Genomic DNA, 72,089 nt, shown 5'->3' on the forward strand with positions numbered 1-72,089 from the left:
GTAAAAGCGAGAAAAGCGTTCAGTTTGAAATTAGTTCTAGTAATTATCGTAGATAAAAATTAAAATGAAATTTGGAAACTTTTCAACTGTAAAGTATGTCATCAATATTATAGAGAAAAAATATAGCTCTCTTCATGATGGTGAGACGCACGAGTAATTTTGAACAGTTTCAACTGATTTTAAGCCATGTGAAAAGGCAGCCCCCTTCATGGGCAGTCGGTGAAGTTCTGAATCATGCTACTAGAAAAAAAAGTAAACAGAAAAGTTAATTACAACATACTTTAGCATGAATGATTACTATCTACTCTAGACTCGACACGTAGGTATCTCATTTCGTACGGAAACGACACCAAGGTGTTTACCATGTTTGAATTAGATACCACTGAACAACAGCTACAGTATGGATCTACTATCCAGGCAGAAGAGTAAAATCAACAGGATAGGACTACCATCGCAAGAAAAGAAATCCTGTCGGCCGTAGGAAATTTACCTCCGATTTGTTGCGGCTCGCCAATGTTCACATAGAACAGTACGTCCTTTTCGTAGCTTCCCTCCTCGATGATGACCAGCGGGATGGTTTGTCTGTGGGAAGGAAAAAAACGGAAGAAAGTTGTGATTAATCTTTGGTGTGTCACTTTTTAATGCTGAATGAAGAACACTTGTGGGCATAGATACCATTTTCACACATTTTTTCATACGCATAAATTTTAGACCCTATCATTTCCTCCGCAATATTTAATTTTTCTAGAGTATTTTTTTTCTGTAATATACATAGTTTATGAAGTACTTGAATTATCAGACACATTGGTAGAATCAGAACTCACAGGAACTGAGATAATTGCTGGGTCCCAAATTTATGCGTGTGAAAATATCTGTGATTCTGGCATCTATGCTTGTGGGAGACAGCCGCATGCTCTATCTGTGATGTATTGATTTGCTTGGCCTCGCCACTTTTAACCGAAAGGACTGGTTGGAAATTTCAAAGTAATATTTTAACTTTAAATAAGTTTTTTTTTTGTATAATCTTCTATACCTATAAAGAAGGATTTCTGTCTGTCTGTCTGTCTGTCTGTCTGTCTGTCTGTCTGTCTGTCTGTCTGTCTGTCTGTCTGTCTGTCTGTCTGTCTGTCCTGTGTTCCTTATAGAATCAAAAACTACTGAACCAATCGGCGTGAAAATTTGCATCTAGAGGTTTTTGGGGCCAGGAAAGGTTTTAGTGATGGTTAGAGACCCCTCCCCCCACTAAGAGGGGGGGCTCCCATACAAATGAAACACAAATTTCTGCATAACTCGAGAACTAATCAATCAAATAGAACCAAATTTGGCATGTGGGTGTTTTCGGTGACAAGAATTTATTCTAGGGTAATTTGAGACCCCTCCCCTCTTTATAAGGGGAATTATAACTCCTCTCCCCTTTAAGAGGAGGGGTTTCCATACAAATTTCCTCATAACTCGAGAAATAATCAAGCAAATGGAACCAAATTTGGCATGTGAAGGTTTTCGAGGGCAAGAAAGTTTTCTATGTTGAATTAGGACCCCTCCTCACTTTAAGAGGGGGGGCTCCTGTACAAATGAAATACCAATTTTCTCATAACTCGAGAACTAATCAAGCAAATGGAACCAAATTTGGCATGTGTGTGTTTTTGAAGACAAAATTTTTTTCTAAGATGAATTGGGACCCCTCCCCACTTTAGGAGGGGGGGCTCCTATACAAACGAAATACAAATTTCCTTATAACTCGAGAGCTAATCCAGCAAATGGAACCAAATTTGGCATGTAGGTGTTTTTGGAGGCAAGAATGTTTTCTATGATGAATAAGAACCTCTCCCCACTTTAGGAGGGGGGGCTCCTATACAAATGAAATACAAATTTCCTCATAACTCGAGAACTAATCAAGCAAATAGAACCAAATTTGGCATGTGGGTGTTTTTTTGGTGACAAGAATTTATTCTATGGTGAATTGAGACCCCTCCCCTCTTTATAAGAGGAATTATAACTCCTCTTCCCTTTAAGAGGGGGGACTTCCATACAAATTTCCTCATAACTCGAGAACTAATCAAGCAAATGGAACCAAATTTGGCATGTGGGTGTTTTCGGTGACAAGAATTTATTCTAGGGTAATTTGAGACCCCTCCCCTCTTTATAAGGGGAATTATAACTCCTCTCCCCTTTAAGAGGGGGGGTTTCCATACAAATTTCCTCATAACTCGAGAACTAATCAAGCAAATGGAACCAAATTTGGCATGTGAAGGTTTTCAAGGGCAAGAAAATTTTCTATGTTGAATTAGGACCCCTCCTCACTTTAAGAGGGGGGGGGCTCCTGTACAACTGAAATACCAATTTCCTCATAACTCTAGAACTAATCAAGCAAATGGAACCAAATTTGGCATGTGTGTGTTTTTGAAGACAAAATTTTTTTCTAAGATGAATTGGGACCCCTCCCCACTTTAAGAGGAGGGGGCTCCTATACAAACGAAATATAAATTTCCTTATAACTCGAGAGCTAATCCAGCAAATGGAACCAAATTTGGCATGTAGGTGTTTTTGGAGGCAAGAATGTTTTCTATGATGAATAAGAACCTCTCCCCACTTTAGGAGGGGGGCTCCTATACAAATGAAATACAAATTTCCTCATAACTCGAGAACTAATCAAGCAAATAGAACCAAATTTGGCATGTGGGTGTTTTTTTGGTGACAAGAATTTATTCTATGGTGAATTGAGACCCCTCCCCTCTTTATAAGAGGAATTATAACTCCTCTCCCCTTTAAGAGGGGGGACTTCCATACAAATTTCTGCATAACTCGAGAACTAATCAATCAAATAGAACCAAATTTGGCATGTGGGTGTTTTCGGTGACAAGAATTTATTCTAGGGTAATTTGAGACCCCTCCCCTCTTTATAAGGGAAATTATAACTCCTCTCCCCTTTAAGAGGGGGGGTTTCCATACAAATTTCCTCATAACTCGAGAACTAATCAAGCAAATGGAACCAAATTTGGCATGTGAAGGTTTTCGAGAGCAAGAAAATTTTCTATGTTGAATCAGGACCCCTCCTCACTTTAAGAGGGGGGGCTCCTGTATAAACGAAATACCAATTTCCTCCTAACTCGAGAACTAATCAAGCAAATGGAACCAAATTTGGCATGTGTGTGTTTTTGAAGACAAAATTTTTTACTAAGATGAATTGGGACCCCTCCCCACTTTAAGAGGGGGGGGGGGCTCCTATACAAACGAAATACAAATTTCCTTATAACTCGAGAGCCAATCCAGCAAATGGAACCAAATTGGGCATGTAGGTGTTTTTGGAGGCAAGAATGTTTTCTATGATGAATAAGAACCTCTCCCCACTTTAGGAGGGGGGGCTCCTATACAAATGAAATACAAATTTCCTCATAACTCGAGAACTAATCAAGCAAATAGAACCAAATTTGGCATGTGGGTGTTTTCGGTGACAAGAATTTATTCTATGGTAAATTGAGACCCCTCCCTCTTTATGAGGGGAATTGTAACTCCGCTCCTTTTTAAGAGGGGGGGCTTCCATACAAATTTCCTCATAACTCGAGAACTAATCAAGCAAATGCAACCAACTTTGGCATGTGAAGGTTTTCGAGGGCAAGAAAATTTTCTACGGTGAATTAGGACCCCTCCCCACTCTAAGAGGGGGGGCTCCTGTACAAATGAAATACAAATTTCCTCATAACTCGAGAACTAATCAAGCAAATAGAACAACATTTGGCATGTGGGTGTTTTTTTGGTGACAAGAATTTATTCTATGGTGAATTGAGACCCCTTCCCTCTTTAAAAGAGGAATTATAACTCCTCTCCCCTTTAAGAGGGGGGACTTCCATACAAATTTCCTCATAACTCGAGAACTAATCAAGCAAATGCAACCAAATTTGGCATGTGAAGGTTTTCGAGAGCAAGAAAATTTTCTATGGTGAATTAGGACCCCTCCCCACTTTAAGAGGAGGGGCTCCTGTACAAATGAAATACAAATTTCCTCATAATTCGAGAACTAATCAAGCAAATGCAACCAAATTTGGCATGTGAAGGTTTTCGAGAGCAAGAAAATTTTCTATGTTGAATTAGGACCCCTCCTCACTTTAAGAGGGGGGGCTCCTGTACAAATGAAATACCAATTTCCTCATAACTCGAGAACTAATCAAGCAAATGGAACCAAATTTGGCATGTGTGTGTTTTTGAAGACAAAATTTTTTTCTAAGATGAATTGGGACCCCTCCCCACTTTAAGAGGGGGGGGCTCCTATACAAACGAAATACAAATTTCCTTATAACTTGAGAGCTAATCCAGCAAATGGAACCAAATTTGGCATGTAGGTGTTTTTGGAGGCAAGAATGTTTTCTATGATGAATAAGAACCTCTCCCCACTTTAGGAGGGGGGGCTCCTATACAAATGAAATACAAATTTCCCCATAACTCGAGAACTAATCAAGCAAATAGAACCAAATTTGGCATGTGGGTGTTTTTTTGGTGACAAGAATTTATTCTATGGTGAATTGAGACCCCTCCCCTCTTTATAAGAGGAATTATAACTCCTCTCCCCTTTAAGAGGGAGGACTTCCATACAAATTTCTGCATAACTCGAGAACTAATCAATCAAATAGAACCAAATTTGGCATGTGGGTGTTTTCGGTGACAAGAATTTATTCTAGGGTAATTTGAGACCCCTCCCCTCTTTATAAGGGGAATTATAACTCCTCTCCCCTTTAAGAGGGGGGGTTTCCATACAAATTTCCTCATAACTCGAGAACTAATCAAGCAAATGGAACCAAATTTGGCATGTGAAGGATTTCGAGGGCAAGAAAATTTTCTATGTTGAATAAGGACCCCTCCTCACTTTAAGAGGGGGGGCTCCTGTACAAATGAAATACCAATTTCCTCATAACTCGAGAACTAATCAAGCAAATGGAACCAAATTTGGCATGTGTGTGTTTTTGAAGACAAAATTTTTTTCTAAGATGAATTGGGACCCCTCCCCACTTTAAGAGGGGGGGGGCTCCTATACAAACGAAATACAAATTTCCTTATAACTCGAGAGCTAATCAAGCAAATGGAACCAAATTTGGCATGTAGGTGTTTTTGGAGGCAAGAATGTTTTCTATGATGAATAAGAACCTCTCCCCACTTTAGGAGGGGGGGCTCCTATACAAATGAAATACAAATTTCCTCATAACTCGAGAACTAATCAAGCAAATAGAACAACATTTGGCATGTGGGTGTTTTTTTGGTGACAAGAATTTATTCTATGGTGAATTGAGACCCCTCCTCTCTTTATAAGAGGAATTATAACTCCTCTCCCCTTTAAGAGGGGGGACTTCCATACAAATTTCCTCATAACTCGAGAACTAATCAAGCAAATGCAACCAAATTTGGCATGTGAAGGTTTTCGAGAGCAAGAAAATTTTCTATGGTGAATTAGGACCCCTCCCCACTTTAAGAGGAGGGGCTCCTGTACAAATGAAATACAAATTTCCTCATAATTCGAGAACTAATCAAGCAAATGGAACCATATTTGGCATGTGGGTGTTTTTGGAGGCAACCATTTTACCCATGATGAATTAGGACTTCTTTCCTTTTTAGGAGGGAGGGGGGCTCCCATTCAAACGAAATACAAATTTGCTCATAACTTTAGAACTAATCAAGCAAATGGAACCAAATTTGACATGTGAGAGTTTTAGATGGCAGAATTTTTTTTCTGTAGTGTATTACGACCCCTTTCCCTTTTAAGAGGGTGGGCTCCCATACAAATGAAATACAAATTTCCTTATAATTTGAGTACTAATCAAGCAAATGGAACCAAATTTAGCATGTAGGAGATTTTTGAGTCTTGAATTTATTTTATGATAGTTAGAGACCTCTCACCCCTGTGGTAGGGGGATATGGACTCTCATACAAATAAAACAGAAATTTTTTCGAAACTCAAAAACTAATCCAACTCGAGAAATTCGAGACTCTTCCATAAAACATTAATCAATAACAAGACAACAAAAACTATCTATAGTAACACTAGATCATTCAGGACGAGCCGGTCGCGAGTGTTGCCGGTGACCCGCCGTCGGAAGCGCCGCCCACTGGGGGGCTTGCAAAACTCGAGAAGTGACAAAGATCATCCGAGATTCATGATTTATGTACAACACAGGTTAATTTGTGGCAATACGAAGTTTGTCGGGTCAGCTAGTCTATACCTATAAAGAAGGATTTCTGTCTGTCTGTCTGTCTGTCTGTCTGTCTGTCTGTCTGTCTGTCTGTCTGTCTGTCTGTCTGTCTGTCTGTATTTTGTTCCTTATAGAATCGAAAACTACTGAACCAATCGGCGTGAAAATTTGCATGTAGAGGTTTTTGGGGCCAGGGAAGGTTTTAGTGATGGTTAGAGACCCCTCCCCCCACTAAGAGGGGGGGCTCCCATACAAATGAAACACAAATTTCTGCATAACTCGAGAACTAATCAAGCAAATAGAACCAAATTTGGCATGTGGGTGTTTTCGGTGACAAGAATTTATTCTAGGGTAATTTGAGACCCCTCCCCTCTTTATAAGGGGAATTATAACTCCTCTCCCCTTTAAGAGGGGGGGCTTCCATACAAATTTCCTCATAACTCGAGAACTAATCAAGCAAATGGAACCAAATTTGGCATGTGTGTGTTTTTGGAGACCAAAATTTTTTCTATGATGAATTGGGACCCCTCCCCACTTTAGGAGGGGGGGCTCCTATACAAGCGAAATACAAATTTCCTCATAACTCGAGAACTAATCAAGCAAATGGAACCAAATTTGGCATGTGAAGGTTTTCGAAGGCAAGAATATTTTCTATGATGAATTGGGACCCCTCCCTACTTTAGGAGGGGGGGCTCATATACAAGCGAAATACAAATTTCCTCATAACTCGAGAACTAATCAAGCAAATGGAACCAAATTTGGCATGTGAAGGTTTTCGAAGGCAAGAATATTTTCTATGATGAATTAGGCCCCTCCCCACTTTAAGAGGGGGGGCTCCTGTACAAATGAAATACAAATTTCCTCATAACTCGAGAACTAATCAAGCAAATGGAACCAAATTTGGCATGTGTGTGTTTTTGGAGACCAAAATTTTTTCTATGACGAATTGGGACCCCTCCCCACTTTAGGAGGGGGGGCTCCTATACAAACGAAATACAAATTTCCTCATAACTCGAGAACTAATCAAGCAAAGAGAACCAAATTTGGCATGTGTTTGTTTTTGGAGACCAAAATTTTTTCTATGACGAATTGGGACCCCTCCCTACTTTAGGAGGGGGGGCTCCTATACAAGCGAAATACAAATTTCCTCATAACTCGAGAACTAATCAAGCAAATGGAACCAAATTTGGCATGTGAAGGTTTTCGAAGACAAGAATATTTTTTATGATGAATTGGGACACCTCCCCACTTTAGGAGGGGGAAGCTCTTATATAAGCTAAATATAAATTTCCTCATAACTCGAGAACTAATCAAGCAAATGGAACAAACTTTGGCATGTAGGTGTTTTTGGAGGCAAGATTTTTTTCTATGATGAATTAGGACCTCTCCTCACTTTAGTAGGGGGGGCTCCTATACAAATGAAATACAAATTTCCTCATAACTCGAGAACTAATCAAGCAAATAGAACCAAATTTGGCATGTGGAGGTTTTTGGAGGCAAAAACATTTTCTATGGTGAATTAGGACCCTTCCACACTTTAACAGAGGGGGCTTCTACACCAATGAAATACAAATCTATACCTATAAAGAAGGATTTCTGTCTGTCTGTCTGACTGTCTGTCTGTCTGTCTGTCTGTCTGTCCTGTGTTCCTTATAGAATCAAAAACTACTGAACCAATCGGCGTGAAAATTTGCATGTAGAGGTTTTTGGGGCCAGGAAAGGTTTTAGTGATGGTTAGAGACCCCTCCCCCCACTAAGAGGGGGGGCTCCCATACAAATGAAACACAAATTTCTGCATAACTCGAGAACTATTGCTTGATTAGAACCAAATTTGGCATGTGGGTGTTTTCGGTGACAAGAATTTATTCTAGGGTAATTTGAGACCCCTCCCCTCTTTATAAGGGGAATTATAACTCCTCTCCCCTTTAAGAGGGGGGGTTTCCATACAAATTTCCTCATAACTCGAGAACTAATCAAGCAAATGGAACCAAATTTGGCATGTGAAAGTTTTCGAGGGCAAGAAAATTTTCTATGTTGAATTAGGACCCCTCCTCACTTTAAGAGTGGGGGCTCCTGTACAAATGAAATACCAATTTCCTCATAACTCGAGAACTAATCAAGCAAATGGAACCAAATTTGGCATGTGTGTGTTTTTGGAGACAAAATTTTTTTCTATGATGAATTGGGACCCCTCCCCACTTTAAGTGGGGGGGGGGCTCCTATACAAACGAAATACAGATTTCCTTATAACTCGAGAGCTAATCCAGCAAATGGAACCAAATTTGGCATGTAGGTGTTTTTGGAGGCAAGAATTTTTTCTATGATGAATAAGAACCTCTCCCCACTTTAGGAGGGGGGGCTCCTATACAAATGAAATACAAATTTCCTCATAACTCGAGAACTAATCAAGCAAATAGAACCAAATTTGGCATGTGGGTGTTTTCGGTGACAAGAATTTATTCTATGGTAAATTGAGACCCCTCCCTCTTTATAAGGGGAATTGTAACTCCTCTCCCCTTTAAGAGGGGGGGGCTTCCATACAAATTTCCTCATAATTCGAGAACTAATCAAGCAAATGGAACCATATTTGGCATGTGGGTGTTTTTGGAGGCAACCATTTTTCCCATTATGAATTAGGACTTCTTACCTTTTTAGGAGGGGGGGGGGCTCCCATTCAAACGAAATACAAATTTGCTCATAACTTTAGAACTAATCAAGCAAATGGAACCAAATTTGGCATGTGAGAGTTTTAGATGGCAGAATTTTTTTTCTGTGGTGTATTACGACCCCTTTCCCTTTTAAGAGGGGGGCTCCCATACAAATGAAATACAAATTTCCTTATAATTTGAGTACTAATCAAGCAAATGGAACCAAATTTAGCATGTAGGAGATTTTTCAGTCTTGAATTTATTTTATGATAGTTAGAGACCGACCTCTCACCCCTGTGGTAGGGAGATATGGACTCTCATACAAATAAAACAGAAATTTTTGCGAAACTCAAAAACTAATCCAACTTGAGAAATTCGAGACTCTTCCATAAAACATTAATCAATAACAAGACCACAAAAACTATCTATAGTAACACTAGATCATTCAGGACGAGCCGGTCGCGAGTGTTGCCGGTGACCCGCCGTCGGAAGCGCCGCCCATTGGGGGGCTTGCAAAACTCGAGATAGTGACAAAGATCATCCGAGATTCATGATTTATGTACAACACAGGTTAATTTGTGGCAATACGAAGTTTGTCGGGTCAGCTAGTCTACTATATAAAAATGGATTTCTGTCTGTCTGTTTGTCTGTCTGTCGGGATGTTCTTTATAGAATCAAAAACTACTGAACCAATCGGCGTGAAAATTTGCGTGTAGAGGTTTTTGGGGCCAGGAAAGGTTTTAGTGATGGTTAGAGACCCCTCCCCCCACTAAGAGGAGGGGCTCCCATACAAATGAAACACAAATTTCTGCATAACTCGAGAACAAATCAAGCAAATAGAACAAAATTTGGCATGTGGGTGTGTTTGGTGACAATAAATTATTCTATGGTAAATTGGGACTCCTCCCCTCTTTAGAAGGGGAATTAGGACTCCTCTCCCCTTTAAGAGGGGGGGCTTCCATACAAATGAAATACAAATTTCCTCATAACTCGAGAACTAATCAAGCAAATGGAACCAAATTTGGCATGTGGGTGTTTCTGGAGACAAAATTTTTTTCTATGATGAATTGGGACCCCTCCCCAATTTAGGAGGGGGGGCTCCTATACGAACGAAATACAAATTTTCTTAATACTCGAGATCTAATCAAGCAAATGGAACAAAATTTGGCATGTGGGTGTTTTCGAGGGCAAGAATATTTTTTATGGTGAATTAGGACCCCTCCCCATTTTTAAGAGGGGGGGCTCCTGTACCAATAAAATACAAATTTCCTCATAACTCGAGAACTAATTAAGCAAATGGAACCAAATTTGGCATGTGGGTGTTTTTGGAGACAAAAATTTTTTCTATGATGAATTGGGACCCCTCCTCACTTTAGGAGGGGGGGGTCCTATACAAATGAAACACAAATTTCCTCATAACTCGAGAATTAATCAAGCCAATGGAACAAAATTTGGCATGTGGGTGTTTTCGAGGGCAAGAATATTTTCTATGGTGACTTAGGACCCCTCTCCACTTTAAGAGGGGGGGCTCCTATACAAATGAAATACAACTTTCCTCACAACTCGAGAACTAATCCAGCAAATGGAACCAAATTTGGCATGTGGGTGTTTTTTGAGGCAAGAATTTTTTCTATGATGAATTAGGACCCCTCCCCACTTTAGGAGGGGGGCTCCTGTACAAATGAAATACAAATTTCTTCATAACTCGAAAACTAATCAAGCAAATAGAACCAAATTTGGCAAGCGGAGGTTTTTGGAGGCAAAAATATTTTCTATGATGAATTAGGACCCCTCCCCACTTTAGGAGGGGGGGCTCCTATGCAAATGAAAAACAAATTTCCTCATAACTCAAGAACTAATCAAGCAAATGAAACCAAATTTGACATGTAAGCGGTTTTGGAGGCAAGATTTTTTTCTATGGTGAATTACGACCCCTTCCCCTTTTAAGAGGGGGCTCCTATACAAATGATATTCAAATTTCCTTATAATTTGAGTACTAATCAAGCAAATGGAACCAAATTTGGCATGTGGGGCTTTTAGGGGGCAGAAATTTTTTCTATGATGAATTAAGACCCCTCCCCTGTTTAGGAGGGGGGCGGAGGGGTCCCATACAAATGAAATTCAAATTTCCTTATAACTTGAGAACTAATCAAGCAAATGGAACCAAATTTGGCATGTGGGAGATTTTGGAGTCTTGAATTTATTTTACGATAGTTAGAGACCTCTCACCCCTGTGGTAGGGGGATATGGACTCTCATACAAATAAAACAGAAATTTTTGCGAAACTCAAAAACTAATCGAACTCGAGAAATTCGAGACTCTTCCATAAAACATTAGTCAATACAAGACTACAAAAACTATCTATAGTAACACTAGATCATTCAGGACGAGACAGCCGCGAGTGTTGCCGGTGACCCGTCGTCGGAAGCGCCGCCCACTGGGGGGAGGCAACTCCCCGCAGAAATCACTACTGTCTAGGTTTATTTGTTTTCCTAGGTCTACCTGGGTTCCCTGGAACGAGCGACAGCGAGTAAGGAGAGGATCGCGAAATGGGACTTTCCACAAAAAAGTTTTCCGTGAAATGGTACATTCCACTTTACGTTTTTCGCAAAATGATATTCGGCGAAATGTTGTACAATCATGGCGAATATTACTATCCGCTTTCTGGCTATGCAATGAGGGGACAGGGGAGTTGTTTTCTACTTTATTCTATAATTTGTATATTAAACTACCCATTCCTGGTAACTAATAAGCATTAATATAAGCAGCAAATCAGCGTATCTGGCATTTTATACTGCACGTTGTTGTTTATTATGTTTTTGACTGCATAGGTGTTGTAAATTGGCATCTAAAATTGTATTCAAATTCTTCGTGTCGGTAATTAGCTGTAAATTAGCATTGTCAGCACTATAAGAAGGTTATCAGTAAAGTAGCTGTATATTTTGCCAAAATGGCATTTAATTAGCATTTAAGGCGACTTTAATGCTTATTAGCCTACATTTAAATAGCATTGGTGATGCTTATTAATTACCTGGGATGCTTTCATAGTTACGTAACTGAATCATCTAAGGTTGAACTCCTCAGAAACTTGCAAAACTCGAGATTGTGACAAAGATCATCCAAGATTCATGATTTATGTACAACACAGGTTAATTTGTGGCAATACGAAGTTTGTCGGGTCAGCTAGTAGAGTATAAAGAGAAATGGCTCCAAATTTATTCCTTGTTTGAATGTGCCGTTGTAATTTTTAGTAATCAACTATAAATCTTGACATATCTAAGTGGGGTAAAGCGACCTAGAAGAACTCATAATGAATGTTTAAACAGTCCAAATTGGAAGCCGAGCAAAATTAAGTGCTAAACAGTTGAGAGAATCAATTTTAACCCGTCGCTGAAGCACATTGGCAAACAGTGGGAGCGATTTTCCATTTCGAAATCAACAAAACGGACGAAGAAATTAATCAGCCTTGCATCGTTTCACACTCAGAGTACCGTGAAGTGCAATAAATCACGGCACCCAAATCGGAACGAGTTTTGCCTTGCCAGCCACTGACGTGCAGTATATTGATCGTCTCCGAAGCGGCAAAAACCTGCTTCAATCGATTATTTTCCTACTTTTTGGAGTAGAACAGACGAATTTACCTACGTTCTGCTTTGTAACTGCCCTGTGCTCTTTAAATTTGTTTTTCTCGCAGTCAAATAGCAGTATTTTAAGCATACCGAAACGAAAGGTTACTCCAAGTTGGCAAGTACTTAGCGTAGATTGCTTTCCGGACGATTCCTCATTGTAAAACAAATTTGGAAATCCATTTCCTTCAACGTTGATATGTGTACAGTACCCGCATGTAGCTTCCGGTAAGCCAGCACTGCGTCTTCCGCCACCGGTGACGGGGGAAGAACTGAGCATGAAAATCCCTCCGGATGAAGATACTTTGTGCCGTCTTAGCAAGTTCAATTCGTGAAATAGGATTTTCGCATTTTCACACACGCTAATTTTATTCCGGTTGTATCAAAGTACGCAAAATAAAATACTTTCGATCAAAATTTTTCCATTCTGGTTCCATTCCGTGGTGAAAATATTTCACCCAAAAAGCATTTTCTCGTTCAACTGGAATTAGCGTGTACGCTTGATGCCGGGTGAGAATTTCCAGTCCGCTTGCGGGAACTTTGAGGAAAAGTTTTAATCTGATGTTAATTCATTCCCGTTCACGTGTTGACTTTCGACGGAAGAAGAGTGTAACTTTGTGACGGCAGATTGCAGCGTGTGAAATTTTCCGATTTATTTATGAACCGTTGACAGAGGACTAATGTTTACGGAAAAATAACAACATGACTAACGAGTGCAGTACGACTGCTTTTATTATTCTGCGAATCAGTTTTCTAATTCGGTACACGAATGGGGTGAATAGGTTTATTTGTGGAATATGTGGAGATTTATAAAGGCGTCTAAGACCAAATTGATGCAAGGTAGAGGCTCAAAGAGACAAACGAATGTCTCCCACGGAAGGTAACCGGGATCGTGGCATACAAAGATCGACAACCAGCAGATGGCAGCGGAGCTGATAGTTCATTTATAAAAAGAGAAAAGAGCAGTGGTCCAAGGTTGTTCCCCTGTGGTACGCAAGAGATGTAGCAAAACGAATCAGAAAACTCGGACCCGATCTTCACACTCAGCCTACGGTGCGTTAGGTACGATTGTAACCACTTGCAGAACGATGCGGAAACTCCCAGCTTCTTCAGCCTTGCAAGTAGGATACCGTGATCCACCCGATCGGATGCTGCTTTCAAATCTGTGTACGTTGCAACAATTTGCATTCTTTGCAATTCTTTCATCAATTTACAGAATGTCTTCGGATTGACGGAGTTGCGCGTTTTCCCATGGAAGCATACAAGCGAGTCGGCGTATGGGAACATAATCGGTGAACAAGCCGTTCAAGGGGCGAATGAATTCAACAACAGCGGTGTTCTGTGCGGGACTAACTGCGGGACCGTGAGAGCGTCAGTAGTCGATGCTAGGGCAACGATTTACAGGAACATTCCAAACTAAGCCGGACTGGTTGTAATCACCGAACGCTAGGTCATACGATGCTAGCTGAGAATACACACTTTCAGCTGAATCGATATGTTCGCTGATACTCCTAGCGTCGTTCTTACGGCTGGGGAGTAAATAGATTATACCGATGCTCAGAGAATGACCGGAATGACATTTTTACACATAGTTTCTCAAGCGTTTTGTAAATTGGGGATGGGTCGATGGAGCAACTCAGCTTATTAGAGATCGCGATCAACACACCACTGTCACTTGATTTTCTTCTGTTGTGCTGGTTACGATCGCAGCTAAAGACGGACAATGCACTGCCCAATAGCTGTTGCGAGTGAACCTTCTCGTCAAACTAAGTTTCCGTTGAAACGATTATATCGAAGTTTGACTCAGCTACAGAAATAAAAAAGTCATCGATTTTGGTTCGAAGTCCGCGCACGTTCTGATAGTAAATCCGCATTGGAGGGTTGGAGGAGACGGAGTTGTCTACAGTCCCAAGTAACAATTTGGGTTTTATCACACTCTTATGATGGCATTTAAGACCAAAATTGGTGATGAAAACCGCCGTAAGAGTACAATAAAACTCACATTGTTGCTTGGGGTGTTATGCTACGTCAAACGGATCTGGATTGATGGAGCAGTAGACATGTGAGGTAACGCTCGGGTCTGGTAACGAAGTGTATATCAGCTGTAGTGATGAAATAAGCACGCTGATACTTGCCCTGGTTAACGGCTTGGAGGCTCCGTTCCGTACAACTGCACACAGTGCCGTGACGACTGATGTACACTGGCAGGAAAGGCTCAACTGTGGTAGGCAGAACAGAAGCGTCCATGATACTAGAAACTGTTGTGTCATAGCATCCGAATAGCCAACAGTGGTGCCTGGAGAGTCAGAAATAACTACGTGCCCGAGGATCTTGAAGCTACAACTGGATACGAAGTCTTCGCAGGAGTTAGTGTAATCCTTGGAGTGATTGGAGTGGCGATGAGAGGGGGTTTGATGATGCCCAGTAGTTTTTTGAGATGGCACCCCTCAAACTCTCTAAAGAGAAGATGTCCATATGCAGCGCGGAGTCTCGTACTTTTATATCCATCCCGATTTTAAACTAAATGAAGGTCGTTGCAGACAAATCTCCATCCTTTTTGGGCAAGAGAATGACCTAAAACGGACTATCGCACTGCAAACATTCCTTATCCAAATCTGATACTACTCCCGCTTTGACACTAGGGTGACGTCTGGACAGGTAGAGGAATCGAAGGAATTATTCTGCTTCGAAGGGGGAACAGTTATTACGGCTTCAGAAGTCGATGGCTTCGTAGCTCCAAGGAGCGGCTTGGCAACCGTGCAGCGCTCATTATGACGACGTTTCGTCGGAGATTCACCAACAGCAATTCTAGGGGCGGTAGTGGTGTAGAGACAGTCTCTTGTACTTTCTTAGAAAGTTGTTCCATCTGCCTGCCGGTTGGCCTGCTTCAAATCACTAATGACCTCACTACGGTTGGCAGACATTGAGGAGACAGCCTTGCCGACGGAGGATAAAACCTGTTGAAAGCGTGTCATTTTCATCAATTCAACGCACATCCAAAAGAGCTTCTTTCGCTCATGTAATACTTTCATAACGGACGAGTTCAATCTAACGCATTTCGCATGAGTGACCTGCTCAGAAAAGCCCATGCAGCCCATGATTGTCTCATCAGTCGGTTTAACCGGTTTAGTGCAATGATTGCAGCCACATTCCATAGTGAGCAACCCCTTGCCGAGAGGAACCACCTCAAATCAAGTTACTTTGAACACCGCAGTGAGCCGCCGCAAATCAAGTTATTTTGAACACAGCTATGCGATGTCAAACTACCTTAACACAATCTACTTTGGTTGATGTGGTGGAATTGGCAAATGTTAACAATAAGCGCTATTCGTGATGACGGCGTTGCTGATATTATTCAGAGGTTAGGGGAGTAATTTTGCTTTTGTAATCACGCACACGTTGACAGTTCGACATGAGATTTTCTGTTAGTGCAAGCAGCCTACGAAATCTCTTTTACTACTGTCAATTCCACTGATCCGGCTCAATGCTCAATATCACTGCAAAAAGCCGGTGTATTGTGGAGCTGTGAACAAGCTCAACGTAAACCAACTGAACAGTGTTGATCGTTACCCAGCAGACCTCCAGGGAGCTTTATGTCGGACTGCCGATCCTCGGAGAACAGCAAAGTACCACTTGGTCACACGGTTCTGCATCTTACTCTACGCTTTGAAGGCAATATCTTTTCTGTGATATCATCGTAAAAGTCTGACTAAAAGTAAGCCTGGACGCCTCTCGTGCGTCACCGGTGGCACGTCTTTTGTAGTAGAAAATGGAACCATTTGATAATACAGCTTTGTTTACACGTTTATGAAAAAATTTGGGAAATTATCCAACAACGACTTTGATGAAGCGAGGGGACAGTCAACAGTGCTCAAGAAATGCGTTCAAACTGGAAGAAACATGCTGATTCGGTTGCATCTTGAACTGTGCAGGGTATGATGAGTTCTGCGTACTTTCCGGTAAACTTCTTGCAACGCTAGAATCCTGCTACCACCAGGGATCTTTATCGTGCTACAGTTCTTAGCACCGGGTTTCCAACTCTCATCTTTAGCTCGTCGCTTAAGTATGTTTTTTTGTTATTTTGTTTTTTATTTATCTTTTTTCATCCAGTCTAGTGGCTTGAATGAACTTAATTAAACAGAATTTAAATTTAAAACAGAACATCCTTAAGTTTTATTGCTAAAATTGCTTACTGGCTTATCGAACTGGAACAATTCTTCGGCCATGATAAAATTTCGGGACATGGATGTGATCGACTCATTTAGCCCATAAACCTTTGCACGGTGCCTAACCTCAACTCTGGTTTGACGTTTTTGTGTGTTTTGTTTTGATTCCCTTTGTAACCTAATTTTATTGCTAGTGGGTTTATTACTTGTAATTCGTACTATTTGTATGCGGAAATCGGAAATGCCCGACTTTTCCGAGGCAGAAAAATGATACCAGTTCTGCACAACATATATTTTTGTCATTTTTGCAGTTTTTTGCTTCTGGGTCTTGCGAATAAGTAATCAAAATAAACCCCACAACACTGTCAAACCTGGGACGAAAAAAAACGCACTGACGTCTGCGTGCAATGCTTTATAGCAGGTGCGATGAAAGTTGTGCTATAGTAACGCCGCACTATGGGGCAGAATCCGAAAAAGCTCGGACAAAACCTCAAAATTTTTATTTGAGATATTCTGTCAAACTTAATATTCTACGTATAGTAGACATATAATCTATAAGATATATACATAAATTGTTTTAATAAGTGTTTTTTCAATAGGCATTAAAGAAGGTGAAACACAGTGTTAAAAAAAAATTTGAAAAATGAAAAAATAAAAATCATTCAATCTTTTAGTATCTAACTACCACGCTACTTAAAATTCTATACTTTTAAAGAACAATTCACATTAAAGGGATTAAGGTACCCCGGGGCAAGTAGGAATACGGGGTAAGTGAGAACGGAGCTCATAACTCTCTTCAACCTCATTTTCTTCAACCGAACCTTTCTAAAAATGAAAGATACAACTCAAACGCATGTATTAAAATTATAGATTATTTATAACAGGCAGTCCAAACATCAAAAGTGGGCGTTATTTTCAATTTGCGTTGTACGTTTGACGTACCTTTCTATAAATGATATTTTGGCCACAGGCTTTACGTAAAAGTACATGTTTTTCTGACAATAGGTAAACATAATAAGTGTATTAACAAATTACACCTGAAAACTAGTTGTTTAATTTGACAAACGGCATTAAAAATTGGGTCGAAATAAGGTTGGCACTTCAAAGCACCCGGGGCAAGTGGAACCTGTTAAATATAAAGTGTTTCAGCACAAAACTTCCTGTCTTAACACATTTTTTAGATGAACTACCGAACATTTTCAGTTTAGTTACATAATATTTACACCAGTAAAGTTTTAAAATAAAACCGAAAAGGACTAAACCAAGGGGCCCCAAAAAAGAAGCCCATGTTCACAGCTTGTGAGGGAACAAACAGTTTGGTCACATTTTGGTTACACCTAAACGATGTTAACTGAATTTGGAAAGGCAAATTTGATATAATTAAGCAAATCTGCAACTGGAATTGAAACAATAAAGTGTTGTGGTTATTATAGCGTAACTATCACTTATGAGTAGCTCTACCGAATTGGGCATGGTAGAACAAACAGATCATAATCGTATTTTCGAGCTATTAAACAATGGTTAATCCTAAATGACGTCTCGCAAGAATTGGATACAACGACATATTCAACTACATTTCATTACAATAATGCTTTACAGCGTAATTGCTCACGATCTGTGTTTTATATAAATTATAAAGTCACCCGTTGTGATATGATTTTTTACGCTATTTTTGAATAAACCCTTCGTACAAATATAGTTTTTGATTGCTTCTTGCAGTGCTTTAACATTGCTGTATGTTAACTTACACAATTTACTATTATTTTATGCTTTTTAATCAAACTTGAATATAGGTCCCACTTGCCCCGGCAAGTGGACCTATCACCATATTTTTGAAAATTCTCCTCAAGATTCATTTCATGTAAATTGATAGGCCTTTTTCGTAATTAATCCTTCAAAGTGATACCACTGAAGAGTTTCTGTGCCGAAAGAATTTTGAAATAATCATAAGTATAGAAAACACAGTGTAATAAACCTAAACTATGCATTTTTTAGGTCCCACTTGCCCCGGTGTACCTTATAAACTAATAATTTAGGTGATATCAAAACAGATTTTTTACTAGTAGGCTTTGTTCTGACGAAATGTTTTAGAACAAAAAATTTGTTATTTTTGTCAATTTTCAATAGTGTGTAGAAAAAGATTTCCACAGCTTTTCGTTCTGACACTAGCATAAAATCAACATTCAAGGTGTTAACTAGTAATAAGCAAAAAATTAGCTGCTACTAGTTGCGATGTTCGGAGATATTAAAGTTTTCCAAATGCATGTTTTCTGGCATTTTAGGCTACAAATTAGTAAATGCGTGCGCCAGTACGAAGTTCATTCCTGCTGTACGTTGAATAGTCATGCTTGGGTATGTAAGAAACAACTTCATTATTGTTATGAGATACACTGGAGTCGATTAGGGGAACTTGGGTCATTGAAAAGGCGACCACTTAACAGTTTTTTCCAAATTCAATTAGCTCTGTTTCAAGTCAAATTGGCAGTAGAATATGTTCGGTTGGACTTTCAGCTCGATTGAACTAGCCTCCATTTTGTTTATTTAGAGTCGAACATGTTGATACGTTTGCAAGATAAACAGAATGCTACCCCATCAGCTACCCGTTATTTTTTGTGCCTTCTGTCAGGCTTTGGCTGAGGCCGATGACGGCCCATCTCACCACTCGTATCCTTTTGCTGCTTATGGCCAAACTAATGAAACAAAAAATTTCAAATATAACGGAGATCGTACTATGGAAACTTAGTATTATAAATGACTAGCTGACCCGACAAACTTCGTATTGCCACAAATTAACCTGTGTTGTACATAAATCATGAATCTCGGGTGATCTTTGTCACAATCTCGAGTTTTGCAAGCCCCCCAGTAGGCGGCGCTTCCGACGGCGGGTCACCGGCAACACTCGCGACCGTCTCGTCCTGAATGATCTAGTGTTACTATAGATAGTTTTTGTAGTCTTGTATTGACTAATGTTTTATGGAAGAGTCTCGAATTTCTCGAGTTCGATTAGTTTTTGAGTTTCGCAAAACTTTCTGTTTTATTTGTATGAGAGTCCATATCCCCCTACCACAGGGGTGAGAGGTCTCTAACTATCGTAAAATAAATTCAAGACTCCAAAATCTCCCACATGCCAAATTTGGTTCCATTTGCTTGATTAGTTCTCGAGTTATAAGGAAATTTGAATTTCATTTGTATGGGAGCTCCCCTCTTAAAAGGGGAAGGGGTCGTAATTCACCATAGAAAAAATTTCTGCCATCTAAAACTCCCACATGCCAAATTTGGTTCCATTTGCTTGATTAGTTCTCGAGTTATGAGGAAATTTGTATTTCGTTTGTATAGGAGCCTCCCCTCTTAAAGTTGGGAGGGGTCCTAATTCACCATAGAAAATATTTTTGCCTCCAGAAACCTCCACATGCCAAATTTGGTTCTATTTGCTTGATTAGCTCTCGAGTTATGAGGAAATTTGTATTTCATTTGTATAGGAGCCCCCTCTCCTAAAATGGGTAGGGGTCCCAGTTCATCATAGAAAAAATTTTTGTCTCCAAAAACTCCCACATGCCAAATTTGGTTCCATTTGCTTGATTAGTTCACGAGTTATGAGGAAATTTGTATTTCGTTTGTATAGGAGCCCCCCCTCTTAAAGTGGGGAGGGGTTCTAATTCACTATAGAAAATATTCATGCCCTAGAAAACTTTCACATGCCAAATTTGGCTCCATTTGCTTGATTAATTCTCGAGTTATGAGGAAATTTGCATTTCATTTGTATAGGAGCCTCCCTTCCTAAAGTGGGGAGGGGTCCCAATTCATCATAGAAAAAAATTTTGTCTCCAAAAACACCCACGTGCCAAATGTTGTTCCATTTGCTTGATTAGTTCTCGAGTTATGAGGAAATTAGTATTTCGTTTGTATAGGAGCCCCCCCTCTTAAAGTGGGGAGGGGTCCTTATTTACCATAGAAAATATTCTTGCCCTCGAAAACTTTCACATGCCAAATTTTGTTCCATTTGCTTGATTAGTTCTTCAGTTATGAGGAAATTTGTATTTCATGTGTATAGGATCCCCCCCTCCTAAAACGGGGGAGGGGGGGTCCCAATTCATTATAGAAAAAAATTTTGTCTCCAAAAACACCCACATGCCAAATTTGGTTCCATTTGCTTAATTATTTCTCGAGTTATAAGGAAAATTGTGTTTCTTTGGTATAGGAGCCTCCCCTCTTAAAGTGGGGAGGGGTCCCAATTTACTATAGAAAATATTCTTGCCCTCGAAAACCTTCACATGCCAAATTTGGTTCCATTTGCTTGATTAGTCCTCGAGTTATGAGGAAATTTGTATGGAAGCCCCCCCCCCCTTTTAAAGAGAAGAGGAGTTATAATTCCCCTTATAAAGAGGGAAGGGGTCTCAATTTACCATAGAATAAATTCTTGTCACCGAAAACACCCACATGCTAAATTTTGTTCTATTTGCTTGATTAGTTGTCGAGTTATGCAGAAATTTGTGTTTCATTTGTATGGGAGCCCCCCCTCTTAGTGGGGGGAGGGGTTTCTAACCATCACTAAAACCTTTCCTGGCCCCAAAAAACCTCTACATGCATATTTTCATGCCGATTGGTTCAGTAGTTTTCGATTCTATAAGGAACATACGGACAGACAGACAGACAGAAATCCTTCTTTATAGGTATAGATTGAGAGGCATACCATGTAAAAATGTCCGTAATTTATCCTTTAAAAGTGAAAACAAATGCTAACAGAGCAAAAAAAAAAATGAAACGTTTTCATCTTTGCAATGAGAAATGACTTCTAAAATCGGCTAAAATTGTTAATTCATCAAAAATACATGAATGCACCAAAGCAGATAATAGGGTAAGTTAACCGATATAGTAAAACCTCTACCTGTAATGTACCCTCGGATAAAATTTCGGTATTTATTAGCTTATACTTCATATTTAGGATATATGTCTTAGGATATATATGAGGATATATGATATAAAACAGAACGTAATAAACATAACACACATTTGAGTTTATAAAATTTCAGCTGCATTTCATTATTAATGCTTTAAAATCGACTTTTTCAACAAGTGAGGGTCCATCATACGGTTAACAATGCAAAAAATGTCGCCATTAGCGGATCCTCTTCATGCAAAATACGCTAGAATTCCTAGAATGGACCCGGTCGTTATTCTATTGTAATCCACAAGGGTCAATAAAAGGAAAATGGACATTCCAATCTGTTTTAAAAATTATGTAAAATGTAGAGATTTGCAGCATAAATTGATATATTTTGACTATTTCGAAAGTTACTAATATTGTAAGTGCCATCGGTAGGGTGTTTAGCGTTACGAGTTCAAAATAATTTATAGAAAGATCACAAATGGTTGATTTGCCCTATACCAGAATAATAATACTAAATTACTCTTGATATACAGATTGTGATAATTTGTATAGGAAGTCGTCCAACTACCAGTTTCGACTACACAATGAAAAAAAATGTGTTTGAGTATTTAAAAGATTTATAACTTGATTCCCGTAAGTCCTATAATTTTGGCATGTTCAGTAACTTGACGTAACTTTTCAGCACAAACAACTTTTCTGAAGACACAACATTTCTAAAGTCATTATTTAAAAAATTGGACTTCAACGCCATCTATGAGAATAAATATACAACTACTTAAAATCTACAAAGAGATGCGAAATTTTCTAACAAACAATGTGCCTGAAGACAATAAAGCTCTACGAAGCATATAAAAGAAGTTATGAGGTTTTGTCCGAGCGCCGGGTCAATCTGTCCCACTGTGCGCCGTTGACCTCGTCGATCTCTGTTGTGCTCGAAAATTCAATGACGATAGCAAGTTCTCCAATGAGTAATTTTCCTACGAAGGTTACTTGTTGGAACTTGCGTCGTGTTTCCAAGCGTATCCAAGTTCAACCACCGGAAGCGATCGCCGTACGCCTGTAACAAATTTACGGCGTCGTTCCATGGTAGGTTCTTGAAGCCAAGATTGCTCACTTGGTCTGCTCTCTTGACCCACCATCGATTCTATAGTCGAATATAATCAGGTAATGATTGCGGTTGTACGCACACTTTCCCCGCATCCAGTTGTAGTGACTTTTTTACGACTATTTTTGGTTATTAATAAGTTGCAGTAACTAAAAACGGTGGAAGTGTGCTGCTTGAGGTCATGACGACACATTTTGGTTTGGAATGCTAATCTGGCAGCACTGAATAGCTTACACTGTTGGGTGTCAGATGCAAACAAACAGTGTTGAGTAAACTGGAAGATGTCGGAACAAGAAAATGATCGGTCAGCCGTCGTCGTTTTATTGCGCGCCGGAGCAAGCGTAAAGGAAATAGTTCGGTCGGTAAAAGTATCGGAAAGAACAGTGTAGGTACCATATAAAGAAGGCTTGGGAAAGTGATAAACTATCCTACACACCTACCCGGAAGGCGTACAAGTGCCGTTCCATTACCACTGAACGGAACAGGGTCAGAAAAGTGGAAAGATTGATTAAAAAGAATTCAAGGAGGTTTATGGCTCGGGAAATCAGGGTTTTGGACTTCTCAATCCGGCGAGTAATGTTCAAAAACCTTGGTTATAAGGTTATGCGCTACGCAGAGGTCAATTTTTGAATGCAGCGACCAAATCACGGCGATTAGAGAAAGGTAAAAACTTCTGAGTCGGTTGAAGCATTCTCATCATAATGATTCTTTTTCTTCGATGAAAAAAACTTTAATAAGAGTCAAAAGGTGACTCGAGAGAATGACAGGAGGCTTGCACCAGATCGTAGTCAGGTTCCTATCGTCATGTCAACAAAGTTTTCGACCCTTGTGATGGTTCTAGGCGAAGTCTTCTGCGAGGAGGATGTAGTTTTTAGATTTAGTCACTCTCTTGGAGACTTGCTCCATTCGCAGGACTAGAATGGTTTGTTTCAAATCGCTGACTAACAGCGATGGATGAAACTGGATGAAATGGATGAAAACTTTTCCACTCGCGAAGAACTTTCATGAAAGCCGTGTTTACTTTCATGCATTTAATGTGCACGATTTGGTCGCAAAAACCCATACTTGATATGTTCGCTGTCGACATGAACCCGTTTAGCGCACTGATCGCAAATGTTTTCCATCGTAAAACGAGTCAAAATTTAGAACTGTGGCAGAGTTGCACGTTTTTGTTGATGTTCCGGTGACAGGAAATCTGAATCGGCCATGTAGGGGAACTGGAGGGAAAATGAACACCCTTAGCAATGTCGCCATTTGCTTCCTCAGGAACCAACCAAATGCTGAACGCACTACATGAATTGAAAGCTGGATTCATATTCCACGTAGCAAAATATAAAAATGTTTGAAAAAGGACGATTTGTCATGAAAAATTCCTTATTTTCGAAAGCGTCACATTCGAGCCTGATTTTTTTCGTGTGGGTAAAATGAACATGCAGTGAGGGCAAAATGAACATGTCATAAAAAACTAAAGTTAACATGCAGTTTGGATAAATTAAACATTATTTTACCTTATCATTGTTCTACATAAGCTGTAGATATTCAACAAGGCTGCTAAAATTAAAATGGGACTCCACAAAGTTAACATAATGTATCTTCGCCACGTTCATATAATGCTTGACTTTCAACTCGCTTCATCGGTCATTTTCCGTCATTTTTCGAGAGACTCGATCATTTTTATTGATTGAATTGTAATTAGGTCCTGGCTCCTGATATATGGAAAATAAAACATCATTATACACATTGTTCATTTTGCCCCCAAAACACCAATTGTTTTCTAGTGTTTATTATAAACAAACAGTTGATAAAAATATTTGGAATTTTCGAAAGATCCGCAGGACAGTGATAAGCAAACAACACTAAATGATACCAATAGTCGAAATTTAATTTGTTTCGCCAAAAAAGCTTATATACTATTAGTGGAAATTACCATCTGCGTCAGATTTCAACAAATATTTTTTACTTTTTCAATTTTTTTCACATTAGAAAGCTTATGATCATCACATATTGTCTCAAACAGCTTGAAATACTTTTAGGAAAAGATACCTATTGATCTGGTACAAATTTTAATCGGTTTACTGGGAATTTGGCTAGCTGTTCATTTTACCCACAGTTCCCCTACTTTTTCAGTTAGCGCTACAGTGACGGTTGATTTGAATCGCCTTGTCGTATTTGTCACACTGCACTAAATAAACAACAATTGCAAGCAAACACTTTTACCATAATTTTGCTAAACGCAATGTCACTTTCGATTTCACTAAACGTTATATATGCTCAGAAACACTACTTGAAAGACTTGAAACACAATTCAGCTCGATTGAACATCAAAATACTGATACAGTCGGTAATTAAAAATTGAGTAAACAATAATACAGCTGCACGGTATAAGCACCATCAGATAGAAAATGGCGTCCCTATTGAAACCAGGGGTATGAAAGACAAGGAGATTGTAACTAACATCACCTGCATCATGAAGTCATTTGTTTATGAACATTAAGTTGCCAATATTTCGTTTGAAAACGTGGGAAATTGAAGACATTGAAAAGGCTGCAAGCATGAGTAAATAGTTGTTAAAATGTATTGCTTCATTTACAATTGCCTGTGCAATCTTGATATTTTTGCAGCATACTGATGACTGATCGTTGATCAGTCAGTGGGACCGTAATGTCAGGCGGACTAAAACGTCAGGTGAAGAGCGTATACACAGCAAACATGTGGGATTTTTCGTTTATTTCTCACCCCTGATTGAAATACGTCTTCAAAACAATTTTGGTCTTATGATTTTGGGCTGTGTGTGAGTTTTGTTTTGGCCATAATCATAATCGTCGTTAATGGATTTGAATTGAAATTTTCGCTATTTTTGAATACTGAATTATTTCACTTCTTCCCAGAGAATTTGTTGGAATCCTAACCAGTAAATAATAATAGTGAATGAAAGTCTTATACGAAAATTGATACGTCCGCACAAGTTTTGGTAATACAATAACAGGTTCGCTTATCCTGAATGGTGGAGATTAAAGTTTTATTGGAATTGGATGTACTGGGATTGGGCTCAGTTGCATTGGATTGGTTGAGCAGTTTCTGGCAGTTCAACGGACGAAAAGAAAACGGTTTGATGCAGTTACTATATGAGCGTCTATCCTAGCTACATCCTCCTTGCTGACCTATGGGACAAAACATTAAACTGCACTGAACAGAAAGTTTCCGGCAGTGAACACTTGCAGTCAACACATATGATCCAGCTCCACGGAGACACTAGTTAGATGACATTCTCCGTTTCATAGCCTCCCACTTAACGATTCTACAAAAATCATAAACATAAAACTTTAGCCCTCACGTTCACCAGCAAAATGCAATTAGGCGCACGTTCCTTTTTGCCAAATTATCTCCCACTAGTCCGAAAACCACTCCAGACTGGTCTGGTCTAGTCGGTAGGTTTGGAGAACCGGCCAAAATCGTGGATTTATTCTCGGTCGCCCGTCAAGATAACCCCGTTAAAAGCCGAAATTTGTGGTTCTATCGAGAACCACCGGGTGGTCGTGATGCGTTTGTCGCGTCGGCAAAATTCCAACCGGCACCCAATGGAGCACTAAAACTATAAAAAGTAATCTTACTTTGTGGCTCGTTAGCATAAATGCTTCCAGCTTCGGGGAAGATGAGCTACAGGACGACGACAAAATATGGTGCCTGCTGGTTTGGCTGATCTTATTATCGAAATGGGTGGCGATACAGCAGTGTCCCAAGCAGAAGAAGACAACTTGCCACCAGCCAGCCGAACGGTGAATAAAACATGACCACGTACAGAATAGTGTAAATTTATCCCGACTTTTCCATAGTCATTTTCCCCCGGTACTGTCACTCGGATAGTTGAAGCTTCAACGCGAAGCGCATAACGAGCGACATTTATAATTCAGGACACTAAAGCTATTTGGTTCATCGTGGCGAAGCGTGAATAAATATGGGCTAAACTGTCAAGACCCGTACACTTTAACGATAAACGATGAATCGCAATTTGCTTGTTTGAACGTTTTGGCGAAACATAAAACAAAATCGCCAGCGTCTGTTCAATGGATATTACCGATTTATCTCTCTCGGCGCACATCTTTCAAATTGAAAATGTAATTTATTACACTTTGCAGGCCGTGAAAAGTTGTACTCGGTCATGTTTCCCGCGGGATCTGCCCTATTCGACAGAAGAAAAAAAACACAGCTATTTACTGCAGCTTTGGCTCATAGCTCATGATTCACGTTCGCAAATATTTACACTCCAAACACATAAATACTTGCGCAGCAATTCAACGAATCCAGCGTTCGCCTTTTGCTTGAAACGATTTCCGAAATCTCGAGCTCATCAACGTCAACCGCATCCGCGTGTGGTGCGATGCTTGCTCGTTCGCCGTGGTGATAATTCTCCTCATCCTCATCCTATTTCATCCGCCAATCCGAACCGAACCGAAAGTCGCTGTCAGCAGCCGATTGCTTCAGTAATTCCCGGTGCAGCAAATCCGCCGATAGTGCCGATCGATCGCGTCGATTAAGTTAAATCTCCTGTTTTGATTAATTCCAATGTAAACAATCGGCGACCGGTTCGAAAGTTGCATTCTGCAGTTACTCCCACGAAACTATCCGGCCGCCGACATCTCGTGTCGGTTGCTGCCAGCACTGCCCCGGCGCTGACGGACGGATGGACGGACGGACGGATGGACGGACGAACAAACGGACGGCTGAATCGGATTCGATGATGTTTAACATCGGTGTTGGCAAGCTGGAAAATAAACACAAACGTGAAACCGTGGATTCCGGACGCGGTGGAAAGTTACTCTCCAGAGGCTAGGACAGCTGGGAAAACGATAAAATTAGGTTGATATATTTCGACGGAATTGAACATCGCTCTGGAGCGATGTGGTTCTTTCAATGATTGATTTTGGTTTTATTTACTGCCACAGTATCTATTTTTCGTTTTCACCATTTCTGGGAACATCTGCAAAATAGTTGCATGTTTTGTTAGGTGGAAAACATTCCAAATTGAAAAATGCCGAGTAAATTGCCGTACTCAACAATGTGATTTCAGGTGTTTTGTGACCTAATACAAGATAGCCAAATTGCATTACAATAACAAACAATTGATTTTTAAGTGAATGCTATTGAAATAATGCCAAATGTCATGCCATGTCTTATTTTTGTCATTTTTAGTACATTTTTGATGAAAACGAGGTGTTTTACTAGTACAGACATCGGTTTGATAATCGTCAGTGGAGCTACAGACAAACGTGCGCTCGATGAAGAGTTAATTAGTTTTCCTCGCCTTTGAAAGTTTATATTGAATGAGTATATCCTCCTCGATTTTCCAACTTTCTAAGCATGTTTTGTTGGAATACGAAAACAGATACTGATCAAGCCTGCAAGTCGTGTCTGTCGTGAAAAAAATTATAGGAAGAATTGAGTCGTGAAGAAATTTTCTTTAATTTCGACGTTTTTTTCTGTTTTAGCACCCTTTTTTTCGTTTGCTATCCTGTTTTCCTCTTTTATTTTCTTCATTTTCATCTGTTCATGTGTTCATCTGTTTTTCATCTGTTTCTCTTCAGTGAGTGTCATATATTTCTTTGCTCCGTTGTTACTATTTTTCTTTTTTTCTGTCCCATTCTCTCATCCCATTTCTGTTTTTCATTTTCATTTTGTCCCTTCTTCTCTCCTGTTATATCCCGTTTGACTTTTTTACCCGTTTCCTCTATCAGTTCTATTTTCTCTCTCGTTATTCTTATTTTCCCATTTGGTTTCCCTTGTATTTTGTGCCATTTTTCCTAGAACGGAAAAGATTGGACAATCTCATTTTTTCCTTCTTTTCTTTCTCTTTTTTGATTTCCTGTTTCGTCTTCCTGCTATTTTTCTTGTTTTTCCTTCTTTTATTTCGTTTTCATTTTTGCTCCCCTTTATTTCTTGTTTTTCTTTCTTACCAGTACCGTTTTTCGATCTTTTCAGTCCTGTTTTTCTTTCTTCGGTTTCATTTTTGTCTCTTTACTTCCATTTTTACACTCTTTCTTCCTCTTTTCCAGACTCGCTTTTTGTTGTCCTGTTAACTTTTTTGGTTTTTATCTGTTCCGTTTCTTCCTCCTTTGTGTCAAGTGCTCGTATTCCTCGTTTTATTTATTGCTTTCCGTCTTTTTTCTCACGTTTCTTCTTTATTCTTCCTCTTTTTCTATTTTATTTGTCTCTGGCTCTGTCGCGGTCCAACGTAAACTTTTTTTTATTAAAATAAAGAAGCGTTTGGTGAGAAGAATGGTAGACTGGATGAAACTGAAAAACTTCGATATGAGTCTTTTTTGATTAAAGCAGAGGAGCGTTTGGTGCGAAAAATGTTAGACTGAATACTGGGCAAGTTTCGATCTGCGGCTAAAAATATTGGGCTTAGCGTGGCACCGGGACTCCAACCCGGAATTTCTCGATTAGTATTCGAGTGCTTTACGCATTTAAACTATACCACACCCATATATTAATTAGTCTCAGATCTAGTTTTTGTCCTACCAGTGCGAAAGATGGAATTCTTGGACTGGTAGGACAAAAACTAGATCTGAGACTAATTAATATAGGGGTGTGGTATAGTTTAAATGCGTAAAGCACTCGAGTACTAATCGAGAAATTCCGGGTTGGAGTCCCGGTGCCACGCTAAGCCCAATATTTTCGATATGAGACCAGAAACATATAGCCTCGAGAAGATAGACGATTATCGGCTGCATTGTGGTAGGAGCTTAGCAGTCTGGTGCCGACCATCGATCAGTAGTGTACGCTGCTGTTTTTTCCACACCGGGTGTTTTTCTGTTTACTTGTCTCCGACTCCGTCGCGCAGTCAATAATCGATGGTAGATCTTCTCGGTGGTTGAAGCAAAATGAGCATTCGCACAAAAAATTATTACCGACGGCGGGTGAAGCGAATGTATGTGCGTACGAATGGTTAAACTGGAGGGACGGAAACTAGATATGACACTAGCTAATATAGGGGTGTCGTGTGGTGATAGTTTAATTGTCAAAACACTCGGGCACCAACCGATAGAGTGTGGGTTATAGTCCCATTTACTAATTGAACTACGCAGTTTCGCAGTTTCACCCAGTCTACCAAACGTTCTTCCACTCTTTTACTATACAGTCTACTATTTTTCCCATTTGGTCTCCTGTTTTCTACTTTTCCACTTTTTCTCTTTTTACGCCCCGTTTTCCCTCCCATTATGTCTGGATTTTTCTTTTGTTTTTTTCTAATTTTAATGCCAATTTTTCTTCTTTTTCATCATCTCGCGTTTTTCCTCTCTTCCTATCCCGTTTGCCCAGTTTTTGTTACGTTTTCTCCCGTGTTTTTTCCGGACGCGCGGATTACCTCTAGATTCACCGATAATACATGTGTGAAAATGCTAAGGAAATATACTTACTTCTTCCTCAAAAACCTTAAAATTGTACTTAATACTTGAAAGGAATTAATTTGTAAACTATAAGCCAATTTATAGGTTTTAAATTGGACTTGAAACTGGATTCGAAATCGGACATGAAATAGGACACCGCCTCTAGTGTCTGATAATAAAAAAGCAGAAGTTGGCGCTAGTGTTTCATCATGCGCCATGCGTGAGAGTATGCTTGAAACCATCAATGTTTCCCGGTTGAATACAACAGATATCGTTACTTTGTAACGCATTTTGTGCATTTTGGAAACAGCACCATTTTGCGAGACAATAAATTTACTCAGCGCCCGAATAAAAATGTATAGCGAAAAAACATTAAATTTCACTATTACAAACATTGAAAAAAATCGAAAAACCACATTGAAACAGTGAAAATCTTTGTAAAGGTTACACTGAAGTTACCATGAATACCGCTGTTTTCACAGTAAATTTTAATGGAAACCGCCAATTTTACAGCGAATAAGGGGGTGATTAAGTGATGTAACACTAAATTTTTCGGCTTTTTCCCATACAAATAAAAACCAAAAACAGTAAAATTTGTGGTACATTCACTATTAGTTTTACACTATTTTACAACGAAGTTACAATGAAATTTAAGGTGAGTTCTGCAAATAAAATTGTAGGCTTTCGGAATATTAGAACAAAATAAAACCGACTGATTAATTACGGTATTTCATGTTTTTGAAAAGATATTATGACAATGAATTTGATAGGCTTCGAACTATTATGATTTTCGAGCCGCATTCATCGCTCATATTAGGAAAGTATTAGAGGTCAGTACACCTACATAAACAAATTCCGCTCTTTCCCATTCACGCCTTATCTCAATCTGATAGATCCTATCGACTCTTTGTTTCATTACTGTCTTCTATCGTTCCCTCTGTCAATTGTAAAATCTACCGTTATAAAAACTTAATTATATGCCTGACACCAAGACGTAGAAACAACGAGGTTGGTCTATTCCATAGGAACGGAGCGTTTCCCCGAACACCCGCGTTGAGAATCGCGGCTAATACGTTGACAGACGAACAAGTAAGTCGCAAGCGCCTGCATAATGTCGTCGTCCCGTCAGTAAAACGAATTAGATTAAACTTCTCGATCGATACTTCGATAGTTTCTACAATAGACGGAGGAAGAGACACAATTTGTGTCTACAAATAACTCAACCTGCCAAAGATTGGACCTTAGATAGAGATTATTTCCTGCTTCGAAACAATTTGCATTGTTGCCGAATTATTTGAAAAATTTTCCAAGAACGGTACAGTGAAGTTACAGCATAAAGTGTGGTAAACAGTAAAATTCATTGTAATCGTAAAGTTTTTACATTAATATTCATTGTGCATTTCTATGCGGGCGCAGCAACATTACTCTCTCATGCTTCTCAGTTTCTTTTGTGTTTATCGTTAAACGCAATATAACGTTCAGTGTTGAAACATTCATAGCAGCAAAAAACTCAATGAGATTTCAAGCACAAGAAATTTCAACTTTGATCAGAAGTGCCGAACTCACATATGAATTACTCTCGCTATTATTGCGATGTCTCTGTTGGTATGCGATGTGAACCAAATTCAGCTGTGAGCATTTTGCTTACTTCTTTCACAGCTGGCATTTCATACAACGAACCAGAGAGCGAAAGAGAATTAACCGCCAGGAAAAAACATCTGCGGCGAAAAAAGCACACATTCATGAATGAAGATGGCAAACAAATTGGCAGAATTTACATTTCTCCTTCGCGGGAATCGACATTTTTTTAACTAGAAAGTGAAAAGCCTAATAAGAATTAGATAAACAGGTAGTTTAAATGTGTGTTTTAGTTTAACTTTACGATTTATTTAGAGATTTATTTTCTTAAGCTCAGTCAAAGTTACGTATCGCGCGAGAGAATGCCTATGCTGTTCAACAACGAATTTGTATGTATAGGTGTATAGCACCGCGTAGCAGTTGAAACAAAGCAGAATATGATCAAGCGGGAAGAAATATGTGTGAGTTTTGTGCTTCTTGCTATGAAAACAGAAAAAAAAAACTCACGCGTGAGTTTTTTCTGCATAGGATCAAGTTGACATGATTTACAGTTGATTTTGATTTTTGATGAGTTTTGAGATTTCGAGTTTTTAACATCACTGATAACGTTTGACACCTGAACCAATAAATAGTTGGTAAACATTAGTTTTATTTATTGCGTTCATGTTGTGAAATTTATTTTTTTCGAATTGAAATGTGGCAAACATATTCAGCGCCCGGCTCTCATACGGTATCAAATCACTTTTCCGGGCTCTCGGATGAATGGTAAGATGCCATGGAGAGGTATTGGAAAAGTTTGTTTTCGATCAAAATTAGGCAGAAGTCATGAAAATTAAGTATAACAGAGTAACTGTACCACAAATAAAATGTGATTAGTGATTGTTTTTCAAGTAGGTAAACATATATAAGTGAGAAATTTTGATTTTACTACCACTAGAAAAGCGCCATCTCTTGAAAAGCAACGGTTCGTGTGGTGTCCTATTGAACTTGAAAGCATTTAAAGTTGAACACGATATCGAACTTTAAATTGTACTTAAAGTAGGAACTGCAATTGGATATAAATTGGATTCAAATTGCACTTGAAATTGTATTGGAAATTGAACTTGAAATAAGACCGTAAATTGGATTTGAAATTGGGCATGACTTTAGAATTGAATTTTGTCTTGAAATTAAGCTTCAATTGGGCATGAAAACTGCGGACTTCTGGGTTAGAGAAACTATTTTGTTTTACAATAAAATTTATATAAAAGGTGGGGCACTGATCCCAGTGCTAATCGAGCCGGTCACCTTCAACTTAACACGGCTACCATGCTTACGGAAGACATACGCGCAGTTGCCGTATTTGAAGAAAAGGTGTTGCGGACCATGTTTGTGGAGTACAAACGGCATGTGGAGAGTGGTGCAAGCCCAGCTGAATCCTCAGCTGCAGGCACTCCCTGGAGATGTTCCCATTGTGCATCTGTCGCAAATCGGGTAGCTACGGTGGTCCGCGATGTTGCGAGAATGCCAGACGACAGTGTGGCAAAAATGGTTCTTTTCAAGGATCCTATCAGTCAGTATAGGAATAGAGGACCTCAACGTGCTAGATGGCTCGACCAGATCTAAACTGACTAGCGCGTGTCGAGACACCCGAGGCATTGGCGTCGAACAGCCCAGAACCGAGTATTATAGAGAAGTTCGCTCCGGAATGTTGCAATTTGGTTATTGATAGTCAACAGTAACACCCGCAGCCTTTAGCTATCTCGCCCTTAATCTAATACTATAAGCAACTTGTTTCGTCTGTCCCCAAAGGCAGGCCCCTGACACAAAGCCATATTTTCGTGGTAAGAATCGCATTCAGCGAAGACTCAAACCGATTATGCCAGATTACAGTCAAGACAAGCATCAGTAACGTAATTGCATCTCAGCGAGTTACATTGCGTTAGAGGTATCCACATTTAGGCGTTGTAGTCATACAGTTCGGATATCTCCGTTATTGTGAAGCTAGATTATACAGCTAAAAACTGTTTTTCATCGAAATTATAGAGAATTAGGTTGGGTACCTCCGGTTGGTTCTCAATTAGATGCTAGCTTGACTAGCTGTAGCCCGCGTGCGTCGCCTCGCGTTTAATTAGTGCCCACTTCTTACTTCCCACTACTACTTCACTATTAACTTCTAACTTTTTACTTCTCACTAGTCACTACAGATGTCAAACTTCGCACTACCCACTGCTCACTACTCAATACTCAGTTTTCACCTTTTATTATTAGTGAGATCCATAGATATAATACTAGAAATGCGACAGAGATTAGAACACCTAATTTTATAACTAGTGCTTCTCAAAATTCTTTGTTCTTTAAAGGAATTAAGATATACAATTCGATACCTAGGCACAGCAGATGTACAACGATGCTATCAGAATTTAAGTGACCATGCATTTCACACGTAAAGGCTGTATTTTGAGTTTTTAGTTTAACTTTTTTAACTTAAATAATATTTGACGAAGTTATTGCAACTGATTATTTAATTTGGACATCTGTATTTTGTAGAGATTAATAAAGCACAATAAAACTATTATGTTCGTCACCATGGTGATGATGGATTTTGTAATTGTCAATGTAGTTTAAAAAAAAAAGAGAGGTTTGAGATTCGCGCGCGTTAAACAGATATAGAGGACTGATTTTAAATTTGACTGTTCTTTCTATTAAAAATATCTAACCTTCCTAGCCGCCAGTCTAGGATTTTTTCGGGTTGGAAATTTTCTTGACTTCCCTGGGTGGAGATGCCGTTATAAATCTTATACTAAGTTGAAGGTTGGACTTGTGCTTTGCTTGCTGATTACAGCGGGAATGGCCTCGTCGGGACTGCGACGACTTAGAAGCGGACTAAACTGGGTGTGACCAAAATGATATGAACATCTCGGTAACTGACAGTAGGTTGCAAATTGGTACTGAAGATTCTTGGTTTGGCAATAACTTGAAAAATTATATATTTTTAATAGTTATAACTTGTATTTGAATACTATCGCAGGAATTTATCTCTGTTTCAAAACCAGATCGTTTTGTTTGCTTACCTGGTTCAAATGTATATTCACTAATTATCTATCAGATAAATCGACTACCTCAAACCTTTGTAGGGGAATGAGGTGGGCTCCACTATCATCATATTATTCGCTTCTTACAACTCACTTCTCAGTTTTTACATACATGATGAGAAGCCGATGAACCGCTTCCGCTGAGAAGTGAGAAGTGAGTAATAAGAGGTGAAAGCTACACCCAAAACTTGGGGAGAATATTTTGTTGTTTTTGAGCAATAATCTATTACTTTTTTCGTCTTATGACCGTACATTAGACGAAAAGAGTAACAACCTAAAAGTAACAAGAAAAATGACTGCTGCATCTATGTATGCGTTTTTGCAATGAACCACACATTCGCAAATTGTACAATAAGTGTTAGTTAGAGATTAGTTTTCAAAGGCTGTATTGATGTGATATTCGCTCATTACTCTATTCTTCACTAACTAAATTTAGCTCTAGCGTATGTGCACACTAGCGCCGAAATCAAGCAGTTGTGATTTTAGAAACCTATTCCCAGTTTTCAAACCACTCTTCATGGATCCATTCGCAGATCGACGTCACTTTTGTCCGTTTGCATCTTATAGGGTATAATAACCAGAAGAAGACATTTTTGTACTTGAGTTAATTTCTCTTATGAGAGAAAAGTTGATTGTTGGTAGTTAATTGATTACCCGAAATGCCCAAAAAGTTATGTTTACATCTTCAACAATATTGTCATATCATATTGTTGACCTGTATTTTTCACATTAATCTTACAAACAGAATCTGTTACAAGAATTCTAACGTATTTACATGAAGAAGATTTGCAAAATGTGACATCTTTTGCATTGTAAATCGTTTAATAGATTTTGCTAAAAATACAATGATAAGTCGCTTAGAACACTATGCACCATATTCGTGCCAATTTTTTTTAAATTGTAGCTTATTGTGCCGGCAAGGTTCAGATCAGTTCAAACTTGTGCTCGTTTGTTCAGTATGACAAGGTTAAAAATTGGCAAAGCTGCTAAATTCCAAGATTTTAAAATTTATGTATCAAAAAGGTGTCACTTTTTTGAGTGCACAGTGTGCAACAAATTGTGCAATGAATGTACCGCAATTGTGATTAATGAGCTGAATTATGTAAGACATGGGGGGCTCCGTAGCCGCAAGGTTACCGAGTCTGCTTTGACAAGCGAGTGGTCGTGGGTTCGAATCTTAGTAGAATCAAGCCATTCGATGTCAAGTGACTTTAGCATGGGTTTATTCTCAGGCCTCTCCATTTACCCTTCCTTCGTGCTGAATTCTATATTTATCCTCTGAAGCCTCTTGACAGTGTAAATGTCCCTCCTATAGTTAAGTGTACTGGTCAGAGGTACGATTGAGTCCTCGCCAGGGACGGCTATAATATGGGATAGTGCTGGCAGCGAGGAATAAGTGGGTAAAGTAGATCAAGCTTTGAAGGAAGGGTAAACCCCAATACACGCAAGCACGCATGCAATTTAAAATAAGCATATCGCTCACTCAATAGCGATTATAGCAAAAAGAAATGCAGTGCAGGTCATACAGCAAACACCCGGGCGATATTACAATAGATCAACTATACTGGTCGCAGTAATGAGTCCACACATGGAAAAAAAAAATATGTAAGTCATCGTTCCCTGGAAGGTGCCTAGCACAATGTTCTCAGCGACTTTCCCCTTCTAAAAATATTCGTTTGGTGAAAATACATTTATACATTGATTATCGAACTCGGAAAATAAATAAACTATTAATAAATAAATTTATAAATTAAAGTGTATTTTATGTTAACTTTATCCTGTTTCAAGCCGAATATATACAAAACTAATTAGGGTAACCAACCTATTTTGGACCCCCTCAGCAGCTGTACATAATTTGGACACTTGCATTTGATTTTGCTGTAAGTGTCCAAATTATGTACAGCTGATGAGGGGGTCCAAAATACGTTGGTTACCCTATAAGCTAGAAAAAAATATATGCCTGGGTTCATAATATGAAAAGGGTCCATAACTGGTAGATGAACCCTATAATTGAAACCGATTACATGTTTGTCATGACCAGAGTCAGAGCTGCTAGTTTGTTTAACTTTTGGAAATTAGTATTCGTTTGCATATCAATTCATTTTTTTTTCAGAGCGGATGGTTGAAAATAAGCTCTATAGTTTATGTTTATAAAATAGTTTGCTTTGCTTCTTCCGTAAGGCTTACACAATAAAAGCAATGCAAACTGTTTTATTCATATGGCTCAATAGAACAATTTCTCGTTTACTCGTTTAACGTTGTACTTTAGTTGGAAAAATATACTGCAATTCAGTAAACAACCATGGTTTTCAAAATATCCGATAATGGATAATTAGTTGCTTTTTGCCCAGAAATTCTGGCCGCGCAGTTTTACTCTTTCGTATTGGAATACGCAAACAAAACTTACCAATGAAGTATTCCACCACGCACACATATAAAGATTTTTTGACATTAGCTGAGGCCCTCGCTGAGGCTGTTTGCAGTAGGAGTAATATCAACAACATCAAATTCCAAACTCCCGGATCCTCTCCTCCACTCTTTGCTCCCCTCTCACTCCTACATAAGCGATCCTCAGCAAATGTCATTCTCGTTGGTGACGAAACCGCAAATTACTTCATACGCCCACACTTTACAGATGCAAACCAGGGAGCTAGCAGGCAGCCATATTTTGCAGCTAACATCGAACATATGAAGTATTCCACCACGCACACATATAAAGATTTTTTGACATTAGCTGAGGCCCTCGCTGAGGCTGTTTGCGGTAGGAGTAATATCAACAACATCAAATTCCAAACTCCCGGATCCCCTCCTCCACTCTTTGCTCCCCTCTCACTCCTACATAAGCGATCCTCAGCAAATGTCATTCTCGTTGGTGACGAAACCGCAAATTACTTCATTGCTAGTCGGCAACAACTTTTCAAAGGACCAATCTGCAAAATGTAAACAAACCGAGTAAGGGTTATTCTCTGCTGGGCTAACATAGGAAAAAAACCCAACTCGGTTTATTTACATTTTTCAAATTGGCCCTTTTGAAAAGCTGGTGCCAAAGTGTTTTCAAATGTCGGTCACGTTGCTCTCTGTTATGTCCCATCTGATACTCCTGTCAGTACGAGTAGCACATGGTTGCTTAGATGTTTTGATGATTGCACAAATGGTAATGCTGTCATCATCTTTACAATAAAAAAAAAACAACAGACAGTTCCGGATGATAGTTTTCAGCCGAATAATTTTCGTTCGAATACGGCCCGCGGTTGCTGTAATTTGTTATAGGAAGGAATAGGGCTGCTAGTCCCCCGATGCAAACGGTAACGGTTAGCAAATTCAACTTACAACGCACATTCACATTCAGCGTTTTTGTATTGAGTGCTATCCAACAGTCATGCTATGAATGTAAATCAAAGCGCAGGCGCAAACAGCAAACAGTTGGGCTGTATAATGTATACAATGTGCATTAGTATATGTTATTATTCAACCGGCGACGAACGCTATTACTCTTTAAGTAACAAAGTTGTTACTAAAAGAAGAATTTTTCGTTATTCCTTTTAAAGTAATAGTTTCAAGTTTTGGGTGTAAGTATTGAGTAGAGAGCAGTGGGTAGTCCGAAGTTAGTAATGAGTAGAGAGTAGTGAGAAGGGAAAAATGAGAAATGAGTATTGGAATAGTAGTAAGAAGTAAGAAGTGAGCATTAATAAGAGTTTAATTAACACAACAGTTTATTACCACTTGGTCTTACATTGGGTCATCCATTATGCCTCATGTTCGTTACGCTCGACGTCCGCATGCCTCGTGCCCCATCTCCATCAGACATAGCTTCTATGAGCTTTTTCTTTGGCTATTTTATCATTTTCCAATAATTTTATATTGGTATTAAAAAAGGAAAAGAGATTAAGTCTTTGAATCGCAGGTTTTATTTTGAAGCATAAAGGGTGCGGTAAATTGTTCTCTTAAGTTGGAAATAAAATATTTTAAATGGCCAATTATATTTTATTTCGTAATTGATTCACACCGTGTGAGTTTTTCGAATTCGGACACCATCACGCGTTGAGGGCGTTGAAAGAAGCAACACAATACACATTTCAGAATTCAACATTTGGTAGCAGGAACGGTGTCAGGGCCAAATTTTATGGGCACTGAAAGTATAAAGCTCTTCGACAGCACAATTTAATCAGCGCATGTTGAATTCATAATGTGAATCAACCAGACGATTACGGCAGCAAAGGATGATCAGAAAAGGGAGCTCGTTAAAAGTCATCAATAAGATTTTTATTCATTTTCTCGCTTTTCCGCTGATGATGACGAGAAAAAAATGGTCGCAACGACAAAGAGTGTCTTACTTCGTCGTTTCATACCAGGAACGAGGAAATCCCTAATAAAAATGAAATAGGTAAGCATGAATTGTTGGTGGCGGGCGTACGCGTTCCGTTTGTTGCGTAAAGAATGCCACATAAAGCGCTTTTATTGTTCCGTTTTATGCTCTAGTGGGTTTTGCTTGCTTGCGAGTTGGGTATTGTTGCGAATTAGTCGTCAAGTCGGGACGGGACAGCCAGCAGTGCAACGCATTGCGTTACAATGCGATTTGAACAGACAGTAAAAAATCCATAATATAATAAATACACCTTCAATTTACTTTGTTTCGAGTTATATAAATCTGAGTTTCATGAGGGGTAAAATTACGTTTATTAAGAAACTCTGACGCGGGAATTGCTATCCATCCAAGTTTGTCTATCAATTACTTTGATGAAACTTTTGCACACATTCTTTGCTTAGAAAATTTGATACGTCATAGAGAGGGATTCATGTCCGAATATCTAGTTAGCCCCCACGGCGTAAGGTTGTTCGTTGCAAAATTCCACATAAATAACTTGAACCCTGCCAATCAAGCCACTAATTTTGCACATAATTGACAACATAATCAAACGAAATTTAAATTCAAAGCCAGCCAACGAACGACACGATTACAAATTAAAACAAAAGATTTCACCGCAGAAGCTGCGGTTGACGGCTTCCGTTGTCGCGCGTTCCAAGTTGTACCAACGGAAAATGAAGCTGCCAGTCAGCGTACCGGTACCGGCTGCTGCTTCTCCTCACCGCAGTTCGATACCATCCTGCCGACTAACTGGCCTGCTTCATCTCGCCTGGCTTCATCAAAAGTTGGCAGAAAGATAATTTACATTCTTTCCCCAATAGGGATTATTCAGTGGTGGCGAATCAAGCCACCCGAATTGCGACCGTCACCATCACCGCACCGGTAGGAAGGAGATGAAGGAGGAAAAATATGGTCGATGAGAAATCCCATTAACGTATTATGTTGGAGCTTTGTCGCTTTGTCTTGCAAACTGTGTGTGACTTCCAGCGACCGGGCCCATAACCTAGCGGAAAGGGCTTGAATATATTTCCATACAACTGGTATCTGTCTTAAATCAACTGGCGCAAATTCTACTGAAAGCAGCAATTTTATGCTGCTATCTTCTGCCTTAACATTGGAGATGCAAGATTTATTCCATTGTAGAACTACGCGACGTACCACTATTGGCGAGAATGGCGAACGAAGCATTAGTTTCGAAACTGATGTCGCATTTGTCATTTCCGTGAAGCCAATCTCGTTGCAAATTGCCCATTCGAAAAGTTTCTGGCTGGTGAAGAAGAACCTGCGATTTGCAGTTTCATTTGCGTTGATGAGTCATCTTCTGCTCGCTGCTGTTAATCAGTGAAAATTTGCATTAAATCTTATTTCTTACCGTAGCAGTTCTATGTTTTGTCACGGCAGATTACGGTGCAGCGAAATAAAATGATTCGTTTCACACTATCTTAATGGTGGTAATATTTTATGAGAGGCGTGACGCTTTTATTTTTATAACTTTCAACTATAATGCTGTATAGCATTTTATTGCATCGATTTCAAGTGCCAGCAAAAAAAAGCAACTGAAACTAAACTAAAAGGTTTTCGGACTCGGATTTCTTACGAAAACTTTATTTGATGTTTTCGGCTGCCGTTTCGAAGATCTGTGTCTTCGTCCTCAGAGCAAAACGTTAACCAACACTTGACTAAGACAACAATTGGTAAAGTTTTGCTCCGAGTTTTGCTTCGAAATGTCAGCCGAAAACGTCAAATAAAGTTTTCGTAAGAAATCCATGACCGAAAAGCCACATCTTTCAAAAAAAATATGGTAAACTAATAGCGGCTTAGTAATAAGTCTAGCAGATGGGGAACCATAAAATAGCACATTGGCGATCCGCTGCCAAATTGAACTTTCGGGGTGACTTTAGAGGTATAGAGGTAAAAATGGAATATTTTGATGCAATTCGGTGGAATTCCGAATTGCTTCGGCTGGTGTTTGTTTTGCCAAGTTGTTTGCACAATTCCAAACCTTGCCGGATTGGATCGGATTAGAGTTCTACATGCCCGAAAAATCTCTGCTACTTTTTCGCCTATTTAGTAGGTTCGCGTAGGTTGAATCGCCTGTTTATTGCAACAACTCTTACAGAAGATCAAGAGGGAGATCTGCTGATTCATCAGTAGGTGCGTAAAACAACAACTGTTAAAATTTTTATTGGGTGGTAGTGGAAATTATCATTAGGTAGACTTGAACGTATATTGATGAATAAGATTGAGCCAGGGGAAAGCCCATGGCCAATTCGTATTAAAATTGAGTCAGCGAAAGGCCATGGCCAACGTATACTAAGGTTGAACCGAGAAAAGCCCATGGCTTATGAATATTAAGGTTGCGCCGGTAAAAGGCTACGGCCAACGCGTATTGAAGGTGAGTGGAAAAAACATGCCCAACGCAAGATAGGATTGAGAGAGATAGACTTTCTTCCATGTCCAAACAATATTACGGTTTAGGTAGGAAAAGTCCATGGCCAAAGCATATTGAGATTGAGTTGGGAAAAGCCCATATTAACCTTTGTTTGGGGGAAAAACCCAAGGTCAACACCAATAAGGACATTCTTTTGAAGACACTGAAACGTTGCAGAAGTATAGAATATCATGAGCATTGACTTCAGGAAGGTAAGGTTCATAGTCTCAAATACATACAATATCAATGACAAGATATCGTCCGTTATAGATCCTACGCCGAATTATTAAGTCCCCCCCGTATTGTCGGTCCTGTGCTACCCTTCTCCATTCCACTGGAACACCAGCTGAACGTGCATCATTCTGGACAGCACACATCCATCGGGTGTGGGGTTCGCCCCGAAGTCTACGGCCTCTTTCCGTTTCGCTGCTGAAACTCTCTCGTCAGGCATTCTGGCCACGTGCCCAGCCCAGCAGACTACCATATTGTGCTACCTTTACTTTATCAGCATATTTGTATACTTGATACAACTCGTAATTCAAGCATCTGCACCAAACTCCATTTTCCAATTTGTCACCAAGTATAGATCGCAGAATTTTACGTTCAAAACCCCCAAATATTCGTCGATCAGCTTCCTTCAGCGTCCATGATCCATGTCCGTAAAGAGTCACCGGGAGGATTAGTGCTCTGTAGAGCGCCAATTTCGTGCGAATTTACAAACTACGGGGTTTCAGCTGATTACGTAATTTGTAGAATACCCGATTCGTCGTCTTATTTCGCGGCTTATATCGTTGTCACATGTCACAAGCGTACCTCATCCAGTTTCACCTCGGCACCAACATCATTTGAACTCCCACGTTCCCTGCCAGCAACCATGTACTTCGTTTTGACGGTGTTAATGGTAAGTCCCAATCTCGCTGCTTCCCATTTAAAGGTCTATAGGCCTCTACTACTGCTCTGTGGTTGATTCCGATGATTTCAACGTCATCCGCAGTACCACGAAGCATGTGAGATTTCGTGATGATAGCCCCGTTCCTTTCCACGTTTGCTCTTCGTTTTGCACCTTCCAAGGCAATGTTGAAAAGCAGGTTAGAGAGTGCATTCTCTTGATTCAGTCCATCCAACGTCACGAAAGCGGTTGTTGAGGTCTTATCTGCCACAGCTCATTTTGTTTGACTGAATCATACGCCGCCTTAAAGCTCACAAACAGATGATCAATCTACAAGTTGTGCTCCCGGAACTTGTCTAGTAACTGATGCAGAGTAAATATCTGATCCATCGTCAAGTGACTCTGGTACTCGCCGACGAAGAATTCCGCCAACGAAACTCCAGAACAGGATATGAGAGAGCACCTTACATGCAGAATTGAGCAATGTAATGCCTCGATAGTTTTTACACTCAAGTCGATGTCCTTTTTAGAAAATGGGACGAATGGTGCCATCCAAGACCTCCTTCGACACTCCTTCGTCTTCCCAGATCCTGACAATGAACGGGTGGATTGCTTCGTAGAGCCGTTCGTACCCATTTCTGGAAGTTCAGCCAGGATACCGTCCTGTCCAACAACCTTACCGTTATTCAGCTCATTGATTTAACCTTTTCCTGTGTTGTTCTTATCATATTCTTGCTGAACTCTGTGTTTACTTATCCATTCAACAGCGTCTGGAAGTGCTTCTTCCTTTTTTTTGAAACGATGATTCTACAATTGATGAAGGGACGGTAAGAGAAAGTAATGAAGAAGGATTTTTTTCGGGAATGAAGGGGAAGGGTGGAAAGGAAGAGGGGGGGGGGGGGGGGGGGGTAATAGGTAGCTATGGTTAACAAGTTGTCGTTGTGACTCCTATCTTTTGTCCAATGCTGGAAGGTGCATGGGTCGAACCAAGCTGTAATCAGAGATTATAACCGGATTTGAACCCACAACACCTGCCAGGGCGTGTCGCTCACTGGTACCCGTGTACCTTTGAACCACAGAGGCGCTGGACAAAAGAAGTCTGCACAACCCCCCTTATTAACCATAGCGCGACATGGGTTGGTCTATTTTTAGACACACAAATTGTGCCTCTTCCTACACCTACTGTAGAAACCACCGACCGAGAAGTTTTAGTCTAACGTCTTTTTACTTTCAGGACGACGACACTATGCAGGCCCTTACGACTTGCAAGGTACTGCGTGTGACGCTGTTCGTCCGAAAGCGTGTTAGTCCGCGTTTCTCAGCGCGGTTCTTCGGAGAAAGGCTCCGTTCCTATGAAAATTGACCAAACTCGTGACTTTAGTCATGACCTTGAAATGCGGTCAGGCATATATTAATTTTTTTTTTGAAGCGATGATTCTACAATTGATGAAGGGACGGTAAGGGAAAGTAATGAAGAAGGATTTTTACCTATTCTACCTATTACCCCCCCCCCTCTTCCTTTCCACCCTTCCCCTTCATTCCCGAAAAAAATCCTTCTTCATTACTTTCCCTTACCGTCCCTTCATCAATTGTAGAATCATCGTTTCAAAAAAAAATATTAACATATGCCTGACCGCATTTCAAGGTCATGACTAAAGTCACGAGTTTGGTCAGTGCTTCTTCCACCTGGCTGCTACTGCCGTTTTGTCAGTAAGCAGGTTGTCAGCACTGTCATAGCACCGTTTTGTAGAAACGTCGTGTGTCTTTGCTGGCTAATCTCTCCTCTGCGCCGCACTGTGGGACGGCTTCAAAAAGAGGCGGACATCAGCTTTTGTGTAGAAACTACTAAATTTTCTGCATTTGTGTCTTCACAAAAGTTTCTTGATTTTAGAAGTACTTTTTTTGTTATACCAAAAAAAAAATGCATTAAGGGGATGGGTCAATAAGTAATCAATTTGACTTTTTTATTTAAAGCCAGAAATAAACAAAGCCCAAGAAAAAGTTGTACAAAATGTTATTTAAGGAGTTTCTGTCGAAGAAAGAGAACTTCTATCTCTAAAGGGAAAAAAGTTACAGTGCTACAAACTAATATATCCCCTTAATACCAGCTTTTTTATTTTTGTCTGGTTATTTCGACTTCTACGCAGTTTTGATGTTCCACGAAGTTTAACATACTATGGAAATACACTTTTTTGCTGAAAGAAGTGCCTTTCTTGGTTTTCGAGCTATTCCAGCTTTTGTCTAATTTTTAATTAGTTTTTAAGGGGCTTTATTTTTAAAATTAAAAGGGCGCAGATATGCGTAGCCAATCTCAGCCACTTTACGTACTGCAATATAGTGTGTTTTATTTCATCTGTAGGTATGTCATGGAGGATCACGATGGAACATTTGAGAAAACTGCAAATGAAATTCCCAATTTTGCATTAATTCTTTGTTCTGAATCAAAATATACAAGAAAAAATATTGCCAAAAATAATCAACACTCACGCGGCAAGGCTTCCGGTGCTTATTTGAGACACTCACATCCGATAATTTTGGTTTTTGACATACTTTTGGTATTTGCGCCTAGTGTATTTCGATTTCAAAGCAAAAAATCGTACGAAATTGGTAATTTCATTTACAGTTTTCTCAAATGTTCCACCATGACCTACATATAAAATAAAACTCACTATATTGCAGTACGTAAAGTGGCTGAGATTGGCTGAACATACCTGCGCCCTTTTAAAATAAAGCCCCTTAAAAACTGATTGAAAATTAGACAAAAGCAGGAATAGCTCGAAAACCAAGAAAGGTAGTGTTGCACTTCTTTCAGCAAAAAGATGTATTTTCATAGTATGTTAAACCTCGTGGAACATCAAAACTGCGTAGAAGTCGAAATAACCAGACAAAATTAGATAAGCTGGTATTAAGGGGATACATTAGTTTGCAGCACCATAACTTCTTTCTCCCTTAAGAGATAGAAGTTCTCTTTCTTCGACAGAAACTACTTAAATAACATTTTGTATAACTTTTTCTTAAGCTTTGTTTATTTTTGGCTTTTGGCTTAAAAAGTCAAATTGATTATTTATTGACCCATCCCCTTAATGCAATTTTGTTTGGTATAATAAAAAAGTACTTTAAAAATCAAGAAACTTTTGTGAAGACATAAATGCAGAAAATTTAGTAGTTTCTACGCAAAAGCTGATGTCCGCCTTTTTTTGAAACCGTCCCACTGTGCGCCGGCGAGCAAGTGCTCCTCGTACGCGCATTTTTTTGTAAATGGCGGGTTCTTTTTTGCGCAGCTATAGTGTCTCTATACCTTTTACAAGACAGAGCAAGACAGACTATGAATGAACTCAGATGTGGCATGGGATTCGGTAATGAATAGAATAGGAAAAAACGATTCTCGCAAGGAGTACTCGACTAGGGAAATAGAGTAGGTGGGGAAGTTACCTCGTTTAGGCAGGTTAGCCAGGCTTAAAACATACAGTTTGTAGAAAATGAACGGAGAGTTGTTCTTACTTAGTCGGTTCCTAACGTTGGCAATCGCGCGTAGCTTGACGCGTTTTTCTAGTCTTAATTAGTAAATCGTAGGTGTCCTTACGACCCTACAGGGGTTCCTCCATAGCCCACTCATATTTTCTTCGCTTTTATCTGTTCTGCAATTCGCTGATCAAGCTTTCTGGCGTATTCCACTGCCACGGCATCTGCCGTCAACCGCTGGATGTTAAAATACAGCTTTCGTCAAGTTAGACAATCTTGTGCGAATCTTATACACGACTAACTAGTGGTCAGAGTCAATATTTGGGTACCGAAAAGACCGTACATAGATTAGCTATTAGATAGTTTATCAGTAGTAGGCAGTCATGTAGGCAGCGCCGTAGCGTACGGTTGGCCAGACTGGCCGCCGCCAAGGGTGCAAGCTCTTAAGAGCGCCAAACAGGGCTTGCATTTCACTAAAGCATTTGCAATGACATATACATGGACTAATTTTAGTGGTTTTTTATGTCACGTTATCTGTTGATTTGCATGCAACAGCGAAAACAGTCAAACAACTACGCTCGATGCTTTGTTCGTACTGCCAGCGAAGAAGTTGAACATGATGAAGCACTTCATATCCGCTTAATGGAGCCAATCCGGCCTTTACTATATCCTCCTCCGCGCGAAAGCCGAAATCGTTGAACGCCGTAAGCCTGGTTCCGGCCGCCTGACAGTGCTGCGCAACCCCCATTTGGGAACCGCTGGTGTAGAAGTTTTTGGCCAAAATGGGCAGTTTTTGCTGAAGCGTCAGTCGAGACTGGTTGCCCGTATAAAAATTTATATTAAATTTTGCGGTAGAAATAATAGGTCTACGATAGTTTTTAATGTGTACAATGAAACTTATAGTAAATTCATTGTACAAGTGTCTGAATTTTAAATTTTAGTCATATTATGGTTTCTTATTTTATGCAATAGAGTTGGCCATATTTCAGTGCAAATTTACTGCCTTTTTACCTATAACAAAGGTTTAAAAATTGGTCGAAAAACACGAAATTGATCCGAGGCCCGGAGGGCCAAGTCACATATACCAATCGATAGGGTTCGACGATTTGAGCAATGTCTGTGTGTGTGTGTGTGTGTGTGTGTGTATTAAAAGTTATAAGCAAAAATGTGAAAAATACGTGACACGGGTTTCTCTAGAACTACATGACCGATTTTAACGATCTTAGTATCAAATGAAAGCCCTTATTAAAGCTAAATTATTCGAGAATTTTTAATTGAAAACAAACAAGTAGTTTAAAAGTTATGCTTAAAAAACCTGTTTTGACAAGGTAATAATTATCGCCTGTTTCTTAGAGATGGCCAAACCGATTTATGCGCTATTGGTCTCATTTGAAAGGTAATATATCCTAATAGATCACTATTGAATGATTTTTTGATTGGACGTTTAATTTGAAAGTTATGAGCAACCGTATACACCACACCAAAATTAACAATAATTTATAATGATTTTAACCAAGATAATTTACCTAATTTCAATTATTTTAATATCAAACGAGAGGTTTTGACACTACGAATATATATGCAAAATTTTATAAGAATTGGTTGTACCGGTCAAAAGATATTAACCCTCGAACACTCGCGCCTACTTTTGTAACACAGTTACTCGTGCGCACAATAGCCCAAAACCAAAGAAAACGTGCGCACTAGAGGTTTGACTGGGAAAACTTGGTTTTAGGTTTATCGAACCTTTAGAATAGTTTCTTGAAATTAAAAGCTCTAAAAATCTAAACTTTGATTAATCCCCCTAAAAGTGAAATTAAAAAAAAAAATTTCTTCAGTATCAATATAACACATTGATGTGTTCTGCAAAGTTATAGAGCATATTATTACAAGAAATTTTGCTAGAGACAGTAACCTTCCATCTCTGCAGCTAAGATAGAAAAATCGTATTTATTATATATGAATTTGTAAACTCAGTTTTTATATTTTTGCTCTTTTTGTAATTGTTGTATGACTTTTTCTTGTATTACAAAGTTGTACAAATGATAAAAATACACAGCTTTGCTGAATGTAGTATACCTCTATGTTTGCTTGTTTAGGAACTGTAGAACATTTATTATAAAAAATACCTTAATTTTGACTACAAATTTCTCGACTACCAGCAGACGGATATATTTTAAACATTTTACATTGGTTAGTTTTGCTGCATACAGACACCATTTTTCCATATGAAGAAACGAGAGAAAATTCCACTTGGGGTAAATTGCGGTACACCTCGCATGCTGATTGTTTCGTTTCTGTGATGGCGGTTTATGCTGATCTATTTTCCCAACAATTTAAATTATTAATGCATTGAATAATTATGACATTTTGCTCAGAATAAGTTTATTGAAGAATATACGTTAGTTAATCAACGATTTGTAACTTTATAACAATATGGCGTTGAAAACCCTACACGTGTTGTACAACATACAACAGCGTGAGTAACTGAAGGTTAATAAAAATTGATGAAAATTATTCAAGAAAACTCTATTGATGTGAATCAAATAGAATGGCATTACAGGACCTTTACTAGGCAATGTATATGCTAAAGAATAAGATTTCCACATACAAGTTACTTTTATTTCCACTTACTCAAATTAATAACAACTTACTTATCCTTACTCAGCAATTTTATGAAAAAAGGATCTATCAAAATTTAAACGTATTTCTATTTTGTTCAAAATTTGTAAACTTATTCAATTTTCAAAAATTTTATGTAAACCAATGCATTACGCAACGTTAACCAATACATGAATTATGTTCCGAAAACGTGTCGATTTCTATCTCAAATAACAAGTAAGACCGTATAACAAAGGTTCCTTTCACCACTAGGTGGATTAAATCGGGTTTTAAATTACATTTTGTTTTTTTCGCTTAAAAAATTACTATAAAAGGACGATCAATTACACTGTATATGAAAACTTTTGTCCGCGATAGCTACATAGGCCAGGTGTGAGAATAATTTAATAAATTCAATACCTTTAAAAGCGGTAAAAGTTAATAATTTAACTGTTTTTTTTTTGTTTGACATATTTTGTTTTTACGTTCATATTTTGTATTATAGTTTCGTGTATTTATTTTTTTATTTTTAATATTATTTTTTTTTGACATTAAGTTTTGATTTTTCATTATTGGTTCGTATTCTATAGTAGAAAAAATATTATTCGTGGAATGAAATTATTCTAGTATTTCATCTGATTATGTTTTCTATTTCAAACTGCTTACAAAGTTGTCCAAGTGTTCCAGTGAAACATATAAATGAAGATGTTTTCAAATAATAGATTATACCCGTGGGAATAAGATTTATGGTAAACTTTGGCATATTAGTACAGTTTGTGTTGTTCTTATATGCACGTAATTTTTAAGTAGACATAAAGAAAAAAGATGCTCGTGTTATATTTCCTTCGAGTCAGGTAGTGTGAAGGTAGCAAGAAGATTTTATCGCCCATTCGAAAAACCTTACTTTTACATCCAAATGTTTGCCGTTATTCCGGTATTCTTTCCGAAAGAAAAAGAATAAACACCGTCTACTTCCGTTCAAGGAAGTTTCACGACTGGTTGCAAAAAGCAGACACAGCTAAAAGCCAGTAATTTTTGTGCTTAGCCTTTACAGTAGTGCCAGTAGTGGCTGCTTCTCTGCATGGTCGCCATCATATTGCAGGTTCAGCAGCCAGCAGCCGTTGCATAGTAGCAAAAGTGTGATAAACGAGCACTGATTAAGTGGCAGGTGTTTTCCTTCATCTTTCGGTAGGACAACGAAAAGCTTGCACCAGTGACTTTCCGGACCGGAGAGTAAAATGGAATTTAAATTGCTGGCGGGGCTGCAGCAAACTGCTCTGGTCAGGAAGGAAGGAAGGTTAGCCTTTGATGTTGGGCGCTTCAACGCCAATGATACCAACAATGTTGCTCCGCGCCGGTTGAACAGCTCCTTGGGAAATTAATGGACTTACTTGGAAGTAGAAAGAAAACGATTACGTTTAATATTGCTGTTGATAGCTATGGGGAATTAAATATACGAAAGTGAAGTGATGGAGACAAAAAAAAACCTATCATATTTCAATGGTGGGACAATCACTTAGTCGGGTAAAATGTACTTTTTTCTTTTCGTTACAAATTAAGGAACGTAATTGTTCCTTAGTTAGCAATTAGCGTGATTTGTTTCGGATTTCCGTGGTCGGTTGGATAATGATGACGAGAACACAACACCGTTTAGCGTCAGTACTTAGTTGCATGACAACATGCAACTTCCCACCAGCTAGTGTCATCTGGTATTGCTGTTTGTTATTATTACGTACACTATAAGAACCACTTCTGTTTGAACATAATTCCACCTGACAGTCACCGGTAGTGCCTTTGTGAGTGCTTTTGCGAAACAGCGTTGCAACATTGGCTTGAATTTGTAATCCCGCCACTCCACTCTATAAAGACTGAAAAACAACGAGATTGGAGGAAGGTGGGGTAATATGACATGGGTAAGCATAGGCGGGCTACCACTCAAGGGTGCAGCATTATAATCTCATTACCTCGAGCCTTTGCGTTTCTTTTCCATGCCGTCACGAACTGAGCTTCTTAAATTCAATTTGTTTACCAATAAGGGGGGGGCTCACTTCACTCTCACAACCCTTTGCCAACTTCATACTTTTCCATTGACTGGTGTTGAATTACCGTGAAAACAGAGCAAACTTTTCATTCATTTCACACCCGTCGTGGTTTTCCAGTGTAAGGTTGGGGATGGCCAAGATCAAATTTCGTTTGTTATTTACACCGTCAGGGAGGAACAAAGTTTCTTGAAATTTTTTTTAATGCGCTGTTGACGTCTAATGGTGCTTAGCTAAAAATAATAACTTTTCACCGTCGTCCACCTCTACCTTCGCTACGTCAATCTGCAGATGAGCCTTCCTACTCCGTGTCGGACCAGGTGTGCTGGGCCGGAAAGGTTCCGTCTACGGTTCCGTTAATTATTTGCCCAGAAATAGATGGTAATTCTCCGAAACGAATCTCGCCCCCTCCAATACAGGCCCCTGCCATGTTGACTCTTTTGTATTTGCTATGTTTTTGATACCCCAGAGGCTGTGGCTGGCAGAAACGGTTTGCCTCTAAGTGGATCTACGTTACGCACTGCTCATTATCGAAAGCGATAATGAGCGGTGGGAGACAAAAATACCTACTGAAAGTGAAAACGAACGAACGAACGAACGAATGTCGAAAGATAAACACAACCAAGGTTCCAATTTCCGCCCGATCTCGTTGTCCCGTCGTGTTGGGGCGTAATTCAAACGAATCTCCTCGCGCTAGTATTGCGAACTGGCGGAAATTAAGAGGATAATGAATGAGACAGTCAAGGGTAAAGAAATAACGTCCCGGTCGTTGATCTTAAGGCCTACGGATTCCAATGATAACAAAAGAGGAATTTTAATTTTATATTATTTCTTACAGAACAAAACAATGAAAAAATCTTCGTCGAATGATTACAACCCAGATATTAGTTGAATATTCGCAATACTCTGGGGTCAAACAGTTCACACCATTGAATAAACTGTCAAATTGATGCACGATTTTAATTACACTGTAAATCACTTAACGGTGCAAGTTCGTGATCTTTCTCGTGTGTATCAAATGAGTTAGAATTTTAATTGATTTTGGATCCAATTATTGCTTCCATAAATTATTGCTCTTAACAGGCTTGCTATTTCTTCACTCATTGTGCAAAAAGTGCAACTTTTTTCATTCAACACAATGAGCAGAACTGCTGCCACAAATGAGAAATACATCCACGCAATGAGAAACAGACCAAAAATAAAGAGAAATATAAACAAACTTTAGATTCTCATAACACTTTGTTGCTCAGTTTATTCCTCAATGAGAAGAACAATGAGCAGTTTGCTGAGCAATCGCGACCAGTAAAAAAGAGAAAAGTTCAAACAAAACGGAGCAACATAAATCGCGACTGAGTAAAGTGTGAATTTTTCTCTTCTCTATTTTTATTCTGAGGAGGAATCATCCCTGGCTGTTAAATTTGAATTTAGTGGAAAAAGTTTGTTATAAATATAGTTGAACTTATGAAAAACCAATCTGACAAGTTTCCGGCTGTTTATTGAGTTTTTGAGTCTTATTCAGATAGCGCTTGACAACAACTTTATATTTCTGGGAGAAATAGAAGTGTAACTTTTTAATAAAAGATTTCAAATGCTAAAAGCTTCTAGTAACCAATAAGCATTAACATAAGCAGCAAATCAACCACTTATTAGCATATCTGGCATTTTATACGGAACGTTATTGTATATTAGCTTTTTGACTGCATAGGCGTTATAAATTGACATCTAAAATTCTATTCAAATTCTTCGTGTCAGTAATTAGCTGCAAATTAGCATTTTCAGCTCTATGAGAAGGTTAGCAGCAAAGTAGACATATATTTTGCCAAAATGGCATTTAAGTAGCATTGAAGGCGACTTAAATGCTTATTGGCTTGCATTTGAATAGCATTGGACATTGGTGATGCTTATTGGTTACCTGGGTGTTCGTTACATAGCTCCCCGAGTAAATGATTATAACAAACATATAACAAAAAAGTATATCAATTAGATAGAAATAACAGAATTTGTTATATTTTTGATCAGACCAAATAATGAGGCTAACAGAATTATTACAAGTTTTGTTCTTATATCAAAATTTGTTATTATTTTGTTACAGAGCAATTTCAGCTTGTTCCAGCTTGTAAACTGTTTGTCTCGACTATTTTTGATTGCAATGAAGTTTTGCTAATACATTACAATCACGCACCGAATCATTTTACATGAAATATATTTTTTCGTCAAGAGTGACTTTTAAAAAGAGCGTATTTAAAAATGAGATTATTTTTTTCAAAAAATTCTGTCTCGAAAACTATTTATTTTATGAAAATGACGTCAAAGGAAAAGTTGTAGTAAATTCAGTGTATTTTCAGTAAACAATTACACTGAAAGAGAAAGCTTTGCAAATACGTGATAAAAATCATAAATTGTGAATTATTTCAAAATATGTCTTTTTTTGAAGATTTTTTAAAGCGCAAATAATGCTCTAAAATCTGGTAAAGAGCTCTTTCGGAATATTTATAATCTTTGAAAATTGACAAGTTTTGTAAAACTAAAATAAAATCAAATTCTACATAACATTGAACAAATTATGTCATATAAACTTTTTTCTTAGGTCGTTCTCAAATTATTGCAAATTTAAAAGCTAAAAATCACGTATTAGTGTTCAAGATGTAATCGACCTTCACGGATTTGAACCAAATTTGTCAGATTGTTTGTTTTAAGTCACAATGTAAAAATCCTAAGTTTGGTACTAGTTGGTCCTCCCCACGATTAATGCGAACCAACTAGCAACATGTCGCATTCTACATGTTGCTAAAAAATTGTCTAATCTAAATGCACCTTAAGAAACATACTCGATGCAGTAACACGCCGCTCAAGTCACGCTTGGGGAACCTCATGCAGTTTATTACTAGAAATTAAAGAACGTATTGACAGAAGTCTTTGTTTAAATAACCTAAAGAGTTATTTTTGAATGTCATTGTAGAATTTCATACATGAGAGAACCAGTTTGTTTAGTTAATGGCATGTAGTTTGAGAATGTCTCGTTTACTCACATTTATATTTTATTGCTAGATGCTTGAAACTGAACATAACTGAGCAAAACAACATATAAAATATGGATGGACGATAAAATAAAATCTTATCTTTCACAATCTCGGTGCATGTATGTTTACAAAGTTCAAAAGTAGTAAAATATTTCTCCAAACTTTTACCAATAAAACAAAAAATTGTCTAAATAAGTCGCATAATTACTGAGAAATAGTTTCTTCTACACATCATTTATTTATTTATTTACTAGCTGACCCGACAAACTTCGTATTGCCACAAATTAACCTGTGTTGTACATAAATCATGAATGATCTAGTGTTACTATAGATAGTTTTTGTGGTCTTGTATTGACTAATGTTTTATGGAAGAGTCTCGAATTTCTCGAGTTCGATTAGTTTTTGAGTTTCGCAAAAATTTCTGTTTTATTTGTATGAGAGTCCATATCCCCTTACCACAGGGGTGAGAAGTCTCTAACTATCGTAAAATAAATTCAAGACTCCAAAATCTCCCACATGCCAAATTTGGTTCCATTTGCTTGATTAGTTCTCAAGTTATAAGGAAATTTGTATTTCATTTGTATGGGAGCTCCCCTCTTAAAAGGGGAAGGGGTCGTAATTCACCATAGAAAAAATTTCTGCCATCTAAAACTCCCACATGCCAAATTTGGTTCCATTTGATTGATTAGTTCTCGAGTTATGAGGAAATTTGTTTTTCATTTGTATAGGAGCCCCCCCCCCCCCTCTTAAAGTGGGGAAATCCATAGAAAATATACCATAGAAAATATTCTTGCCTACAAAAACTCTAGAACTAATCAAGCAAATGGAACCAAATTTATCATGTGGGTGATAAATTTGGTTCCATTTGCTTGATTAGTTCTAGAGTTATGAGGAAATTTGTATTTCGTTTGTATGAGAGCCCCCCCTCTTAAAAAGGTAAGGGGTCCTAATTCATCATAGAAAAAATGGTTGCCTCCAAAAACACCCACATGCCAAATATGGTTCCATTTGCTTGATTAGTTCTCGAATTATGAGGAAATTTGCATTTCATTTGTATAGGAGCCCCCCTTCCTAAAGTGGGGAGGGGTCCCAATTCATCATAGAAAAAAAAATTGTCTCCAAAAACACCCACGTGCCAAATTTTGTTCGATTTGCTTGATTAGTTCTCGAGTTATGAGGAAATTTGTATTTCGTTTGTATAGGAGCCTCCCCTCTTAAAGTGGGGAGGGGTCCTTATTCACCATAGAAAATATTCTTGCCCTCGAAAACTTTCACATGCCAAATTTTGTTCCATTTGCTTGATTAGTTCTTCAGTTATGAGGAAATTTGTATTTCATGTGTATAGGATCCCCCCTCCTAAAACGGGGAGGGGTCCCAATTCATCATAGAAAAAATTTTTGTCTCCAAAAACACCCACATGCCATATTTGGTTCCATTTGCTTAATTACTTCTCGAGTTATGAGGAAAATTGTGTTTCTTTGGTACAGGAGCCCCCCTCTTAAAGTGGGGAGGGGTCCTAATTTACTATAGAAAATATTCTTGCCCTCGAAAACCTTCACATGCCAAATTTGGTTCCATCTGCTTGATTAGTTCTCGAGTTATGAGGAAATTTGAATGGAAGCCCCCCCCCACCCCCCTTTTAAAGAGGAGAGGAATTATAATTCCCCTTATAAAGGGGGGGTCTCAATTTACCATAGAATAAATTCTTGTCACCGAAAACACCCACATGCCAATATTTGCTTGATTAGTTGTCGAGTTATGCAGAAATTTGTGTTTCATTTGTATGGGAGTCCCCCCTCTTAGTGGGGGGAGGGGTTTCTAACCATCACTAAAACCTTTCCTGGTTAATACCTATCAATCATTCGAAATCATCTGATAGCTGTAGCTGTTTGCATCATTTATGTATGTAGTCTGATTAAAGTAAAATGCAGCTAAGAAAATTGTTGAACGCTAGCTGGCATTAACTCTTTTTTTTTTTTTTTGAATTTACGACTTGGTCCAGTCTGATTTAACGCCGACCATATTTGATGACAATTCGTGCAACATTCTTAAAGTGGCGCAACATAGATAAAACGGATTCGATTTCTTTGTCTTCTTGATATCGGCTTTGGAGTGAACGCTTATAATCTATTTATAGACACCTCGAAGCAAAAACCGACAACCCCGAATGAGCTATCGGTCAAATCATATAAGCATTTAACCTTTGTTCATTCAAGAGTAGTGCTGGCACAAAGGTTAGGACTGTTGTATTCTATGCGATGTGTCGTGAGTTCAATCCCGGTCGAGGCCGGAGCGATTTTTGAAAATGTATGTAAGTTTTTTTCTGTGCTATTTGTGGATGTGGATGATAAATAGTTGTACTATTTTTGGCAATTTAGCCGAAATAAAATGTCGATATAGCAGATAAAGGCAAAGAAGTTTTTGTTACATTTTAACAAAATTATAACAAAACCTGTTACAAATATCATAACAAATTTTGATATAATTTTGTTCAAAACATAACAAATGTTGTTACATTTTTGCTACTGCTGCTTAGAAGTTCTGATAGAATTTTTGATATTTTAACTACTAACGAGACCAAAATTATAGCAAATCATGTTAGAAATACCGGCATAACATAATATCATGATTTGTAATAATTTTGTTATGTTTGTCTGATCGGGTCGTGAAGCAAAGTAAATTCGTAGTACAGGACCGCTTTGGCAGAAATCCGCGTTGGTCATCTGCCATCGCTTGTTGACAGTGCAAAAAAATAGTTTGATGACGACTAACTCGAATAATTTCGACGTAGCACACCGCGCTGAAACTCCTCGATAGTTATCGATCTTCGACCGATCGCCTTTTTTATGAACCTGAAACAAAAACGCCTGCTATGGTTCAAAGGTACACGGTACCAGCAAGCCACATGCCCTGGCAGGTGTTGTGGGTTCAAATCCGGTTATAATCTCTGATTATAGCTTGGTTCGACCCATGCACCTTCCAGCATTGGACAAAAGATAGAAGTCACAACGGCAACTTGTTAAGCGTCGTTTCCTATTACCCCCCCCCCCCCCTTCATTTCCACTCTTTCCCCTCCTTTCCCAAAAAAATTACTTTTCCCTACCATACCGTAGGTATTTCCCAACCCACTGTGACAATTTCATATGCTTGAAAATGTCTACCACCTTCTGATTGTTCAGCTTTATTTAATGCTCGAATAAAAGAAATGCATTAAGTTTAATTTGACCAAATTTTGGTCGTAACACCCTCCCGTCCGAACGAAATGCTAAGCTGAACAATGCTCGTAAAGCTTTAATATAGTAACCATGAAAAAGGGCAGAACGAACTTTTTGTTACGAATAAGCTCATCGCAAATGCACATGAAAATTGCTCTCATTTTTTTTTATCTGCTTCTACTCCCTAGAGAAAATTCTTTAACGATCGAACACTCAACTGAAGTTGCTCTTTGAAACAAAATTCAAGCGCGCAACCCCCGCCCCTCCATTCCCAACGTAGTTTGAACAAGATAATTCAACATTCGGTTGCAAATAAAACGGAATGTGCGACCGATTGCAACTGGCAGTATCTAGTGGAGCATTTATCACTGCACTAGAAGACTCATTCACTGATTTGCATAGTGCAATCTCAGAGCGACACCAGCCAGCCAGCAGCAGCAGCAGCAGCAGCAGCATCCTGTGTGATGGCTTGCTTGCTGTGCAGTGCACAGTGGTTCAAAAGGGCGAAAAGTGGGAAAAAGTGTCTTTCGTTTTCATTTTGTCCTTGATGGTCTTCAGCATTGTTTTTCGTATGAATATCCTACTTAATATAAAACTGTTAAAAGTTAGTCATCGCTTACTGTAATAAAAATAAAAAAAATAACTTTTTTGTGTTAGGAAATATAGTCATAGTTTCTTCGGCAAAGTTGTAAATAATGTAAAAACAAGCAACTTTGCTAAAAAAATGAAATTTCTTCCTTTAACGAGTGCTGAAATATAGAGCAGATTCCATGAAACTTTTTTAAAAATTAGTTTTTCCCACTTAGCTTTTGTTAGTTTTATAAGAAGACATAGTCCTAGGCAATTATTAAAGCACACGAAACACACATTTTTGCAGAAGACCACAAATCTTTTGGACCTTTACTTGCTTAGTTATCGCATATTCAAACTTTAAATTTCCATAACTTCACAAGCCCGTGGGGTAAAATGGGGCAAGTGGATTTATGAAATCAGTACTTCACCTTGAAGTGAAGCCTAGGTCGAGTACTACAAATTTGTATAGGTGCCGCTTGTGCCCAACCACCCAAATGAGAGTACGGACAAGCATACTTTTTATGTGTTTCGCATTCGCTATAGGTTCGATACGCGTCCACTTTTCCGTGTTAGTAGATAGACACATGGTTTCTTCGGCAAAGTTGTAGAAAATATAAGGGCAAACAACTTTGCTAAAGAAATGATATTTTTATCTCTATCCAGTACAGTGCTATAGAGCATTTTCTTTGGAAATTCTCAAAAAATAAGTTTTTCATGCTTAGTTTATGTGGGTTGCATTTTACAAGAATATTTGGTTCTGAGCGATTATTGAAGGACTGAAAGTTGCAGGATTTTTAGCTTTATTTTTGCTTACCTTCACGAGCCAAAAGTGATAACTTTGTATGCAAAGGTCCTAGAGATTTTCAACCTTCAGCAAAAACGTATGTTTTGAGTCTTTCAATAATTGCCTTGAACCATATATTCTTGTGAAACGCAACCAACATAAGCTAAGTATGAAAAACTTATTGTTACAGACTTTCCAAAGAAAATGCTCTATAGCACTGTACTGGATAGAGATAGAAATATCATTTCTTCAGCAAAGTTGTTTACCTTTATATTTTCTCCAACTTTACCGAAGAAACCATGTGTCTATCTACTAACACGGAAAAGTGGACGCGTATCTAACCTACAGCGAATGCGAAACACATAAAACGTATGCTTGTCCGTACTCTCATTTGGGTGGTTGGACACAAGCGGCACATGTACAAATTTGTAGTACTCGACTTTAGCTTTAAGGTGAAGCACTGGTTTCATAAATCCACTTGCCCCATTTTAGCCCATAGGCTTGTGAAGTTATGGAAATTTAAAGTTTTAACATGCAATAACTAAGCAAGTAAAAGTCCAAGAGATTTGTGGTCTTCTGCAAAAATGTGTGTTTTGTGTGCTTCAATAATTGCCTAGAACAATATACTCTTGTCAAATGCAACTAACAAAAGCTAAGGATGAAAAACTAATTTTTAAAGAAGTTTCAAAGAATATGCTTTACAGTTCAGCACTCGTTGAAGATAGAAATTTTATTTCTTCAGCAAAGTTGCTTGTTTTTACAATATTTACTACTTTGCCGAAGAAACCATGACTATATTTTCTAACACAAAAAAGTTATCTTTTTATTTTTATCACAGTCAGCGATGACTAACTTTTAACATTTTTATATTAAGAGAGATATTCATACGAACAAAAGTGCTGAAGACCATCAATGATAAAATAAAAGTAGAAGACACTAGGAAAAAAGTTCCACTTTTCGCCCTTTTGGACCACTGTGCAGTGCTGTGGCAGGTCAGATGTCAAACCTAACATTCCACATTCCACCACAGAGTGTAGCAGGTTCTGGTGCATCACGAATCATATGTCCGATACCGTCAATTTTGCTGTGACAAAAAAATTATTATAACGAATAGTACGACAGACTTTTTCGTCCTTTCAATTGTTTTTCCGTCTACTCATTATAACGAATTGCGGCGGCGAGGTAATTGTTGACCAATTCCGTTCCGCAATTAAACCAAGCAATTCTAACAAAAAAAAAAAACAGAAAATCATTGAAGATGTTTAAATATAAAATCACAATTAGAAGCGCCCGGGTTCGGCGTCAGCTTGTCCGTTGTCTAACTCGTAAGCGAGCGCAGTCGAATAGGAATCCGACCGTTAATTCAACTTGTGCTCCTCCGACCGGATGTGCTAATTCTGTGTCTATGGACTGCCGACCGACGGTGGCGGTGTGACCATCCGGGCTATCAGATTATGCACATGGAAACAGCATACATAAACATTGGACCACAACAGCTCACTGGCGCACTGCACTGGCTGGGCACTTCGCATCCGGAATGAAAATACACCATCGGAATGTCGGACCGCCGTCAGAGCCTGTCCGCCTGTCCGTGGTTTGCGTCTAGTGTCTGCTTCTGGTGTGAAGTTGGGTGCTGGATGAGTGTGTGTGTGTGTGTATGTGTTTTTAGTACGGAACAAATGAACCAGGGGTTCAACAAGCTCCTATCAGCCAGCTGTTCAATCTAGAATGAAAGACGATCATAAACTTCATCTAGACCAGTGAGCTACATATCGGTCAGGCCAACCTTAGGACACTAATGTAGGAAAACGGAAATGGTTCTCGTTGAAAGAAGCTTTCTCGACGGGTTTCCTTCTAAGGTTGCATCAATCGATGGTCGTAGCAGATTTTCCTTTCTACCGTACCGTACGTTTGCGGTAATTTCCTTCTCGCCTTAATGGCAGCTCCGGTGAAGTCGTCCGGCATTTTCACCACTTATTGCTATTTCCTTTCTGTGCGAGTATTCGAAGGCGTCCTAAAAGTGGCAATTTGCTTTGTTTTATGCCAACTATTTTACTGTTTTGTTTTTCTCTCTGCTGCTGCTGCTGCTGCATTTACGATCGGCACTGTTAAATAAATCCTTAGGGGTGAAAGCGACCCTTCCGAGACAAATTAATCCAATTGTGCTTAATTTCTACAGATTAAAACCGACTTCTCTGTTTATTTTTTCCTTTATACAATGTTTCGAAGGTGAACCCCTCCAGTCAGTGTTGTTCTGATTAACTGTTTTTCGGTTTTTGTTTGTTGGCTTGAGTGTCCCGAAGGGACTTGTACGAACTGCACGCTCAGTACCGTAGCAAATTGGTAGTGTTTTTTTTACATTTGCTTTAGGGATTCTTTCTGGGCCGCTTGACGTCTTTTATTTTGTAGTGATTTCTGCAAACGTCTTTTCATTTTATTTCGTCTTTTGTATCTCTGTTGAAAAAACAGAAAACTAAAAAAATATTTAGAAGAATCCGTACATAGTGGCATGAATGGGGGTTTGACGTAGGAGTATGAATGCCTCCAAATGCTGAAACCAAAGACCTGAGTAAGAATTTCCTATAGGTACAGCAATTCCATGATAAAATACTATAGAAATTCAAGCGTGATTTAATTCTGTTTACACCGTACTGCATTGGAAACATGGAAAATAGTGTGCAAGTGGACACTATTTATACCGATTTAAAGGCTGCGTTTGATTGCGTTAATCATTCTCTCTTGGAGCTCTCATTCGCCATGGAGCTTCAATTCATTTTAATGATTGATCAAAATCATACCTAGTTGACCGTTCACTCAGTGTCAGTTCGTTAGCTTGTCCGATGTTTCTCAAGGGAGCAGTCTCGGACTAGCGGACTGCATTGAACTGTTCTTGGACTCTTTTACTAACTGGTGCTTAGGTAACCGCTTAGGTGCGGGTTTTTTTTATGATGGGAAGCAAATGGTTCGTCAATACATTATTGATGTAATATTTAGTGTTGATTTTAACACCAGCTTCAATAAACAGCAACGGAAGCTTCAAACTTTTGGGAGAAACATCCCCATGCTATCACCCTGGAAACATTTTGGAACCTCTGAACAGCCAGTTTGTCCCGAGGAATATCAGAAAGATGTGCTGCCTATATCCAATAATTTGGTTGGTTGTGGTGATCTTGTAGCAAGAACATTGTTTCGTTCGAGAACAGTATTTCACAATCACCGTACCGCTTGTGCTGCTGCCGGCATCTTTCTACTCTTCCAACCGTCTGCTTTTCAGTCAAACCGTGCACCCGTTGTTTTTTGTATGGAAATAATCGAAGTTCATCTTTCAAAATATTCTTCATAGTTGAAAGCAACTTTTCCAGTTCCTTGACCATCTTACGTCCAGACTGACCTGGTTTCTGTCTAGTTTTCTCTCTTCCTCGTTTGATGATTTCCGGTGTCCTTAGTAAGGACTCCTTACAGAGCGTTTACGGCCAGGTTTGGAGTTTCTTCTAAGAACCGGCTTCCTTGTATGGCTTGATGGTACGAAAGATGAATCTTTCGAGTAGCTTCAGCTTTTTCTTTAAATATGAAATGTGATAGTCGAAAAATTTTCATTAACAGACTTAATACAAGTTCCCTTTTTGTATCCATGATTACTAACTTGCAAGCTGCATATGAGCAAGTTTAGCGGAGATCAGGTAACCACGCACGGTACAAACTAAGGTCGTATTCCGACAGGAAAGGATGCACTGTGTTTTCTCGGAACTCGGGAGCACCATCACGAGACTCTGTAGCTTGGGTCTAGTAAGGCTACCTACCTAAACCTTCCTACTGCGAACGATCAAGAAAATTCGACTTGGAACATTCGGCACAGTCCAAGGCGACGTAACAAGGGCATGGAATGGATGCTTGGTACCTGGAACTGCCGATCGCTAAATTTCGTTGGTGGCGACCGGGTGTAGCTCGATCAGTTAGAGCCGTAGGTAGGCCCGACGATGAGAAGCAAGCATTCTATGCGCAGCTGCACAGTGCACAGTGGTCCAATCAGCGAAATACGTGATCGTGTGATATTGCGCCAAAACGTGAAGTTTTTCGCATATAGTGTCTTTAGGAACATTTCTTGGTATAACAAGCCCCTTCTTGAGAGAGAAATCTTTGGGTGATAAATTCCCTTAAAAGTGAGATAAGAAATTTATTTTCTCGTACATCTGAGATACAGGTTTGGTACTTTCGGCAAAGTTGTAGTAAATATCAATGCAAACAACTTTGTCATAGACCCTTTAAAACAGTTTTTAAACCCTGAGTTATTGTGGTCAACTTTTACGTGTTCATAGTGTTCTAGAAAGTTGTTTATCTTGCTAAAATCAACGTTTTTATAGAACATTATTATAAGTGATTTTCTGCAGTTTCGGAGATTTTGAGCATTTTTGATGAAAAATAGTACTACATTGAGCTTAAATATTGTAGGAGTATAACTGGCAACACGTATTCACAGACTATCAGCAATGCAGTGTGACAATATACCAGAATAAAAATTATCACATTTATATCGATTATCTTTACTTCCTTTTTCTAAAGAGCTTGATCTGTATACCTAGAATCAGGGGCGGACTGGCCCACCGGGCAATCGGGCAAATGCCCGGTGGGCCCCAGTAAAAATTTCGTCGTTACACAAAATGAGATTTTCCAAAATTTTTATTTCAGTTAAGCTCGTTCTACGACTCACGAATGTTCAATTGCTGGGGCCCCATGATTTATGAAATCAACCGATTTGATGATTGAAAATTCAGCTTCAAATGGGACTATTGGGGCCCCGAACTTTAAACCAAAGTTTCTCTTCCAACTGAACTTTTTCTACGACTCACGAAACAAACGATATATTTAATAAAAGTTTCATCAATTATACATTTTTAAAGTACTGATAATGTAGAAAAAAGGCGGTACTTTCCAACAAATAGTAACATCACCACATATCTATACCTATAAAGAAGGATTTCTGTCTGTCTGTCTGTCTGTCTGTCTGTCTGTCTGTCCTGTGTTCCTTATAGAATCAAAAACTACTGAACCAATCGGCGTGAAAATTTGCATGTAGAGGTTTTTGGGGCCAGGAAAGGTTTTAGTGATGGTTAGAGACCCCTCCCCCCACTAAGAGGGGGGGCTCCCATACAAATGAAACACAAATTTCTGCATAACTCGAGAACTAATCAAGCAAATAGAACCAAATTTGGCATGTGGGTGTTTTCGATGACAAGAATTTATTCTAGGGTAATTTGAGACCCCTCCTCTCTTTATAAGAGGAATTATAACTCCTCTCCCCTTTAAGAGGGGGGGTTTCCATACAAATTTCCTCATAACTCGAGAACTAATCAAGCAAATGGAACCAAATTTGGCATGTGAAGGTTTTCGAGGGCAAGAAAATTTTCTATGTTGAATTAGGACCACTCCTCACTTTAAGAGGGGGGCTCCTGTACAAATGAAATACCAATTTCCTCATAACTCGAGAACTAATCAAGCAAATGGAACCAAATTTGGCATGTGGGTGTTTTCGGTGACAAGAATTTATTCTATGGTACATTGAGACCCCTCCCTCTTTATAAGGGGAATTGCAACTCCTCTCCCCTTTAAGAGGGGGGGCTTCCATACAAATTTCCTCATAACTCGAGAACTAATCAAGCAAATGGAACCAACTTTGGCATGTGAAGGTTTTCGAGGGCAAGAAAATTTTCTACGGTGAATTAGGACCCCTCCCCACTCTAAGAGGGGGGGCTCCTGTACAAATGAAATACAAATTTCCTCCTAACTCGAGAACTAATCAAGCAAATAGAACAACATTTGGCATGTGGGTGTTTTTTGTGGTGACAAGAATTTATTCTATGGTGAATTGAGACCCCTCCCCTCTTTATAAGAGGAATTATAACTCCTCTCCCCTTTAAGAGGGGGGACTTCCATACAAATTTCCTCATAACTCGAGAATTAATCAAGCAAATGCAACCAAATTTGGCATGTGAAGGTTTTCGAGAGCAAGAAAATTTTCTATGGTGAATTAGGACCCCTCCCCACTTTAAGAGGAGGGGCTCCTGTACAAATGAAATACAAATTTCCTCATAACTCGAGAACTAATCAAGCGAATTGAACCAAATTTGGCATGTGTGTGTTTTTGGAGACAATTTTTTTTTCAATGATGAATTGGGACCCCACTCCACTTTAGGAGGGGGGGTCCTATACAAACGAAATACAAATTTCCTCATAACTCGAGAACTAATCCAGCAAATGGAACCAAATTTGGCGTGTAGGTGTTTTTGGAGGCAAGAATTTTTTCTGTGATGAATTAGGACCTCTTCCCACATTAGGAGGGGGGGCTCCAATACAAATGAAATACAAATTTCCCCATAACTCGAGAACTAATCAAGCAAATAGAACCAAATTCGGCATGTGGAGGTTTTTGGAGGCAAAAATATTTTCTACGGTGAATTAGGATCCTTCCACACTTCAAGAGGGGGGGCTTCTACACAAATGAAATACAAATTTCCTCATAATTCGAGAACTAATCAAGCAAATGGAACCATATTTGGCATGTGGGTGTTTTTGGAGGCAACCATTTTTCCCATGATGAATTAGGACTTCTTACCTTTTTAGGAGGGGGGGGGGGCTCCCATTCAAACGAAATACAAATTTGCTCATAACTTTAGAACTAATCAAGCACATGGAACCAAATTTGGCATGTGAGAGTTTTAGATGGCAGAATTTTTTTCTGTGGTGTATTACGACCCCTTTCCCTTTTAAGAGGGTGGGCTCCCATACAAATGAAATACAAATTTCCTTATAATTTGAGTACTAATCAAGCAAATGGAACCAAATTTAGCATGTAGGAGATTTTTGAGTCTTGAATTTATTTTATGATAGTTAGAGACCTCTCACCCCTGTGGTAGGGGGATATGGACTCTCATACAAATAAAACAGAAATTTTTGCGAAACTCAAAAACTAATCCAACTTGAGAAATTCGAGACTCTTCCATAAAACATTAATCAATAACAAGACCACAAAAACTATCCATAGTAACACTAGATCATTCAGGACGAGCCGGTCGCGAGTGTTGCCGGTGACCCGCCGTCGGAAGCGCCGCCCACTGGGGGGCTTGCAAAACTCGAGAAGTGACAAAGATCATCCGAGATTCATGATTTATGTACAACACAGGTTAATTTGTGGCAATACGAAGTTTGTCGGGTCAGCTAGTTATTTATAAATGACGAGTAAATTGAGCAGGAGTGCGAGTGGTGGTGTTAAAAAGCGCTAAATAGGTCCATTCAAGATCAATTACCCTATTGGGCAGAAGCTGTTAATACGTCTAACTATTTACAAAATATGCTTCCTACTAGAGTTAGGGACAAGACTCCTTTTGAGATCCTGTTCGAAACGAAACCAGATTTTGGGGACCTACATGTGTGCGGCTCTCAGGCGTTTGTTTTGGTACCTTCGCAGAAGCGTACAAAATTAGAGCCAAAAGCTGTACGAATGATATTCATCGGTTGTTCTTCGCAACACAAGGGTTATAGAATGATAGATTTGGAAAGTAATAAAGTGGTTATAAGCAGAGATGTACAATTCTTGAAGCAAGGAGATGTGGAAGTGTTCACTCCACCTACGCAGAGATGTAACGACGCAGACGATATTGTTGAGTTGCCACTGTCGGTGGATCCAGTTGACCGTGAAAATTGTAATGATAGCATTTCGAGTGACTATGAAGATGCAGATGAAGAGGACTGCGACGATTTCAACACAAGCTCAATCTATCGTGGAGATGCGGAACAGACAAAAGAGCCGGAAGAGACAGTTGAGTTACGCCATTCGAAGCGAAGCAATTTCGGTGTTCCTCCTCGACATTATCATGTGAGTGATCCAGCCAAAGAATTGCCTATTGAACCACGCTCTTACCAGCAGGCTGTTAATGGACCTGAAAAGGAACAGTGGAAGCAAGCAGTGCGCGATGAATTAAATTCGCTTTGAAGAGTGCAGACTTGGGAAGAAGTGCAGTTGCCACCTGGAAAGAAACCTGTAGGATGCCGATGGGTGTTTAAGCGCAAGTACGACGAGGATGGCAACATAGGGGAAGACTGTCCAGAACGCACCGTGGGGGTAGAATGGGCCATGCTATTAATTGCTTAAAAACGCGGAAACTATTTGGTAAAATTATGAATGCGCATTTTATTCATAATTATGTAGCATGTAAAAGCATCAAACATAGCCACATCCAATAAAAACAAGCGATTATCCGCGATCTCATTCCACATGTAAGAAATCACGGTTTTCCCTTAAGCTTTTACCACTAGTCGGTATGCAAATTTCATAATAAATACAAAATATCTAATTGATATACTGTCATACTCGATGATTTATCACAAAAACGGCATTAACTATGCATATTTTTCACATATATTGCAAAAAAACTTCAAAATACAAAACAGGGGCAGAATGCATCACAGTGGGATCGAACAGTTATAAAATATTTTTAATTTGCAGTACATCTTTTGTTTCGGATTATTTATTAAAAATGTCGCAATATTATGTATTGTATAGGACTTAGAATTTGCCTTAAACCTAATTGTACATTGTATAACTTACAATATTTGGATATTACAATATTACAACAGTTGGAGAAAATTAGATGATTAAATTTTATTGCCAATTATGTTGAGATATGAACCCATTATGTCCCAGCAAACAAGCGTTTGCAACAAACGCTATAACGAACGCTTTCGCCATTTCGGCAGCCTAGTTTTAGGAGTTTATTTAACACGTGATTGAATGGTAAATTTTTTGGTTGCGTTCAACGCCTAGCTGGGCAAACTAGGTACGTTTTGTCCACGGGCTTTGGCGTTCTGCCTCACATAATGATTTTGACTCTTGCCAAAAATCGTCAAAAATAACAAAAAATACTGGTTTTTGTAAGGAAATTTCACCAGGAGTAAGTGTAAAAAAGATCCCAAAGTCTTCTAGAAGTTGAAAAACGTGGAACAAACACGCCGTTGCTCTGGAAAATGATGTTTTGCTTAAGCGGTGCATTCTGCACCACCTTACCCTACTACGTTATAAAGCACGCCTTGTCGCCCAGGGTTTTACACAAATTTATGGAACTGATTTTGATGAGGCGTTCGCTCCTGTAGCGAAGCAGGTTACTTTTCGTACGTTGTTGACCATCGCAGCTAGAAGAGGTATGCTGGTAAACCATATTGACGTCAAGACTGCTTATCTTAACGGCGATTTAAATGAGCAGATCTTTATGAAAATACCGCTTGGATTGAAGGCTACGAGTAATAATGCAGTTTGCTTACTAAAGAAAAGTATATACGGTTTGCGACAGTCTGCGAGAATGTGGAACCGTAAGATAGACAGCGTTCTCCGTCAAATGGGATTCAAAATATCTGAGGCGGACCCTTGTCTATACGTGCATCATCGAGAAATGAAATCAGCCTACATTTTGCTATACGTCGACGATATGTTAATTGCGACTGCCAATCGAGCGGAATATATTGAAATTTTCAAACGACTGGATTTTGAGTTCGACTTGACCCAACTGGGCGAAGTGAAGCATTTCGTTGGAATTCAAGTAGAAAAATCGAATAATCGTTATTGTCTTAACCAAAAGGCGTACACTAGAAAACTGGCTGATAGTTTTGGTATGCAAGATTCCAAGATTTCGAAGATTCCCATGGACAAAGGCTACGTGCAGCAAAAGGAGGAGGGCCAAATAATGAAAAATTTCAGAGTCTTATAGGAGGTTTGCTTTACCTAGCTATCCACACTCGGCCTGATGTTGCTATTAGTGCGTCAATCCTGGGACGACGAGTGAACCAACCTACAGCTGCTGATTGGGTAGAAGCGAAACGCGTACTTCGATATTTAATTGGTACGTGCGATTTGAAATTGCACATCGGCGGAGAAGGAGAGCTAGTCGGATTTGCCGACGCAGACTGGGCCGAAAATGTGACGGATCGGAAGTCGACTTCGGGCTACATGTTCAAGCTTGGTGATGGTGTAATATCTTGGACCGCAAGGAAGCAGACATGTGTTGCACTATCATCTACAGAAGCAGAATACATATCGTTATCAGAGAGTTGTCAGGAGTTGCAGTGGCTTTTTAAACTAATGCAAGACTTTGGTGAAAACGTTAAACTACCTATAAAAATCCACGAAGATAACCAAAGCTGCATCAAATTACTAAAACAAGACGGAGGAACCAAGCGTTCTAAACATGTGGACACGAAATACCATTTCGTACGCGATTTGACCAAACAAAAGAAAATCAGCGTCGTTTACTGTCCATCAGAAAACATGTTGGCGGATGTGCTGACTAAACCGTTGGCGAGGGTTAAACTAGAGGCACTTCGTGAACAGATTGGTCTGCGAAATACTGGTTGAGGAGGAGTGTAGGAGTATAACTGGCAACACGTATTCACAGACTATCAGCAATGCAGTGTGACAATATACCAGAATAAAAATTATCACATTTATATCGATTATCTTTACTTCCTTTTTCTAAAGAGCTTGATCTGTATACCTAGAATAATAATAAACCATTCACAGTTTGATAGTACAATAGTACACACCGTGTTTCATTCCAAGAAATATTTCCCAAGGTGGCAAATGGTGGCAGACCAAACAACTCCTGCAATGACTTACAATAGATCCAAATTTGATTATTCATAGACAATTTCCATGAAGAGATACAAGTATAGTGTTTTTAACAAGGTTGTTTGTATTGATATTTACTACAATTTTGCTGAAAGTACTAAACCTGTATCTCGAATATACGAGAAAATAAATTTCTTATCTCACTTTTAAGGGAATTAATCACCCAAAGATTTCTCTCACAAGAAGGGGCTTGTTATACCAAGAAATGTTCCTGAAGACACTATATGCGAAAAACTTCACGTTTCGGCGCTATATCAAACGATCACGTATTTCGCTGTTTGGACCACTGTGCAGTGGTCCAAACGGGCGAAAAGCGAAACTGTTTTCCTAGAGCCTTTTGCCTTTATTTTAGCATTTAAAGTCTTCAGTATCTTCGTTGGTATGTACACGCCCAATATTCTACAAGCGTCAAAAATTAGTCATCGTTTACTATAATAAAATTAAAAACATAACTTTTTTGTGTTAGGAAATATAGGCATAGTTTCTTCGGCAAAGTTGTAAAAAATGTAAAAACAAACAACTTTGCTGAAGAAATAAAATTTCTATCTCTACCGGGTGTAGGACTTATAGAGCTTTTTTAAAGTTCTTTAAAAAATAGTTTTTTATACTTGGCTTTTGTTAGTTGTATTTAACAAGAATAGGGTAGATGCTCCAGTAATGGAGGGATTATGTCAGGGGATAGTGTGTAAAGACAATTTGAACGATCAATTTATCAGTTTCCAATTGAACTACATGATAATATGGTGCACTATAGTGTTGGCTTTAAATACATACCAAAATTATACCATTCTGCTGGTTAATATATCTAAAATATTGTTTTTCCTGACATTAGTATGTGCTCCTAAAGTAGTGGTAATGTTCCTATAATAGTGGAAAATTTGCCTATAATAGTGGAATGTTGTTCACCGCCTTAGCAACGCTTGCAATGAGCATGGCAGCAGGTCGATAACAACGTAGGCTTGTTAAAATGCTATCGATTGTTACGAATTTCTTAAGCAATTGCACTTTATTGGACTGCTGAAAAGGAATTTGTAATTTTTGCACCAACATCTTGAATTTTAACTGTGTATCTTAGATAAAACTGTTAACAAATATATATATTTAACAATAGAAAACGGAAATTATCTCGAAATCCGCCAAAATGATGTTATATTTCGAGTTTCCACCACTACTGGTACTACCACAACTACTGGAGCATCTACCCTACATTATTTAGAGCTACTAGCTGAGCTGAAAAAAATCTTGCCTCCAAAAACACCCACATGCCAAATTTTGTTCCATTTGCTTGATTAGTTCTGGTGTTATGAGGAATTTTTTTTATTTCATTTGTATGGGAGCTCCCTCCCCCCTCTTAGTGGAGGGATCATAAGAACCTTCCCTGGCCCCAAAAACCTCTACATGCAAAATTTCACGGCGATTGGTTCAGTAGTTTTCGATTCTATAAGGAGCATCCCGACAGACAGACGGACAGAAATCCATTTTTTATAGGTATAGAAGACTAGCTGACCCGACAAACTTCGTATTGCCACAAATCAAACTGTGTTGTACATAAATCCTGAATCTCGAATGACCTTAATCACAATCTCGGGTTTTGCAAGTTTCTAAGGAGTTCAAGGGTGTTTTAATATAAAAATTTTCCTCACAGTAAAATAGAAAACAACTCCCCCCCCCCATTGCTTAGCCTGATAAAATAAAGCGGATAGCATTTAAATATTCGCCATCATTACAAACCATTTCGCCGAATACCATTTTGCGAAACACCTATTCTCGGTTGACCATAACGCGGAATACAGGTATACCTCGATATAAGACAGCCTCGTTATAAAACAACCTCGATATAAGAAAATTTTTGTCTTATATCGAAACAAATCCCTCTGACATAGCTGGTAACGATGCCAGAGTTAATTTTTCATTCCAAAATCAGCGTCATGAGGATGTTCATTATTTAAAAATTACTTATTTAAATTGTAAAAATGTAATAGTTCAAACAATAACAAATAGTTCAAAAATGTAAATACACAACACAGAGCAAAATTGGCGACCGCTAAGGCAATTTCTTTTGAAAAAAAATCATGTTTCGATATAAGATAATTTTGATATAAGACAGGTAGAGGTGCTCTCTATGCGGGCCTAACCACTCCCCCCCCCCGCAATGGTCGGCGTTTTGCGCTGAATCATCTAATGTTACTATTGATTTTTGGTGGTCTTATTATTGACTAATGATTTATGAAAGGGTCTACAATTTCTCGAGTTCGATTAGTTTTTGAGTTACGCAAAAAATTCTATTTTATTTGTATGAGAGTCCTTATCCCCCTACCACAGGGATGAGGGGTCTCAAACCATCATAAAAAAAATCCTGCCTCCAAAACCCCCCACATGCCAGATTTGCTTCCATTTAGTTCTCTAGTTATGAGGATATTTGTATTTCATTTGTATGGAAGCCCCCCTTCTAAAAAGGTAAGGGGTCCAAATTCACCATAGAAAAAATTCATGCCTCCAAAAACATTCACATGCCAAACTTGGTTCCATTTGCTTGATTAGTTCTCGAGTTATGAGGAAATTTGTATTTCATTTGTATGGGAGTCCTCCTCTTAGTGGGGGAGAGATCTCTAACCATCATAAGAACCTTCCCTGGCCCCAAAAACCCCTATATGCAAATTTTCACGCTGGTCGGTTCAGTAGTTTTCGATTCTATAAGGAAAATTCGGGCAGACAGGCAGACAGACGGAAATCCATTTTTATAGGTATAGATCACATGATATAGATCCCAAGGTTTGCTGAAAATTTAGCTTTTTTTGAAGCTTTCGGGCCCCTTGGTGAACGAGGGGTTTTCTGTTTCGAGGTATTAAAAGTGCAATTGTTATTTTTAACCGTTTTCAACCAATTAATATTTAAAGAACTCGTGTCAGTAGTGGCCCCGTTTCAGAGAGAATTACTCAAATATGTTAAAACCCTAAATCAGGAAAAACGCCCTAATATGGAAACGGTTTGAGATAGAGTGATTCCGTCTTCTAGAATATTACTTAAAATACTTCAATCTATAAAATTGTTGAAGTAAATATCACTCTATCTTGTTTCGTTTTGAAGATAATTTCGGGATCATGGTTAATTTAAGAATCAACCTAAAAAGGCTTATGTCAAAAAAGCGGCACTCCAATTTAAGATTTTGTTGCTAACACGTAAATAATCTAAAATCAACGACTACTGAGTAAACAATTTATTCCACCTAATTTGGCTTTCTGGACCATAGTGCAATGGCGAGAAGGGTCTCAAACCATCAAAAGAATCTTTCTGCGCTGCAAAAACTCCTGCATACAAATTTTCACGCCGATCGGTTCATTAATTTCTGAGTCTAGAAGGGTCATACAGACAGACAGACAGACGAACATAG

Source organism: Sabethes cyaneus, chromosome 1 (assembly GCF_943734655.1).
Source record: "Sabethes cyaneus chromosome 1, idSabCyanKW18_F2, whole genome shotgun sequence".
Classification (NCBI taxonomy): Eukaryota; Metazoa; Arthropoda; class Insecta; order Diptera; family Culicidae; genus Sabethes; species Sabethes cyaneus.